Source organism: Cyphomyrmex costatus, unplaced genomic scaffold (genome assembly GCF_001594065.2).
Source record: "Cyphomyrmex costatus isolate MS0001 unplaced genomic scaffold, Ccosl1.0 scaffold158, whole genome shotgun sequence".
In the NCBI taxonomy this organism is placed as follows: domain Eukaryota; kingdom Metazoa; phylum Arthropoda; class Insecta; order Hymenoptera; family Formicidae; genus Cyphomyrmex; species Cyphomyrmex costatus.
Window position 1 is genome coordinate 617,244 of NW_017275587.1, and position 72,089 is coordinate 689,332.

The 72,089-nt window shown below is 35.4% G+C and overlaps 5 protein-coding genes across 7 annotated transcripts; 3 read left to right on the forward strand and 2 right to left on the reverse strand.

The window, feature by feature from the left end:
• Positions 1–21,789: 21,789 nt before the first annotated feature.
• Positions 21,790–23,530, reverse strand: Mrm2 (Mitochondrial rRNA methyltransferase 2). 2 transcript variants are annotated; one of them, XM_018536674.1, is made up of 2 exons: positions 23,461–23,530; positions 21,790–22,598 (listed from the first exon to the last, which is right to left on the reverse strand). In XM_018536674.1, exons 1-2 carry the CDS (start codon positions 23,511–23,513, stop codon positions 21,875–21,877), a joined length of 777 nt encoding a protein of 258 aa, XP_018392176.1. In that variant the 5' UTR covers positions 23,514–23,530; the 3' UTR covers positions 21,790–21,874. The 2 variants fall into 2 exon arrangements, 1 of the variants encoding a protein (XP_018392176.1); XR_001940636.1 differs by lacking the exon at positions 23,461–23,530 and adding an exon at positions 22,689–22,903 and having other exon boundaries at positions 22,529–22,598.
• Positions 23,531–23,645: 115 nt separating this feature from the next.
• LOC108771400 (WD repeat domain phosphoinositide-interacting protein 3) lies at positions 23,646–27,061 on the forward strand. Its single transcript, XM_018536673.1, has 6 exons — positions 23,646–23,725; positions 24,434–24,610; positions 25,024–25,281; positions 25,363–25,564; positions 25,639–25,862; positions 26,232–27,061. The coding sequence occupies exons 1-6, from the start codon at positions 23,659–23,661 to the stop codon at positions 26,336–26,338; spliced, it is 1,035 nt and encodes a 344-aa protein (XP_018392175.1). The 5' UTR covers positions 23,646–23,658; the 3' UTR covers positions 26,339–27,061.
• A 1,329-nt stretch (positions 27,062–28,390) lies between these two features.
• On the reverse strand, positions 28,391–31,547 carry LOC108771413 (uncharacterized). Of its 2 annotated transcripts, none has more exons than XM_018536690.1 (6): positions 31,225–31,547; positions 30,454–30,582; positions 30,207–30,381; positions 30,015–30,100; positions 29,795–29,930; positions 28,391–29,371 (listed from the first exon to the last, which is right to left on the reverse strand). In XM_018536690.1, the coding sequence occupies exons 2-6, from the start codon at positions 30,532–30,534 to the stop codon at positions 29,178–29,180; spliced, it is 672 nt and encodes a 223-aa protein (XP_018392192.1). In that variant the 5' UTR covers positions 30,535–30,582; positions 31,225–31,547; the 3' UTR covers positions 28,391–29,177. The 2 variants fall into 2 exon arrangements, with proteins under 2 accessions (XP_018392192.1, XP_018392193.1); XM_018536691.1 differs by having other exon boundaries at positions 31,170–31,231.
• Positions 31,548–32,392: 845 nt separating this feature from the next.
• On the forward strand, positions 32,393–33,869 carry LOC108771425 (UPF0193 protein EVG1 homolog). Its single transcript, XM_018536706.1, has 5 exons — positions 32,393–32,654; positions 32,753–32,883; positions 32,960–33,056; positions 33,145–33,288; positions 33,643–33,869. The coding sequence occupies exons 1-5, from the start codon at positions 32,393–32,395 to the stop codon at positions 33,867–33,869; spliced, it is 861 nt and encodes a 286-aa protein (XP_018392208.1).
• Positions 33,870–34,924: 1,055 nt separating this feature from the next.
• LOC108771415 (sorting nexin-8) lies at positions 34,925–56,689 on the forward strand. The gene is made up of 9 exons (XM_018536693.1): positions 34,925–35,174; positions 37,485–37,612; positions 49,862–49,994; positions 52,515–52,705; positions 52,871–52,988; positions 53,704–54,163; positions 54,687–54,903; positions 55,195–55,383; positions 56,394–56,689. Exons 1-9 carry the CDS (start codon positions 35,150–35,152, stop codon positions 56,475–56,477), a joined length of 1,545 nt encoding a protein of 514 aa, XP_018392195.1. The 5' UTR covers positions 34,925–35,149; the 3' UTR covers positions 56,478–56,689.
• The last annotated feature ends 15,400 nt before the right edge of the window (positions 56,690–72,089 follow it).

Genomic DNA, 72,089 nt, shown 5'->3' on the forward strand with positions numbered 1-72,089 from the left:
TAACATGTTTCTTCGGTTAAATTATTTAACTTTTTTGCGGTTTTAATAAAATTAATGATATATCGAGTAAAAGCAGTGGCGACCTACATAGATTATTAAAAATAATTAAAATTGGATATTATTTGCCATTATGAATTTAATAGGGTAAATTAGCTTTATTTGTAACTAATTGTACAATAATATTTTTATTATATTAACATTTATTGTACTAATAAGCGAGATTGAACAATTTTTGGTTACACTGCCAGATTTTATTGTAAAAGAAATCATTGCTAAACGGAGTTGAACGAGAGGTTTTCTTTACGAGCACTTTTAACTGAACTGGCTGTTTGTACTCAAAGCTGAGAGAGCCGCGAAGAAAGAAGCCACACGATCCAGCGGTCCAGGCTCATAAGTCAGCCTCGGGAGCAGGTGTCTACGATTAACGTTATCGGAGGCAGGCGTCGATTTCTGTGCGTAGTAGCGAGTTTGGCGGCTCGCCAGAGCCTCGATTCTTAAGGCTCGGACGAACTTTCGGCCATGCCGATTATTACCGGTGCGTTTTCCAACCTCCTTGGACGATAGCCAGACATGTTGCAAACATGTACTGGAATTCCCGTTGCGGACCTTCGAGTCGCGCACGCGATATGTCATGGACTCGCGACTCGAAGCTTCTGCGCGGGCGGACTCCGGCACGGTTCCTCCGTACGCAATTTCCGCGGCGAGCATGATAACGCAGGAAATATACAGGGTGTTCTGTTGTGTAAACACAAGTGATATCGTTGTATCTGTCATTTCGGACTCTTTAAAGTTTCTTCTGGACAATAAAATAACAATTCTCACAAACACTCGTGGAACTTAATAAGTGAGATTTGAAATGTTTAATTTATCGAGAGAGACATTCTCTTTCATTTGTTACAATATAATTGAAATTTTTTCACTGACAATGAGATGTGTATATTTTTCATAAATTTTCTCCATCGAATTTCACACGGAAAGAACGGTTTTGTTGAAGTATCTAAAAATTTGGCTATACAGATCCGACGATAATTTTATAGAACTATCAAAAGGTTTATGTAAGATGCTCGAGCTGATTAGTAGAATGTCAAAACTTTTTGCAATATTGATAGCGTTCAATGAAAAAGAAAAAACAGTTTCGCAACTGTCTCGCAGGATTTTTTAAAATGAGTGGTTCTCTTATTTTCTTGGATCTAAATGTATAACTAATCATATTGAAAAGAATTTTACTTAGAATTACACAGCAGTTACAAAGCTGCTTTTTCTTTTGAACGTAGACTACATGCTTATCATTCTTGAATTTTTTTACATATCTTACTTTATCGGAGGGACAGCCTAGGAATGTCCTTAGAGATCTTCTAGATGTTTTAGAACGTCTCTTGAAGATCTTTGTTGTATGAATCATTATTTTGATAATCCGACAAGATTCTTCTCAAATTTGTACTCATCTAAACTAAGTTAGCCATCTGTGTTGTATGGACAATTATTTTGATGACTAACAAAATTATTTTCAGTTCTGTATTTACTCAAGTTTTTAGACGTGCACCAAATCGTTCTCTTTCCATGTACCCTTCTAATGTTGACCCTAGGAATTTCCTTTGAGGACACCCCAAATGATGTTTGTCAGTGAGTTCGCGAGCATATGATTCCATCATAACTCGACGGCGATGAGAAAAATAAGACAGTGGCGAAGAAGAAGAAGAAGAAAAGAAGGGAGCAGAAGCCACTGGGAGAGGAGGCCTCGAGGTCGCGGCTGCGTAGTTCCCCACGGCTGCGGCTCCCACGAGCTCAGCCACCGCGAGTATACATCGCCGCTTTCCAGATCAGATTCATTGACCCCGCTGAATCTCTTGGAGCGGAGACTCGGCCGCTCGGTGCTTTTCCCTCCGTGACACAAACGCAACCGGCCCGCGGCGGCGACTGCAAAGCGAGAGGGATCAGAGCGAAAAATGTATATGTATATGGCTTTGTCCGAACGAGCGATACGTAGTATACGCAAGCCCAACGCGGCATACAGCGTATATTAAATTAATGCGCTGAGTAAATCTAGCGCAGACGAGATTAAATTAATGAAAGAAGAAAACGGGGACGAAAGGAGGCGATCCCCCGCAATGATGTAGCTCGGCGTCTCGTTTCCGAGAAGCGAGACGCCTAGTACAGAAGGAAGAATGAGAAGAGAACAGAAAGAATGGGAGATAATATGATACTCTGTAAGAAAACTCAGTATTTTAAGAGCGCCGTGAAATAAAGCGCTCGAATCTCAGAGCTCAGGAGTTTCCGAAGATATTCGTGTGATTCAAATATTTTATGATTCGTTACTACGTTTCTTCGAGAGACATTTTTTTTTTTTTTCTCAAGCGATAGAGGCTTTAATTAGTTGATAATGATTTTGGATAATAAACGCATTAATTACAAAAATTATTATCTCGTGTTTATCATATACGCAAAAGATATGAGTGAGACGCCGAGATGATGCCCCCGGATTTTCGTTGTGATAGCCTAAATGAAGGTCAACGAGTGAAAATATATTATGACAGATAACTGATGCGATATAAACAGGAAGACAGTGTTCTATATTCCAGGCGCGCAGCCAACTTCGATTTTTGATTCGAGGTGAACGCACCACCAGAAGACACAGAACGGTGGCTAAAAAAAATTTATTACCTCATAATTCCGACGACTAGATTTACAAACAAGTGTCGCGCGCATTGGAAATCTAGTACTACAAGTATAATAGATTTATTGATTTTTCGATGAACTGCCTCCGACATTATGAGAAGATAATACCAAGTGTCTTAAGACGTGAGTAAAATGATACCTTCGTCAATTTGTTGAAAGAGAAATTATATCCAGTATGTTAATGTTTGTTCTTTAAAATTATTCAATCATACTTAAATAACGCTCGCTAATTTCCATCAATTCTTCAAAGATTCTTATAGAATATACCGAAATTTTTCGTAAAATTTTTTATTTATTTTTTAGTTTTCTGAAAATCGATTATTAAGCATAATTATCAGCTCTGCGATGCTACTACACACTAAAAAATATAATATAATTTATATTTGTGTTAATATTTGTCCTTATTAATTTTTTATATTTATCCTTTTTTTAACCTTTTTTGTTGAATTTTTGATATGTACGTATCCGAGTATTAATTTAACATGATGTGATTATCTTATTTGAACATTTGTGTTAAATTGATATTCAACATTTTTTAGTGTTAAAATAACACAATTTATGAATAAGTGAGCAATTAACATAAAAATAATATATTTTGTAACATAAATTCTAAGATAAATGAATAAAATATGCTAATTTAACATATTATAAATGATAATTTTACTAGAACGTGCCAATTTAACATATATTATAAATGTTAATTTTGCTGAGAGCATATTTCACAATTTGCTTACAAGTTGTGTTAGTGTTATACTTTTTGTGTTAATTTTTTTAATATAATATGTATGTTACTTTCTAACATAATCATCTTATGTTAAACTAACACAAAAATTTTGATGGACATCCAAGTTTAATGCAAATTTTTTCCATTGTGCAGTTGTTATATAATAGTTATAACAGATATGCTGTAGAATATCCTACAGCAGAACACGGAATTTTCAACGCCCAATTCTAATCATCAATATTGACTCGTGTATTAGTGATTATTAATTATCTCTTAATGATCTCGATGACCGTTCATTGTTTCGGGACGGTCGTCTGTGTATCAAACCAGAAGTGTGTCACATCTGCTCGTCGCCTCGAAGGAAATCGCGTCTTATTAAAAAGCCACAGTTCGGATTACCGGGCGAGGCAGTCCTGTAGCCGGCGAATTACGGTATCGCCTTCGCTTTAAGCAGCGCCGAGCTTAATTCCTCATTTAATCGCGCGCCAATTACATTAGCAGAGCCGGCCGCGCCTGCTAGTATACGATCCTCTCACTGACAAGCCGGTCAGCCTTCGCGGCGATATGACGAAATTTCGGATTCGTAGCAAAAAGTCGAATCGCGCTCGACGTGTTTTACATATCTCAAGTTCCAGGATATATTTTTTTCACAGCTGAATAAATACATGAATCAATCTTTTTTCTCTGGCTTATTTATTTTGACGGGCTAAGAACGATTAACTTTACGCTGTAACCTGCTTGACACGTACCTATATATTGGCAACTAACGATCCTCATGATAGAAGTATGTCGAAAGTTTTACACGTGTTAAGTGCGAAGGATACTTTTGCATAACATTGAATAAAATATGAATCTATATATCTGTTTTTATCAACGTGTTTCGACGATTTATCTATTTATCCTATTATCGATATAGCATATTATACATATAAAAAACTTTAATTAGAAATCGTTTCAAAAACATTATAAATAATAAAATCGAAGATTATTTTCTGATAATCCGTTTATTCTATTATCGATATTGCGTGTGAAAGATGTTAATAAAAATTTTTTCAAAGAAGTATAAACTCGGAGTCTAAAATTGTAACATAGGACGTTTTTCATAGTCGTCTTTTAAATTATGCAAAAAGTATCTTACGATCCGATTTTAGACACTAAATATAGCTTTGCAGGCTACTCAACGTTATTATTTATTTATTAATATGCAAAACTAAAACAGAGTTAACCGGTAGATCTATATTTATAGTACCTCTCTACTCACATGAGATAACGCCGTGATCTAAGACACCGATTATCCCCGCGTGGGTATCCCGTAGAAGTCCGTCGTGAAAATTCAGTCGCGCGAGAAAAAGCGAAAGCTATCTCGGTTGAACAACACTCATGCAACAAGTACTCAAGAAATGGTGGTCGTTCAGTCGGCGGAGTACATCGGACGTGGGATACGAGGTGGGTATTGGAGCTAGAAATGCAGTTATGTAGCAGGACCGAGACGCTCTGAAATATGTATGTATATATGTATGCACGCGGCCAAACTGCACTCACTGGATAAACTCGGAGCCAGGATGCACCGGGCTCCGGGGTACGTGCGAGACCAGACAAAGTGCATGCCGTCGGAGATGTAGGGGAACCTTAGCGGAGATACACCTGCTGTGCGACTCTCGGTTACGCGAGTCTTGGCTACGGGGTGTCTCGGAAACGCTCGTGTCGCACTTTCAAGAATTCCACCTCGCGATTTATGACCTCGATACAACACACGCTTCTCTCAACGAAACTTTAATCGAAGAGCACTATATTTGCCATCTGAAACCTGTCTATGTATACGTCGAAAGAACGATTTTCAAGTATTTGAAGATGTAGGTAGATACGGACCTAAAAATAATTTTGATCAACCGTCAAAATAATTAGGAATCTCAATGATGAGCGATGCTGTAAAACATTTTGACATTTTGGCAACTAGCTCGGACGTTTTACATAATAACTTTGATGGTCCAATAAAATTATTTTTAGATCTATACATATCTAGATAAATTTTTAGATTAACGGTAACCGTTCAATGGAAGTTCGAGTGACTCTGTTTTTAACTTGCGATATGCAACGAACCGATAAATGCATATCAAATAGGATGCATATTGCATATATTAGACAAAGCACGTTTGGAATATCAGTTTATTGCTTTTTAGGCGAAAAAACAGCCTTTATCAGCAGCGTTAAAATGTGAGATAGTTACAAGTAGATCGCTCACTAGTTGCTTATATCAAATCTAGTTGAACACAAATAAACCAAGAGAGAGAGAGAGAGAGAGAGAGAGAGAGAGAGAAAAATATAAAAGCGGTTCTTGATGTTTAATAATGTTTTTTCGCGAATGTACAGTTGATTTCTTTCGGATTGCTCTGCGTCGCCTAACATTGTCGATAGAATTTACCGCAGGAGAAATCAAGAAAGACGCGGATTTACTAATCACCTGAGAAACGCCGAGATTACAATCCCGAGGAATGCGCTCAGAGCCGTCGTTTCGAAAGGCCTCTACTCTCACATTCTACCTACACCGCATTATATTCATCCACGCGTACAAAGATTTGTGGTTTCTGCTAGCACCATTTATTTACCGTGAAGTCGAACTCTCGGTTTTCGTAATTTAATTACACACACTCAGTTTTCCATCCCGTAATTGAGATTGGATTGAAATGTAATAAAATAACTCATCTGAAAAAGGAATATATTGAAGGAAAAAGAATTTTTGCGTCGGACGAGCGCGATTATTATTGTAGGTACGCTGAAGTATTTAGCTACTGAAATGCGGCGTCTCTGAGTTGAATCTCGGGATAATCTGAGCGCGAGGATTCATTGCTTCGCGTTATTAAATTCGTTCTGCTGGCGTTGCGTTATTTAGGGAGAGGTCAACCCGCAGTGAATCATCGTAGATTCGAGGCGAGAGGAACGACGAAAGCTAAAGGCACGGGTCATCATTGGTCATCTCGAGGTCATTTAAACTGATCGAGAATAGTAACTTGAGATAAACTTGCACATTCTCCGGCTATAATTTTTACAAGGTGCACCAAATTTATTGTTAATTCCTTTCAGCTACATATTTCTTAATACTATTACCGCTGATGGTATCCTCCTAGAACTGCCGAAGTACCAATTTGGTAACTTTTTATCCTTGTTTTCGGATGGAATAAAAAGTTATTTTAGTATTGTTTGTATTATATATGTAATATTTACATATTCTGTACTGTATATTTTATACAAAAGAGAAAAACATTGCAGCCAAAATAGTACCATTGGCAGTTCTAGCTGGGTTAATGTATTTAATTTATTTATTAATAATGAACTTATGGTTTTGATATTATATATTAATTAAAATAGTATTTATATTATTTAAACTAATAACGGTTAATTTAATACTCAGACTCTTATATGCCCTTTAGACATATTTGTTGTTTAATTTATTTGTAGCGTAAAAAAATTATTAAACATATACGTTACAATATTTTATGCTGGGCAATATTTTGTTGAAAGAACTTGCCTATTTTAACTATTTTATACAGGTTCTGAGCTCTTTGTGTCTAGTAATGACACTTTGTTAAAATGAAAGATTATTTATGAATGATTATAAAAATTACACAATTATAATAAGCACTATGATCCAGCTTTGACCGTTATAGGCTGTTTTTCTTCTTGTTTGTTTATCAATGTACGGTCATATTGAGATTTTAATTTGAAAGATTATTGTTAGAGAATCAAAATATTCCACAGACACAATCTTGAGTTCATGCCGAGAGATACTCTTTGAAATATTAGATACGATAGCACTTTGACATAAAAAAATATCTCGTTTTTTATAATTATACTAATGTATAATTATATCTTAATACTTCTCTGTACTAATAATGAGATAATTCAATTTGTAAAAAGAAAACACATAGTTCCTTTAAAAAAAAAATACAGCAACTTCTATTTGTTGATATTCTTCTTAGACGATTTGCTGATTTCGACAAACTTTTTTTTCATCAATGAAGATCAGATTCAACCTAGTCGATACAAACTAAAAGTAACATGTATAACATTATTATTTTACACTGAATAATATAAGTACTATGACACATTTATATAACAATTACATTTGAGTATGAAATTATATAATATTATAACATTGACATGTTACTTTCAACTGGTAACTAAGGCGGTATTCATAGTTCTTATTTTAAGACCGTTAAGATAAGTAACGTGTGTGTCTTAAGATGCTAATGCAGCTGTTTAATTGGTTCATGATACCTCAGAACTGAACTTAAGACGATTTTAAATATAAGAACTGACTATATGAATACCGGCCTAAGAGTAGTCTATTATTTCTTTATTGATTAATATACTTTTCACTAAAATTTTATCTAAAATGGGCAAACTTTTTTTTATCATTTTGATCAAAATTAAAGATAAGCTAATCAAAGAAATAAAACTTTGGTATTTTAATTGAATCGCAAAATAAGCGAACGAAATTTTTCTGGGTAATATAGCCATGTTATGTAAGTTACAACACATCGAGTTAAAAATCAATGTCTGTCTTCTGCAAAAAAAAAAATCCGCAACGTATCGGAATAACGATAAATAATATACGCAGTATTCTTCGAAGTACATATGTACGATACGACGCAATCGTGATTCGCTTCGAATAACCCGGAGTGCAATTGATGCATTTGGAACATCCACTCGATCTGCAATCGTGCGCGTTTACACAGCCTCAAGAGCGATTGCGTCATAATGAACCATATTAAGAAAATGCAGACACTTTATACATCGACGTCCTCATCGACGAAATATACAATATATGTATAATGTAAACAACGCGCGAGTCAGATCATGTAACATCGAAGAGTCTTCTAGCTAAGGTTTATTGTTTTCGTATCTTTTAGCCATTTTGATAAGATTTATAGGTCAAAAAGATATAGTTTCAATTTGCCACAGCTTCTAAACAAATCTTCTTTATTTAATGATAACATTGACACAGTTATCGATTGCACTACATTATTTTTTGATCGATTTGTAACGTTTTCAAAATGAAGAGAATATCAACGTTATTTCAGAAATTTATTTATTGGCTTACTTAATTATCTTATGTCTCTGCGTAAATTATTTTATCTTTAAAAGATATTGGGGAAAGAAGCCAACTGTAATCTAAACGGGAGAAGTTTGGCGTGAGCTGCAATAATTAACGCATCTGGAGCGCCGAAATGTAAATGTTAGTATTATGGATTATGAGAGCAGACGCAAGACAAATACATACATGATGTTTTCTGTGTCAGAGCCGGCAGGAAGATTAAAGCTGATGGATCTTTATAGTCGGTTTGTCGCAAGATACTAAAGCGTGTCTTTAACCCTTCGCACGATCTTGTATCAAGTTAATTATTGCTTATCAAATAAGCGATGGTAATAAAAGCATTTATCGATTATATCTTTTTGTATATAATACGAATACGTCATATTGTCTATTTTTTAATTTCTTGTATATGTATCATGTAAAAAAACAGTGAGTTATTATAATTCGTAGATTAAATACTTCAAGGTTTATTTTATTCGAGCTAAACTAAAATTTTAAAAAAGGTTACATTAAACAATACCAATGACGTACAAGTAACTTCATATCGACCTATTTCTCAATATTATCTCGGATCGCGAAGGGTTAATCGTTCTCTTTTGCCAGCTGTGGTTAGATTCGCTAAAGCAATAGACATCTCCGCAGATCGGAAAAATTTAATGGTCATATCATCGCGGATAATGGCAAATTGCATCATAATGCATGTTGGAAGAAATCTTTGATGTTGCATTGCTTTTATTAATCGTCTTTCGCACTTCGTATATTTCAAATTCTATTGCATCCTGATTTCTTGTTATATTAATTATTCAACCTGAAAATCTTTTTCGCTTAATTATTTTTGTGCCAGATTTGTGTTATATATTTTGTAATAGATATAATATAATATTCATATTTATAGTATATTATATTTTATACATTATTTATCTTTTTACTAATTAAACATTTAATGTAACTTTATATTTAAGAAAATTCTTGAAAAAATGTATAAATTATATTTAATTTCAACACAATAGATTTAAAAGTGAGAAGCGTACATCTACACAAGGAATATCACAGTTAAGTGACTTATTATAATTTTTTTCAATTCAGTCAGCTTAATTGAATATCCATCTGACTGCAATTAAGACTCAAAAGATTTAAACAACGGAATCCATAAACGCTGAATAATTGAATAAATTTTCTACCAGCCAATAATCTTGTTGGCCAGTCAACGTCACGTTGACGTGCCCACGTTATCGCTTAATTATAATCTCCTAAACGTTGAAACGTAATTAACGGATTCTCTGAACATTTCTCCCTGTTCCTACCCCCCGTCCTCTCCCTCTCTCTCTTACTCTCTCTCCCTCTGTTCTCCCTTTGAGTCGAAAGTGACAATCTTATCGGAGAAAGCTTCCGATACAGAAACGCTTGGTGGTTGGTACTCGAGCAATAAAAGCCGCTGGCCATTGACAAACGCGGATAATGAATTGCTCGCATGCTCCCGTAGGAAATACTCTCGCTATCAGCTATCAGTGAAACGGCTTAAGTAGTCGTCGGAATGCACGAACAATCATCGTTGAACCATTCACTGCTCGTGTCCCGGCTTGTAAAATATAAAAACTTTCTCGCGCTGAGCCGAGTCGGTATTTTTATTACGCTTCGCATTCGAAATTGAATGACAAAAACGGTTCACGAAAATACATTTTGGAGATTGTCGAAAAATATATACGATATAATGAGTGATAAATTATACATCGTTATATGAATATTATACATGTAATAATTATATATGCAAGAAAATCGGCATAACGAGAGAGAAAAAGAGTTTAATTCTCAATAAGTATAACCAGAGTTATACTCATATTTTGCGTAAATTATAAAATCAGATGATATTCTGCAAATGAATTTATTTATAAGGAGGACTTTTGATTGATCATAAATATCGCTCCGTTATCTTTTTATACTTCTGATCTGACATTTCGTAAACATTTCCATTCGCATTTGTGCCGGAAGCTATCAATTAATGTACCGCGTGAATTAAATGCCATAAAATTCTCATTAATTCTTCTCATTAAATTGTTCTGGCTATATTCGACAGCACGAATAATATCAAAGAGTGAGCCACGAGTACAAAAATATGACGAACGGAATACACTATTAAATATCAAAGGAGCAATGTGTGGTAACCCAATCTGTTGATTAAAAATAACATTTTGTTATTTTTAATCTCCATGTATGTCAAACTGTAAATCAATCCATTTCTGTGGTTAGTTACAAAATAAGCAACGTCTATATTAATATATGTAACTATTGTTAATAAATAATAATCTAAATAATAATAATTCTCTCTCTTGAATAAAATTTGATACATTTTCTTGAGTTAAATTGTTCAGACCCGTTGTTATTAAATTAACGACATATTGATTGAAAGCAGTGCGATCTAAAGAAATGTTTATTTAAAAATAACTCGAATTGAGTATAATTTTTTATATGAATTTTAACAGCGTAGCTTCGGCGCGTAGACAAGGAAGATCAGAACTAAATTTCGAAAAAATCGCATCAACGTCTGCAGGTCTCTTTTCTTGTGACGGGCGTACTTGTTATTATTAAGCCGTATCTTGTAACGTTCTTTATATATAGAAGTACGTATTTTTGCAAGATAATGTGCTCAAGATCCTTCGTGGCGCCACGCATAAAATGTCGCTTCGCGTCCGGTTAATTTTCTTTCGGTGACCTCGAGCAATATCGTGTCCGGCAAGTAGCGAGATCTTTGGATACGCTATATTTTATTTCGCCCTGTCCCGAATCACTGGATTTACAGCTGGATTACACGCTCGCGTTTGTACGCGCCCGTGTGGCGTTAAACGTGATATACTCGCTTTTACATGCCTTTTATTTTCCTTCCCAGCTACGTGTACTGCACGTTTTGTTTAGCAAACGCGTGCACGCGACCTCGGAGGAAACCAACGAAGATTCGGTTTTGTTATTCGAGTATGTTTCGACCTTTCGCGAGATCACCTCGGGAAATTGTAATTCGTGAGTACGTACATCGTTCTTCCCTCCAATAATTCAATATAATCGACTGAATATAATCCCTCCAATAATTGAATATAATCGACAACTGAAAAAAATTCAAGTTTCCCAGAAAAGGCTTAAAAAAAACTATTTTTTAATTTAACAAAAAAGTTATTAACTCCAAATATCAAATAATGTATAAAAAGAGTATACTCTTATAATATATGATTTAATGCCATTTTTGTGTGCTTCACAATTCATCCTTTTTAAATTGTCCATCTTTTTAAATTGTGATAATTTTTTAACGATTTTAATAAAATTATCTAGGAGCCAATTTATTGGCGATGTATTGATTAAATGTTGAGGATATATTGTGCCATTATAGTTAATATTTGACTAATATTGTCAATAAATTAGTTCACTTTTGATAAATGATAAGGCTAATATTTACTTAACTCATTCATGATAATAACTCGAAAATTATATTTCTTCAACTGTGTCAATTTTGAAGTAAGGGAGTGATATCTAAATATAAAAAGATTGCGCCTGAAATAATAAAAATCTTAGTTCTTACTCTAATATCTTTTTATTTTTATTTTCTAAATCGTGAAAGAAATACAATTCGGTAAGATCTTTCTTGCGCGTATTAACATCCTTCGTGCACGACGTTCATAGCATTGCCGCAGCCTTTTATTAGCGCAAAATACGCCGAACCAATTTAGCGATTGTAGTCGAAATAGGCTATAGAGGATAAGTACCCTAGTTTAGTGATCTTACCGCGATCGGCTGCAATCGAGCGTCCTTACAGCTCTCTTAATAGAAACCCTTCCACGTGCTTCTACAGCGTGCGTATAGATATCGCGGGATAGGGTCGTTCCGAAAGAAGAATCGACGTTGATATCTCACAACGGCCATCTCGGGTCGTACCAGAGAGTACTTAGTTATAGTTCGTTCTCACATAAATCATCCACCAGTCTTTTCCCCGTCGTACCGGTGTACTTCTGACGAGCGATAAATACAGTAGTGGAACAAATTTTTATCAACTTTTTATTTCTCGACAAGTAATTGATGTTTCTCATGTTAAGTAGGATATTTGCACTGAAGAAGTGTTTACAATGCCTTTAATTTTTAGAAACTCCGCTTTGAATTTCTTATGTAATAATGAAAATTTGTAATATATTTTTAAAAAATTTATAGTATAGTTATAAAAGATATAAGTATTTTTACAATATACAAAAATAAATGTGGTATAAAGTCCCTTTTGTTGTTTATTACGATTTAAAGATTAATTAATCTTTTAACTTCGGATTTTTTTTCGAAAATATAATGCATATTTAAATTGACAATTTACAGTGTCAAATTTAACTATCGTTTTAGTATAACATAACGATATGTTTAGTAACAGCAGTGTCGACTTAAATTTGACACTAGATTTAACAGAATGTGTCAAAATGTAAATTAATTTATTTCTGTGTAGTTAGGTTTAAAGTAAATAATCCATATTAGTACTTAGTAAGTAATAAATTGTTTAAATTTTAAACAGAATCGTAAGGCTCGTAAAATATTCTCATAAAGTTTTTATAAGAATTTTTAAGTGCTTATACATTTATATGTAATAATATCTTTACAGACAGCTTCTTACTAGCCATAAGATCTACAAGAAATCGTAGATATTTACTGATAATCGTACATCTTATGATACATACGCATAAAGTTAGAATACTAGTCATAAGTTGTTACAAGTTTTACGAGAACAAGTTACGAGTCTTACGATTCTGCTTAGAATTGACCCATAAATTTTAGTCAAATTTAATTTAATTTAAGTTACCGCTTCTCTTATAGACTATTTAGGTTAAAGACACTATTATAGATTTAATAACGCTCTTTCTCGACACCTGAACAGTGATTCCTATTTCCTCGTATGTATTTTACTCTGTAAAATAATAGAAGAGTTGTAAATTATATATTAAAAATAGAATTTTTTCAAAACTAAAGTCCTCGATTTCTCAAAATCTGTAAGGAATTTTTGTTTTAACTTTATACATATATTTTTTTCAACAGCTACATAAGAATCACCATTCATTTCTGTTGAGAAACAGAAATCTCGTAACATCACAGCGTTATCGGTGTTTCACGTTCAAAATATTTCACGTCTGCGTCCGAAAAGTATCGCTGATAAACGGCGATTCAACTCCGCGCTGTCAATATATCGCGCTATATGCGCGGAAAATCGCGATTCTCTCAGCGAAATTATTGCGCGCGCGGCGACGACGTGCATCGTAAACGGGCAAAGCCAGACGATGGGCGCTTCCTGCCGCTGTCTGACATTTACCTCGATGTTAACGCATCGACTTTCGTTGATTGGAAAGGCTGATAAATACGGTCGCGCGAAAGACATTCAATCTCCCTACGGTCGTTACGCGCGTTTTATTTACGGCGTCAATTTCAGTGCCCGCTGTGGGACGCGTTGAACTTTTTGGAATGCTAACGGGCTCGCTCTCGCGCAGGAAACTGTATTTTACATCTGCATCGGGGCATGTTCATAAATTGAGTCGTTTGAGTTTATCTCCGCCGCGTGATGTGGACACGTCGTATCAATTTGTATCCGCTTTTTCTCTATTCTTCGTGTTTCCCGTCTGGATTTGTGTTATATACTCAGAATATACACTATCCGAGAAATGAATTCGTTTTTCTCACCGGAAGCAGACAATTTATACAACGCGTACGTTTCTTACGGTAAAAATTCCGCATTACACGCGGTCACATTTGAATCAGTCATATCGGAACCCCATATAAGTAAAAAAAAAAAAATCTAATTTTCCCAGGACTGATAAAATATTCTAGTTTTTATAACTGTATAGTTATAAAACCAATTCGTTAATTTCATTAAGATTTATACATATACAAGCAAAAGGGAAGTTCCAAAAAACACGTATCCACTAACGATATATTTCGTAAATTTATCATGCACCGATCTCAAGATAATCAATGATAAGGATTTCTCCAGTGTAAACTAAGATATACACGGCTAGATAAGATATTTTGCGGCTTCTCACTCGGAACATCATAATGTATCCGTTTGCTCCTAGGAGCAGACAGTGTTATCGCTACTGAAAATGGATGACAGCAGCCCCCTGGAATAAATCCGGTATGTTTTCCGCGCGATGCGACGACACATATACAAACGATCGGGAAGTCGATTTTCGTATTTGTACGTCTTATTCACGAAGCCAGACATAATCTCAGCGTGCCTGCGTAACGGTAAAAACAGATCGGCGTGCATTCACTTTTCCTCGCTGTGCGTACGCATATACTCCGGCAGGCGCATTATCCAGCCGCGTATGAGGCACGCACTTTGCAGCACGCCTTTTAAGGATATACGCGAACGGTAACGTGTCTCAGTGCCTAGTAACAACCCGAAACACATATTGTATTTCTCGAAACCTCGAGAAACACAAACGGCGCATATCACGCAACGCAATTGCATACGTTTAATTATCCTTCTACGTGTACTTTATACGCGGAAGCCTCGGTTAAAAAGCGAGATATAAAAGTAATTGAAGAGCGGAAATGGGGGACGTCAGATAAGCGCCACGTTCTGATTTTTCTTCTACCGGCGCACAGATCGTGCAATCAAACCGACATGTATACGTACAATTATTTCTACAATAAGAAAAAGTTATATTAATATATATGATAAATATTTAATATAATTGTCATTATATATAAATATTGAAATCATCATTTTCAAGTTAAAAAAAGCTTTATTAATATTTATATACTATTAGTTTAATTAATGTTAAATACTTTCAGAAATTAATAAAAACTCTTTTGGGTCTGTTTTTGTGTTATGTGTGAAATTAGATAAATTTTTAAATATAGAACAGATCTCTAAATTATAACGTAATTCCACTATTTGATTCGCGTTCAAAATTTGCCGTCGTTCGTTTGATGGATGTATACTGTTTCAGCTGTACAACTCTTCCCTTCCCGCGTATCATTCGCATATAGCTATCACAGTAAACTTGACGATTAATTGGATGCTTGTTCGGGGGTGGTCGGGTAAGTTGATAAAATCGACAATCGATTTGTGACACGTATTGCCGCATGGTATGTCATCGAAGGAGATAGGAGTGTATCCCGTGATTTTTCTATTACGAGCACTTCTCTCCGAGAGGATTCAAAACAACTTTCACTTGATAATAATAGTCGATTTATGCTCTTTTCCGCGTGTCACGCTGCGTCATTATACGATTACCAGCGACGTTCGAAGTTTCTTTTTTAATTATTCATATCTATATGGACTCCGTAGAGACAGATTAAAGTATCTCCAGGGGCACTTTAGTTACGCTCGAAGCAGATGCGCAACATTCTGAGAAATTCTCGGGGAAATTTACAGCCCTAAATTGTCCCGAGGAACGGTGTGCGTCCGGTATACGTGCACCGCCGGCTAAGTGGCATCTATTAAGATTAGAAACTGGGTTAATATTGCTCCCTGGGATGAGTCGCTACTCGAGTGAAAGCCCCGGCGGTTGAAGTTAATACATCGCCGCGTTGCGCAACGCACATTGTTAATTTCTCCGCTCGATCGCTTACACGTGTATACCGTGTCCGTAGAAAACGATTAATTTAATCTTCTTATCTGTTGGCAGACTGATCCGATGCTTCCAAAAACGAGGGACAGGTGACAAGCAAGATCCAGAGACGAGCGTCTTGAGATAACTTCCTCTTTCTTCGTGAAGAAGCTTCGATCGGAAGCAACGAGGACGAAACGATGTTGAGCTTACGGCGAAGGCATTCCCGATGGAGAATATTCCCCATCCTGCTGTTTCTCGGACTGATCTGCAGCGCCGAACTGGCGCCTGTCCGCTTACCTGAAGAAATATCGTTAGTACCGTCATCGTCATCGACATCCAAAAAGAAGGACATTGATTTTCTGGGCGACTTCTGGCAAGCGTTGATCCTGGTGGATCCGCAGAGCGACTCTCAACCCAGTCAGGACTCTCGAAGGATAACGCCGAAGAGCGTGTTCATCGCACCGGGGGTGTTACCCGCCTGTGCAGAGGGTTATCATGCGGACAAAATGGGTAGGTGCGTTAAGAGCGTAAGCATTAACGCGACCGCGCACAAGGATTTCATTCTGGAGCGACTCAAGCTCATGTTCAGTAATGCGCAAGCTACCAAGAGTGAGCAGAAAAAGTCGACTGGTCCCCTGCAGCTTAATATCCCCCTGCAGCTTAATGTTCCTGCGGAGTCCGACATTGATCCTCAGCCAACGGAGATCGAAGTCGAAGAAACGTTCTTGAAAAACCAGCCGGTCGCGGCGCCGACTCGCAACGAAACTTACTTCGCGGCAAGCGAAGAGAAGATCAAGTTGCCCTCGACATTGTACGAATTGAAGAACGACACGGCCATAGACGAAGAGGAGCCGTTCTATTTCGGAAGTTCCAATGTCGACGATATTGGAAAGAAACTTCCAGCGACAGTTCCAGTAACGGAATTGATCGAGGAGACGAACGATACCAATTTCTCGGAAGTGGTGGACTACAAGATTCCAGTGGATCCGAAGGCAGCGGTGAACTCCTCGAGCGTGAATAGGATCGACATCCGTGGCAGTACGGAAGAAAGCGTCTCGGTGGCGGAGAAGCGAGAGAACTCCACCGATCCGTCAACCGCACTGGTATTGTTGATTTCGCCTACAAAACTGACGAACGTAGTGGACGATCTGTCGCTGACGCAGAACGATACTACCGAGGAAGCTGTGCCGATATCCAATTCCACTTCAAACCCTAACGAGAGCGTTTCTACTGGTGCATCCGACTCCACGCTCTTACCTGCGAAGCAAACGACGTCGATCCCGATAGACGAGCAACGAGATAACGAAACGTACGCGAAAGACGAGTTAGCACCGGAGACTTCCAAGCCGAGCGAGTCGCAGGACAGGGACTTGATCTTTTACGACGAGGAAGAAGGCGACGTCGAGTATCCGTATAGCACTGACGTGCCAGACGAAGACGATTCGGGTGAAGAGATCCTGAAGCATGGAGAAGCCGGCATGACGATTCCCACGGTTCGAGATATGGATCACCCGGTCGATCGCGAACGTCTTCAGTGGCAACAGGAGCAGATCGCAGCGTTAAAGAAGCTGTTCAATACACTCGATCGGATCGCATTGCACCTTAACGATTCCACGGAGAATAAAGACGAGGCGGAGAGCAATGTCTCCAGCGAAGTCAGTATTGACGGTGACTTCATTGTGGAGACGACGCTCCTGGACGTGAACACCGAGAGATTGCAGGTCACTACCAAGTCGCCAAATGTGACGGAAAAAGTCAATGACAGCGAGGACGATTCCAAAAAATTGTTCAGCTCGGAATCTAAGAATTTCCATGTTATATTCCCTGACGAGGTCCACGACGTGGTGACCGTCAGTTCGCACGGACGCAAGCCATCCGAACAGCTGTCCGTGAGGTTCGAGAAGAACAAGGAACCGGAAAGTACACCTTCTTCGTACGATTTGCCGGAGGAAGACCCGATAACTGAAATTCGCACGTTCAACGATAAACGATTGAAAGAGAGTATACTGCAAAAAAGTCCGAAAGATTCCGAATCAATAAACGTCCCGAGCAGTTCCATACGGACGACGATGAACATCGACTCTGCTGAAGACTTCGTGAGATTTCCCGATTACGTGAGGCGGCCGCAGCCAGGCGGTTACGTGAGGTTTCCGGATAGCGGGGAGATAGCCAACAGCATACACAGTTTGAATTACAAGCAGAATTCGCGCTACTCCGCGGACGACGTCGACCATTACGGCGGTACCAGCACCAAGAGCAGCGTGCCCGTTCGCCACAAACCAGTTTATCATCATCTGACGGCGTCGAGTTGGAAGCCGGACTCGGATCGCGTTCAGGCGACATCCAGCGAGAGGCAGAATCAGACACCAAATTTGATGCATTTCTGGAGCAAGCTTCCGCTGATCAAAGATCCGGCTATCTATCCCGTTTATCAGAACGACGACCAGGAACAATCCCACAGCCGTTCCTCTCGGGCACGATCGTCGCGAAGGTTGAGCCCCTTCATGGAAACGTCTCCGGGGAACAGGGTTCCAACGCAAAAGCGAAAGATTAGACCAATAGTTAGCGTTTAATCTTCACATCGCTTTTCTTAAAAGAACGGTCCAATCAATTGTGTACGGAACTATGTCAAGTGACTCGAGAATTCCGAAATTGTCAAGGTAGTTTGCGGATTGTCGTTGCGTTTAGATCGTTACTGTACGAGAGAACTTTACAGTAGATATAAGATCGACAAGAAGGATTGTCGACGGAAGACAATCTGCGGCAATCTGTTTGACAAGTTCAAGAGTCGATATTGCACGTATCGCGTCTAGTATTTTCTTTTGCTCAGCGAATGAATTGCAAATTGTTGGAAACTTCGACGATCTCAGGAGGAGTGATCTGGAATCTAAGTATCTTCCCGGTATTGCTTTCTCTTCATATGAGAATAAAACTGGACTCACTGTAAGAACGGAGGAAAATTTAAAAACGTACTTAGCGTTTGTTTATTATATATGCGTCACGTCATGTTCATGATTAAATTCGCACCCGCAAAAAGGTTTTCGAGGACAATCTCACAAGTGAGTTCTGATATCTTACGGTGTGCAATTAACAGTGTTAAGTATCGGACAGAGAAAGTAGAGAGGAAATTGCGAGTAGCGTGCTGACGCAAAATATTTGCGCAACCGATGATGAATTTTGCCACGTTAATCAGATACGTAGCTTTCTATGGAAAGTTCAAACTGTATCATGCATTTTAAATTAAATCTCTAAGCGTCGGATATCACCTGTGAATTCATCGCGTCTGATGATAGACAGATATTGAGTTGCGAAAACAAAGCGTCGCTGTTTCGAGCAGCAAGGTTGAGGACAGATTTGTTTGAATTGATATTAACTAGGGTAATATTTGCAACAGCTAAAATTTTCTACCAGAATGCGCTAAAATAGAAGAAACACTGCCCAAAGTACTTTTAAATTTTTTATGAGTGATTTTTTTACATTTTTTCGATTATAGAAATTAGCAAGAATCCGCAGTTTCGTCACATATTTAATTTCATATGTAACACTTGTGGCTTCCTATATTTTTAACAATATTATTTTAATAATATAATCACTTTTTAATGAATGAAACTTTATTTATACTGACTCTGTTTTATTCATATAAACATATTAGATACTTACTACATCTACAATTTTATTTGATAATTTATTCAATATTATTTTTTATGAATATTTGTTAGGTCTCCAATTTTATTTATGGTAATTCTATTAAATTTTACTTTAATAATATAATTATTTATCATTTTAATATGACAAATTAACTTAATGAAAATATGACAGAACAATCGCATTGAATTCTAAATATATGACGAAAATGCAGATCAACAAATCCTTGATAAAAATATATCGCTAATTAGGCTATCATATGATGAACTAGTTATTAATTTAGCCAAGTTTCGTGTGAAACGTTGATAAATCTTTATTCTCTGTGCAGCAGAGATAATTATTAGACTTGTCAGTGTTAACACTAATTTTCGAGATAAGAATGTATGAATGGCGTATTTGCGAGCTCGCAAGCGATATGTTGAGCTCATTTACTAACGGAAGTGTTAATGAAGCACAGACTGATCTTTAGAGTTATTATACAGTAGTTGATTTTCGGCCGTACGAAATCTTGGGAGTCGTGTTGCTGTCTTCACTAAAGAAATACAATCGTGCAGAGCATCAATTTCGTGCTCGTCGTTGTAAGATTTGCAAAAGAAGAACGTACAAAATCGTTACGGTGACACGATTTTTTTGCAGATTTTTAAATGCCGTTTTTATAAACGACAAGCGTGCACGGATGTGTTAGACTACTTTTTGCAGATCAATCACGAATTACACCTACATTAGTTAGCCAACAGCGTAGAATAAGTGTTTTCAGTGTGATCTAATCGATCGTTGTTTCACGTCGATAGCTTCAAAGGTGATTTTTCTCAAAACAGCCATCGAAATCAGTCGAAAAGTTTCGATGATCTTTGTTATACTCGCTTTACCTATCATCTAAGCAAGATAATTACATTTTGACGGCAACATTGTCACCGCTATAATAAACGCTCCGGCTACATGTGACATGTATTGTAAAGCAAGAATATTTAAAGCTTTTATTTATTTGAGTAGCATTAGCGCGCGTATTAGTGATATAATAGATCGATGTAGAATATTTTCAATAAGTTTTATTAATGTAAATCGCAAAAGTCTTCGTAAGTTAATTTTTAATAGACCAAAACGTATAGAGAAATTATTTTCATTTTACTAGGCAAATAATTTAGAATAATTTAGAGTTAAATGTGTGTTGTTAAATTTTATCATTTTATAATACTCTCATGAAATAATGTGTTTTAGCTTTCTTTCTCTTTTAAAGTCAAAAAATTTACAAAACAAGAGAAATCATTATATCATTGACAAATGTAATGCTAAGCAGCACTCGATTCAAATAATATTTATTAATGTAATAACATTTATTAAATTAAATTTTAACATTTATATTAAATCCTATTAATACTCGTAAATTAAATTTTTTTGGTAAATTTGTTTCCTGGATTTTAATCTGCTGCGTACAATGTTATTAAGAAGCCGCGGCTTTTATTGTAGCAGATGTTATCGAGTCTTCATTTAAAGCATCGAGACATTTCGAATCGGCTTTCCTGCTACTTGATAATTAAGCCGAAAGATTTTACGATACTTGACATTGTGTGGCCAGTAAATCTACTGATCTACATGCATTTCAATGTGGTATGTAATTTCTCCCGTATTATTGAATGTCGATTCGTGTACATATTAATTATATCATTGAGGAATGTATATATGCATAGAGGCATAATGTAGACACAATATAAATAAATAAGCGTTAACAGCAGCACAGTCCCGATTGCGTATTAATCGTGTATTAAATCTTCTTGTATTATTTATAGCGAAATATATCGATGTATATTGCATTTGTCGTGTTGTGCGAGGCCGCCTGTTAGATAACGGAGTAAAGGAGTTATAAAAAAGAAAGAATCGCATACGACGCTCGTATGATACAAAATTACCGTGTTCTTTTATTTGCACAACCTGCCCAACATCTCTTTTATCTTATCATCGAAATAGCAGATCCGTTCGCGTTGCTCGCAGAAATATTTAATTTTGTGACAATATATATGATATCATTGTATATACATTTTTATCCACAGAGCGTTTTATATAATAATAAATCTAAATTCGGTTTATTTATCTTGTTTTAAGTGCAAAAATTTTGGCAATTTCAACGCAAGAAATCTATTGTACCTTTGAACTAACTTATTAATTACATCAGCTTGTCTTGAGACCTTTAAACCCCATAGCCAAGAAGAATGTTTCAGTCGATTCGTCCCTCGTTGCATCAGGCCTAAATATCCTGATCTTATTGTAAAACTTTGCCAGATTCTGTTCAAATTGTTGTGTCTTACCACCGTCCCAGATCTTCACAAGGAACGTGCTTTGCGTCTTACTGATTTGTAGCGCGAATCTCAGGGCGGCGTAAGCGAGTAGCATTATATTATCATGGTCTATATCCCTTACGCCGGATGCGTTTGGAGCCATGTCAGACAAGATGACGTCGACCTTGTCTCCCTGTAACATTTTGCTCAGAGTCTCATGCGTTTTAGCGTTTGTGAAGTCCATATTCCCCAAGACAGTCGCACCTTCCACAGGATAAAATGGAAGTTTGTCGATGGCGTACACCTTGCCGATAGAGCCTTCCTTTTTGCCATCAGCATTGGTAAGATTGGTGGCGACCTGAGTCCAGCTGCCGGGCGCTGCTCCACAGTCCACGACGGTCAGACCCGGACTGAGGATTTTGAATTTCTCATTGATCTCTAGGAGCTTGAACGCGCTTCTGCACCTGTACCTCTCCTGCTTCGCCTTCTCCACGTAGGGATCGCGCAGCTGCCTCGCCAGCCATAACTGCGAGCTGTGTTTCTTGCCCTTTAAGTTCCGTGGGGTTTCCTTGAACAGTGCACGGCCGGTGTGCACGTTTCTCGTCAACGAAACGTTCCTGCAGAGAGAATTCATCCCGTATGTAATGAATGAAAATGTGATCTAACCTGTGACCAAGCACACGTTCGCAAACGCTTAGCGTAAATACTCGATTTAAGGCTTCTGGTGAATTAATATTTATTTGTCAGCTGTTTAGCGCTATACATTCCCAGGGAATTGCTCGTATATACAAATTGCGTTATTAAATGGAGAATAAAGACACACTGTCAACATCGCAGAATTAAAGCCCTGGACGCGGCCATGTTGCCTGATCGCAAAACTATGCTCCATTTTGGCTGTCCGATCAGCTGATTATCATGTGTCGATGTGGTAGGATTCTGTCAGAACTTGGCGAAGAGATTAATCAATATTTTATGTAATAAAAATTATTCTTGGAATTTTTCATATAATTTTTTAGATTTTTTGTACAAATTATGTACATATAAAATACTTTTCAGAAGAGTCGAGAAAGTCTTTTCTAGAATTCTTCGTAAAGAAATGTTATATAAATTCAACAAAAATATAGAATTAATGTCATGAGTTAACCGTATAATATCTTAAAAATAATCATAATATTCTAAATATTTTTCTACAATTATCACTCGCATAGATAAACCCGGAATGATAACAATAAAAATGCAACTTTAAATAAAACTCAAATTGGAGTCATAAAAATATCCTTTATGAAATATTATCAGGACAAATTAAGATAAAAAATGTTATCGATCAATATAAAAAATAATACTAAACAAAAATAAAATTAACACAATTAAGTCGATTGTCTAAATTTGAATATCATAAGATCGTCAGCCTTCAATAATTCTTTGTCAGTAACGAGTGTAAGTGCATGCATTGTAACGATACTTATTAAATATACATACACACATATCAGAGAAGTACTCCACGCACACATCCGCGACACATGCGCGTGCATGTTCGGCGTTTCTCGGCACGCTCGTAGCTAGTGGAGAAGAGTGTCGGGTGTCGGCGAACCGGCGATGTGAGATATGTGACCGCGGAGCGAGCTGCAGTGCACACGGTCTGAGATCCGGATGTTTTCATCGACGGAGTGATTCACGATGAACCTCACCGCGGGCAATGCGCACGGCAACGGCCTGCTCTACGCCGGCTTCAATCAGGACCAAGGTACGTCTCCCGTGCGGTCGCCTAACAGCGCGTGTCGATAGCGGAACATCCGTCGACCACGTACCTGTCAGATTCGCCGTGCTTCCGCGTTCTAACCTAGCTTAGTTTCGCCGCCCGCGCGTCCACCACGCATCGCTCGTTTCCACAGTCCACACGGTGGTTCGCGCGATGCCACGTCTTCAGCTGCGCTCGGCGTTATCATCTTTTCGTCTTGCCGTAATCCGGAACGCCGGAGGACCAATTTTGCCGATCGATCGATCGATCGTGAACCTCTTCGCCGAGGAACGTCGACGTCCCCTCGACGTCCGCGCGACTTGCAGCAGATTCACGACTTGGTCAGATTTATTTCTGTATAGTCAGAATCGTTCCGTTGTACTGGACGATCTTCCTTCGATTTTTGTAAAAGTATGCAATGAAAGAGTGAAACGATTCGACACGTTTATTTGCATCTTTCTCTCGTTTCCTTCCGTCCCATCTCGAAGTGATACCGTTGCACGTAGTGACTATCCACGATTGCACACGTTTGAAGTAAGCTCGCGCGATATCACGTTTCCATGTAGGAGTTTATCAGGTCAAGTCATCTTCTGCACTCGTGTCGACATGTATATATTATAAATACACGCGATAGTCGATTAATATTGTTACGGCAAGGAAAATGTATGTATATAACAGATAAAACTGTATCGCTAACCGTTCACGCATTTACAGGATGCTTCGCCTGTGGCATGGAGAACGGATTTCGAGTGTACAACTGTGATCCGCTGAAGGAGAAAGAGAGGCACGACTTCAGCGATGGGGGCCTTGGATATGTAGAGATGCTTTTCAGATGTAATTATCTGGCGTTGGTTGGGGGTGGAGTTAAACCAATGTACCCGACAAATAAAGGTTCATTTACTTTTATTATATATATTTAATATACACATATATATCATTAGGTCTGTTCTTTGTAGCTTAACTAGTATACATTCGTTGTATTTAAAAAAAAAATATTTTCCAGCAAGAGGCATAGGCTGTGTTTCATTCTTGTTATATATCAAATGTTAAAAGAGTACAATACTCACTAGGGTTATGAGTGTCAAGTGGAATGTACCCATAGTGTAAAACAGTGATCATTTTATCTTTGTTTAACATTGGCAAATAACGAAGATGTAATAATATACTGTATGTTATACTGTGTTATCTATTGCTGGAAAACATCTATTTAAAGTCTGAGGAAAGCAAGGGAGTTTTAGCAGTCCAGCAATAAAGAACAGGCTTATTATCGTAGATACATACAACTTACACTTTATTTATTACAGTCATGATATGGGATGATATAAAGAAATTACCGGCAATTACCTTAGAATTTAACGCGCCTGTGAAAGGGGTGAAATTGCGAAGAGACAGGATAGTAGTAGTGTTAGAGGGTGTTATAAAGGTTTATACATTTACACAAAATCCCCAACAGTTGCACGTATTTGAGACTAATCCTAATCCACGAGGGTTGTGCGTTCTGTGTCCGAACAGTAACAACTCCTTACTTGCCTTCCCTGGACGAAAGAACGGCCACGTTCAAGGTAAAATTCAGTAACATATCGAGATCTCGGTATATCTTATATCAAATGTATTACTTAACACCAACGACTCGTGTATTTCAGTTATAGATCTGGCTAATACAGAGAAGCAACCCTTAAATATAGAAGCACATGAAACGCCTTTATCTTGCATAGCTTTAAATCTGCAGGGCACCAGATTAGCCACTGCCTCAGAGAAGGGTACTTTGATAAGAGTATTTGATACGCAAAACGGTAATATGATTAACGAATTAAGAAGAGGAGCGAATCACGCAAATATCTATTGGTAAGTATAGTAAAAAGGAGATGTGACAAAACAACATGGCACGAAATTATTAATTTACATATGTTTAATTTCAGCATAAACTTCAATCACGACTCTACGTGGTTGTGCGTGGCCAGCGATCACGGTACCGTGCACGTATTCGCCGTCGAAGATCAAAAACTGAATCGCCAATCCAGTTTAGCGTCCGCCACGTTCCTGCCAAAGTACTTCAGCTCGAGTTGGAGTTTCTGCAAATTTCAAGTGCCGAGCGGTCCCCAATGCATGTGCGCGTTTGGCCAAGATAACAATAGTATCATAGGTAAACGACGTGTGAATTGTGTATATTCATTTCTATCAGTGTAAATTAACTTTATCCTCGATTCAATTTATTCTTTATCTTTTCTACTTCTTAGGCCGGTATTCATAATTCGTTCTTATATTTAAAATGGTCTTAGGTATAGTCTTAAGACATTATAAACCGTTTACAAAGTTGTATTAGCGTTCTAAGACATTACTTAATCTTGTATAAAATAACGGATTACAAGTACCGGATTAGAACTAGAAAAGATTTAAGTTAAACTGACAATGAGATTAAAGTTAATTTACGCATTGATAAAATTACAAGACTTTTAACCGAAAACCGTTACATATTCCGAACAATCTCTCACGTTTACAATCTCTTATGCAGTGATATGCGCAGATGGTAGTTATTACAAGTTCGTGTTCAACAACAAGGGTGAGTGCACGAGAGACTTTTATGCGCAGTTTCTCGAGTTGACCGACGACAAAGCGTGATTGGAGGATACATAACAGCGGTGAAATTCTAACCGCGCGACGAGGGACTTGACTTTTGTGTTCCTTCACTATTTTCACTCATTTCGGCTGAGTAAAAGAATTCAACTGCTCGCAGATACATCACAGGTACATCGCAGGTACATGGAGATTGTAACACTCGAGCTGTTTATATAGGGGCAATAAAGTTCGTACCAAACGTTACGATAGAGGACCAAATGAAGAGTTCTATTGACTGTTGGTAATATCGTTCGTTGGTGTATTGCGCAGATTTTTAAAAACAAAAAGAAAAGCAATGATTGATAAATTGAACAGATGAAAATATCTTAATAGAGATTGTCATAAACTTGTTACACGAGCCTATTCGCTGACGCCTATTGATAGACGAGAGTAAATTTTTAAATATAACAAACAGAAGGAATACTTTCCCAGGTGATAACGGGAGACATCGCAAGTTACTTGTTGGCGTGATATACTCACGTTTTCTTACATTTTAGATAAGAATGTTGCTGCAGCTAACTAATAAAGCGAACATTGGCCATAAAACCTAATCTACAATGTATTCTTTGCTTCCTGTTTCTTATTTTTTCCTCTCTGCCGTTTCATCGACAATTGCGTTTCTTGTCTCTTCTGAAGTTCATCAACCTTTATCTTGGATGACAGAGAACGAAGAAATAGAATATAACGGACAAAAATATAAGAAAAGCGATAAAAAGTAAGAAACAGCACGGAAAAAAAGATTTTACTATGGACACAAAAGAATTGCAAAATTTGATTGTTAAAGTTATTTGCTGTTTAGCAAACAAATTTGTATATTTAACAAATATTTGGTATTTATTGCAAATAATTTTTGTAGAGAATATAAAAAAGAATAAATCTATTTGTTATATACTTGTGCAAATAATTTGCGATTCCTATATTTGTGTGTAAATGGAATTTTCCTTTATATAATTATATTAATATTTGCAAATGGAACTAACGTTCATAGCTAATTTTTTCTTTCCGTGAGGAAGCAAAGAGCATAACAAAGATTAGGCTTAAAACATGTTTGTGACAAAAAGCAAATAATCATTTGCCGTAGCTTTGCGGTAAGCGCTTTGCAATGCAATCGTATATCCTTATTGATCATGTGTTTCGTAGTTCTGCAAATCTTTTCATTACATATAAACGCATTATATATAAAAGTGATATACATCCCCTCTTTGACGATTTTAAAATCTATTTAAATAGTTTGTTGTTATAATCGCATTCATTTTTGGCGATTCGTTGAACACGATTTTGTTTCATAGCCAAATCATCATAGATACGTCATATATACATATACATTTATTGAAGTATTATAATTTTTATTTTTACGTCCCCATACAATTAATATAAATAGAGATTGTTATAATCGCGTCCGTTTTTGACGATTCATTGAACACAACATTATTTCATAGTCGAATCATATCTTAGATACGTCATATACATATACATTTACTGAAGTATTATAATTTTTATTTTTACGTTCTCATACATTTAATATAAATGGATTATTGTTATAATCGCATCTGTTTTTGGCGATTCGTTGAATACGACATTATTTCATAGTCGGATCATATCGTGTACACATTATATACATATACATTTGAAATATTGTAATTTTTACTTTATGTTTTTCTTATACATTTAATATATATATATTAATATATATATATACGCAAAAGAGATTCTACACTTTACATAACACGAATATTGCTGCAGATAATAAGGTTGTAATTTCACAAACAAATTGAATTTAAGTATGAAATAAAATTGATTATTCCACGATTTGGAGTTCTGCACTTCTATATATTTCTCTAAATAAATTAATCTATAATTCATATATCGTATATAGCATTTTCGATGTTGTCATTCTACCGAGCGCAAATTTCTTGAGAAAAACTCGCTCGCTTATGCTAAAAAATTAAATTCAGTCTTGCGTTTGAACGAAAGTGCGTACTTGTACACAGCACAGAGAGAGAGAGAGAGAGAGGGAGAGGGAGAGAGAGGGAGAGGGAGAGAGAGAGAGAGAAATTATTTTTGGAATTGTAGAATTTTTATCTATTACAATCTCGACAGATGGAAATCCAAAATGTATGTCACACGTAAGAATATGGTGCATAGAAAGAACGATTTGTTGCAATATTTAAAAGCTTAACTAAATACAAACCTGAAAATAATGTGTTGTACCATTAAGATAATTATGTATAAGACACTCAAGTATTATATAATAGGCAATTATAAAAAGTTTTGACATTTGAACAATCAGCTTAGATGCCTCGTAATTATTTTGATTTAAAAAAATTATTTTTAGATCTGTATTTAACTAAATATTTAAATACTTTAACAAAACCGTTCTTTCCGTGCAGTAAATACTAGTATCTGTGCGTTGCATTAAAGAATCATCTTAATGCGCGAACATAAAGGAATATGCAACTAACAAAAGAAAATAAGAAGGAACATTCAAATATGAGAAACGCGTTCCTTGCAGATCTTGAGCTTTACATAGGATTTTCTTGTTTATTTTATTTAACGTGTGATACACGTGTTTATTATCTTCTGTCAGCTCGCAATCAATTATTTCGTTGTCGAGATGTACTTTATTTCACAATTATAATCATCTCTAAATTGCCATCCCGATTTCTAGACATGTCCGAAAGCACATGATTTTTCAAAATGCATCTATGTCACTGACTGAGATCTTGTGGTAATTGAATTTTGTGGTTTTACGGGGTAAATTATGAGATTTCCTCATTTTCGTAATTTTCCTGTAAAACTGCACATCAACAAAGAAATTTTCCATTGCTATCTCATAATACTTTCAAATTTCGTAAGGTGTGTTTATCACAATCTGGACCGATTTTGATACATCCAGCGTGGTCGGTAAAGCGTACTTCTTTTTCACAGTGTGCACTTCATGCTTAAGTCCTTTCTTCGTCTCGAGGTTTTTGTAAGTACTATATACCACGAACCAGAGATAAAAGCTTATGACTATCAGGGAAAAGATGATTAGACCTGAAAATATCATATCGTTCTTCAATAAAAAAGCACGAGAAACATTTTATAAATAAAATCACAACGTAAGATTTTTTAGCAAACGAAATAACAGATAGATTATTCCATCGTTCTCGTTTCATATATTTTACGTACTGTTTTTATAACAGTGATAGAATAAGAGCTCGGTATCGCATGAATTTCTTTGATTAAATTTTTTAAAGATCGAACTGATATAATATTTAATTAAAGAAATTCATACAAGGGAATGGAACACAAATTTTTGGTTTTATATAATTTTAAACATAAATAAGCGAAAAAGATATATTCGGGTAGAATGGATTTTCGTGCTTAATAATATTTTAGAGTAAATTTTATAAATTTCAAGTAAATTGCGTACCAATTATCGATCTTGAAACAAAAAAAAAATTAATTTTAACTTACGTTCACAAATATCAGCTTTTCCGCCTAGACTAGCAAGGAAAGGGCAATCCGCCTCTACCAGGAATAATGAGATCGATAATGCTGATATAATAGTGATCTCGACTATCATCCATGGTAGCATAAAATGACGATTGTTCTGAAAATTGAGTGTATTGTAGAAAAAAAAACTTTAGCAAAATTATATATATATATATATATTCTTTCAAACGATTTTGATTACCGTCAGAGCTCCATAGAGAAGTGACATGCAAGAGAGGAAGTGCATAATTGAGATGAATAGGCCGCAATACATTGTGTATTCCAGTTCTGCAAATACATAAAATTGCGGTTACAAGAAAGGCAATGATTGTTTTGTTGTATTTTTTTTCGTGCGTGATTTTTTGTGTGTAGCATAAATGCGAGTATTAATAACCGTTTGCGGTGTGATGCGCCATTTCCAACTTTTCTTTGTTAAGATGGAACGATGATATCTCCTCCAAGGCCTCCCTTTCGAGGGCATCTTCGGTATCTCTCGCCAACAGTTCTTGAATCCCCAACGTATGCGTCACACCCAGAATGAAGAATATTATACCAAATCCGGATAATAACTGCGGATAAACATTTATTAAAATTATGCTCAGCGAAGCAGATCAATTTTGTCTCATAGAGGTTGCTATTACCATTTCGAATATTGCAATTACTATTGTACCCTGCATCAGATTGAAGCAATGCATGCAGTGCTTCAACAGTCCGAACTGCATCTTGGCTTTTGAGAACTAATGTAGATTGTACTAGCACTTTAAACAGTCCTGAAAGTTTATTATTATTTTTTACATAATTTATAAATATCTAGCATTACGTGCATTATTATAATATATATTTTAATACGTCATTATTCAGATTTTCTAAATTATTCCACTCTTCGAAACATGTTTCGTTATTACATACAAAATAGAGAACCTATAACAGAGTCTGGCCACAAGATGACAAACTTTTGATCGGCCCATCATTTTCGTCAATTTACGTACGTTTACAATTACAAGTACGTTAGTATAAGGTTATAAGGTCTCTGATATAAAATAGATTGTACTGTAACAACCCATGTAGCACAGACCTCTAATGAACGTCCCAAAGACATTCAGAAGACATTCCTATATCCTAAAAACGTTCTAGAAACGTCCAGAAGACGCTCTACAGCCTAAGGACGATCCCAAAACGTTTCTTGGATAAACTGCGCTGTGTGGGAAACGTGAAGACCACTCTTTTATAAATAAAAATAAACCGTGTGTAACAACAATAATATATCAAGATCATATCACGTTCCTATGCTTATCTTGTATCGACTAACAATCCACGAGCTTGTCAACCCCTTGGCAACCCTCGTGTTGAGACGCACCTTAAAACAATCACAGCGGGTGACGAAAGTAGGTGAAACACACGTCGTCGCTTACCTTGGCGATCAGGACGACCAGGTGTGCTCCGAGTGAGCTCGTCGAATTAGCACCGTCCGTTCGCAATGAGAATCAATAACTTTCGTCTTGCGCATAAAACGGGACGCGGAATTCGCGGCGTGGTGGCTCTGATATTGCGGATTATCAACGATGAATTCTCCTGACACTCGTGCGATCGTAGACGAGCGAAAACTAATGTAATGGAAAAAGTAGCGGGTCTCAGATTCGGTCTCGTTGAGGGGCTTGCGACGCGCAGAACGCGAGGGTGACTTAGTGGTTCAAGGGGGGTTGAAAACGGCACCCTGACAGTAGACTTAGTAAACCGCTCGACGGATGCGCACGCGCCGCATCCCTTAGAGGTGCTCTGCTGTAGATTGATCATTGTTTATTTACACGCGTCGCGTCGCGTTGGCGTCAATTAATCGCATATGACTTGACAGATTATGATTCTTTAAAAATCAAACTTGCTGATTTAATTTAAGCCTATAATGGGAATTGGTTTATTTTTTATTTCTGTTCTTCGAGAGATGATTAATTGAATGAGAGCGTGTTTAATTTAAGGATTAATTACTGTAAAGAGAGTAATTAAAAGAAATTTCTAATTTTAGTTTGATCGATCCTATTTTCGAAAGTAAAATTAAAAAGATAGAGTAAATTGAATTAGTATAAAATAATCAGGTTCCTTATATTTGATTCGATATTCCAGATACTTAAAATTTAAAAATCTCAAATTTAGAAATTATCTAAGAAATATTATATTAAAATATATCAAAAAAAAATTTTCAAGCAAGGGTCGCGCAACTCTACAAAATTATAAATTCGTGCACTTTTGTAATTTTCACCTTGTTTTAAGATAAAAAGTCGATCTTTTAGATATACCATATACAATTTTTGAATCCCAAAATACAAAGATTTATTAAAAGCCTAAGTCTAAAAAATACAGCAGTTAATTTAGTTATACTCCGGTTTCTTTTGAATTTCAAAATTTGCACGAATTCGAGCAAATTGGAATTACGTATGAATATAGGTTTGCAAACAGAACTGCAGAAATTATTAGGTCCACTCGTAAGTGATTGGCTTGCGATTCGAATTCTAATTTAAAAGTTAGTTCGATCAAGTTGAGTCATCTTTTCAAGTAGTCATAGAAACGCAACGCGCGTCCCCCGGAATGGTAGATTGCGAGGCCAAGGGGGATGAATGCGTGATTGTCGCTTTGGTGAGCCGCAACTGCCGCGTCTGCCACAAGAACCGCAGGGTCGCGACAGTCCGTGACAGTTCTGCAATTAGCGTGATTCCGCGCGCGCTCTCCGGGATTCGCAATTTCAAAACCAAAATGGAGCGAAAATATCAGAGAGTCGGTTTGGGAGTGGGTGCATTTCACAACCCCCCACGAGCGAAGTATAGCGAGGAAACGAAGAATCTTATTAAGCGTAAGTAAATGGTAACCAATATTCAATGCGAGACTTACTTTATGTCATAATTGGATTTTTTATTACAATTCGGTCATGTCGCAAATGTTAAATGTTAGTGTTAATGGAGGAATCCAAGCTATCGATGATGCAAAGGAAAATGATCCAGGAGGCGGTAGACAAGGGTGAATCCTTACCGCCTTCCATTGCCAGAACGAAAAAAGCACAAGATAAAGTTGAAGATTATCAAGTAAATATCGTATAATAAAGGATTTTCTAGAAAATAATTTCAAGATAATATCCTGTAGCACATTTTTTTTTGCTAGGTTAAATTTCCTAATGCTTGGAGGAGGCGTTCACAGGATACAATTATAAGCAGCGGTGCTTACGAGAGAGAACAATACAGGAGGACAGCGCCTTTACGTAATAATTATAAATAATATTTTCTTCGAGATAGTAGCTGAAAATAAAAATAAACGTACGTTGAATGACATGAATTTTACACAATTAGCCAATAAGGATAAACAAAAGCGTCACTTGGCATGTATGATGGCTTTTGGAAAGGACATGCCAGAGACTCCTCACGGTCCTAAGATCCTTCACAGGGCTAAACGGGAGCCGGAAATACCTGAGAACGCGGATTTTCTGAATGACTGTAAGTTTACCAACAATCCCTTTCACACTTTGAAGAGAAGACATGGTAGCAACTATAAAGAAGATAACTATACAAGTTTTATATGTAAAATTAATATGTATATGAATAAGATATTTTATAATTACTGATTAAGAAAACGAGCAATGTACATTAATTCTATCACTCTCTTTACTTCAAAAGTGGCACAACTCACAAAATTAAATTTCCCAAAAAAGGAAAAATTATTTTTCAACTCGATAAAAAATTATTAATTAACCACTTTAAACCTTATAATTAAAGAAGATATTATTCGTTGAAATTATTTAATTCTATCAAACTATTGTGACGATAAATTGCGTCCTTTTGTTTCTCAAGTGGCACAAGGAATCCGTGAGAGGATGGATTTCTTGCACGATATGGAGAGTCTTGGAATGGGGAAGAAGTATCGGCCAATAATACAGCAAGAGATAGCGCAGAAAATACGGCTAATGGAGTCGCTGGACAGCCAAACGTCCGATCAGTTACGAAAAGAAATTTACGAAGTTAAGGACGAAAGACCGTCGTCGAAATTATTTCCATTGACTGAACCAGGGCAGAATTGATTCTTTCATTATAATCTATATATAACTAGATGAGATTACGTGACATCGAATTGTGTCAAATATAAACGATCGTATATTTTTTATTGTATTTCAGTCGTCTGATAAGCTCATCTACGAATGAATTTTGCTGATAAGAACTTAATGCCAAGATAATGCCAATATTATTGAACTCTCTGAAATGTGTAAGCAGATAAATTAATTATTTATGTGAATATTATATTCTCATATTATTCTGCAAAATTATCTTCATATTTAATATAGGCTTCCAAAAAAAGAAATAGATGTCAACTCCGTCAAAAGATTCATTTTTCTTGCTTTTCTCCAATCTTATTTTAACCATATACTTAATATCTTATTTTTTATATTTCATTTTTATCTATTTCTAACGTATTGTTGTTATTCTTTTGTTTCTTATTTAAAAAAGTACTCTTTGTGTTATTGTTACTTATACATCGATATACATTAATTTTATATATTCATGGTATTAATAGTTTTTATAACTTATCTTCCAATATCGACATTAAAATACAAATATTTATATTTATATATCTATTCAATTTGCTCTCTCTTTATCTTTCTTAATTAAAAAAAAAAAAGATTAAGAGTTAGATGGACCAAGATTAAAGCAGTAAATTATTAGTGAAAACAGGTATATTAGAACATCTTCCAAGTTCGAAATAAAAACAAATACATCTGTTGAACTACTGTCATCGTTAAAACGTAATACTCTTCCGTTAATTAAGAAAGAAAACAAAATAAAGATATTTGAATTTTAAAAAATGCATTTATATCGAGATGTATGTACGTTTCTCTGACGACTCCGAAACAGAAAACGTAAACACCGCAGCACGCTCGGTCCTGTAACCTGTTCCGCTCGGCTCATCGCTTCACGTGGACTCCGCGGCGGGCCGCCGCGATCGCGTGAACACCACGAGGCAAGGCAAGGCACGAGGATCAGCGTTCACGACGTGTCCCGTCGCCGTCGTCAGTCTTCCGCCGCGCGGCGACAGTGTATGTTGCCTGGGTGTTTCTCACACGTCATTCTCGTCGTATTGTTGACGTGTCGCGAATGCCGCGAGTGCGCGCAGCTCGATCGTGTCACGAAATCGGTCATTATACTCGCACGAGACCCAAACGAGAACACCAATTTCGACGCTCTGGTGTCGTCGATCGACTTGTCTAGGACGACTAACTTCGTCTTTCCTCTTCTCTCTCTCTCTCTCTCCTTATCGCCGATCCGCCGCACGAATGGTCCACGGATGATCCACGGATGATCCAACATGGCGTCGACCGATCTGTCGTTCGGTAAATGATAAGCCTCACCAAAAACTCCGTAACGAGCTCCGTGACAAGGTCTCTCGCGAGGTCAACCGGTTCCCTCTCGCCGTCGCGTCGCGCCGCGTCTCGTCCGCTGCGCCTCACGAAAACGCGGTCGCTCCCTTCTTCTCTATCCTTCTTCCCCCCCCCCCCCCCCCCCCCCCCCAGGACACATCGGGCGGACGTCTCTCGTTTGCCTTCCGTTCGCCGAGAACGAGCCTCGCGACCGGAAGCTGCAGCATCGTCTCTTTTTCTTTTCTTTCCCTCTCTTTTTTTGCGATCCTAAAGACGCGCGTGTCCAGGATGCGGTAATCAGCTGATCTTTAAAAGCGCCTTGACATCCGCGATGTGACATCGCGTATATGCGCGACCCGACGATGATAACGGTGACAACAACGCGCGTTTAATCTATTGTTTGCGATTTTATCCCCCTGTTAATAAACTCTTTATCACGTACACACACAAATTAGTAAAAAGGCGCTAAACTTCCGAGACTGCCTACTGCGATGTCTATCTGATAAACACTAACTAACACAGTGTAACATCAATGTTGTAATTTCTTACACGGAAAAAACAAAAAAAACAAAAACAATTTGGTTGGTCCATTTAAATTATACGTAGGAATCTCAAGCGTAATGTTGTAAAAAATTTTAGCATTCCAGCAACTAGTTTGAGTTCTACATAATTAATCATCCAACAGAATTATTTTACATTGATGTAATAAGAAATTATAACATTGATGTTGTGTTGCTGTTAGTTGATTTAGTTTACTAAGTGATAATATTTCTATGTATAATAAATAATTATTCAAAAATTAATATTTAAAAATAATTTTAAATACATTTTTTCTGTCATATGAACTACGTTATTAATAAACTTTACAGATAGAGAAGATTTATAGAGCTCGGACGCTTTTTTGACGTAAAGAATGCGCGCGTCTTCTTTGAACACGAATCGATTAAATCGCACGATATGTCATCGAAAGTATTGGAACGTGCTGATGTTGAAGGGACGTTGAGATGTACCATTTTAGCATGACTGTATTAACACGGCAATAATGACGCATGAGATGTTTCATAATCGCTCTCTGATTTCACCTTGGAATTTCATTAGGCGTTATTCTTTCTTGCGTGATGAACTTTTCCTAAAAAAAAGTAGCGTATATAATACAATTTCGAATATGGTATAATTCTGAACGAAACAAAATTTGAATGTTCAACGTTTAAGTTTAATTTTTTCTGTTTGGTACTCTTCAGCCTCTTCACAATGAGAAGTTTACCAAATTTTAATCTCGATAATTGAACTCAAATTTTATTTTGTTCAAAATTGTAATATTTTTTCATTGAATGATATTTTATTGTACTTGAAGTTGAATTTGTTTGATCGTTTTGAAGATCAAATTCTGTTATTATATGATCTACGTGGAAAGAATTTTTCTGAAGTATTCATAAACTTGAGAGTATTTAAAAGTTTAGTTATACATATAAATACAAATTTGAAAATAATTTCGTTGAAATTATGAGATTAATTTTGTAGGGCACTTAAGTTGATCGTTAGAATGTCAAAACTTTTTGTAGCATTATCATGCTTGAATTTCCTATATATTATCATTATTTCTATATATTATACATATAATTATGTTAATAATCCAACAAAATTATTTTCAAATCCGTATCTGTCTAAATTTTAAACACTTCAGTAAAATTGTTTTTTCCTGTAACACATTTATTACAATATAGTATTAATTACCTACACATCTAATTGTACATGAAGGTATCGCTTTGTCATCATCGAGTCACTTCCAAAGTGACTCGATTCGCTCCCAAAGTTTCGTGCGAATTTCGCAAGGGATTTTGTATGGTTGCACAGGTTTTAATACAACTTCACGTAAATGGAACAATAGAGAACGACGTCGGATTGAGGAAAAGGACAATTTTCCCCAGGAAAATGCAACGCGGTAGATTCCCGTAAGGTGCGGTTTCTTGTAATAGAAACGCGGAGAAAGTCACTCGAGTTCCCTTTAACAAAAGCACGCTCGTTCGCGGGACGACCGACCCGGTGCGAACGCATTCACGTATTCCGCGTATACATTTCGTCACGCGCGACCGACGAGAGCGGTCGCAGGTAGAGCGAGCGGACGCCGCTCTCGAAGGCCTCGTTATAGCATAGCCGTCGAGCGAGCGAGCGAGCGAGCGACGGTAGAACTTCATCGAGGAGACCTGTCTTTCTCTTTCTTTCTCTCTCTCTCTCTCTCTCTCTCTCTCTCTCTCTCACGTTTCTCTCCCGTACAAATCCCAGGTTGTATACCGGCGTTCTACAGAGAAGTCTACGAGAAGGTCTGCTCGCCCACCAGCGGAAACGTCAAGCTCGAGGTGTTCAGGTCTCTGCTCGTCAAATCGCAACTAAGCGGCTCCATCGTCAATCAGGTACGACTCTTCTGTGTCTCGTTTATTTATGGAACTGGATATGCATATAAATTCACGTTGAAAATATTATTTAACCGTTTTAACTGATGAAGATCCAGCGTAGATCATTGAGGTTTTCCTTACAATCAGTTGTGTTTAGGTATACTTACATACACATTTACGATTTTCATTTCTTTAGGTCCCGCGTATATTGTACTGTACATCAAATTTGAAGATACTCGTTGAAATTATTTAATTCTATCGACATCATCTGAGATCCGTAAATTTTACGTATCGATATATCATTTTAGGATGAAGAATTTAAGTCGGATAGAGAAAGTTCTTTCGCATTTCCGATTGCTCGAAACGTTAGAATGCAATACAAATACGATGATCCAAATGAAACTTGGATTGTATCTTATACATGGGAGAAAATAATGTAATTATAGTATTATTAATCTAATTGAAAATAATCTTATTAATTTTAAAATAACACTAATGAAATATAATAAATACGGCATGCTCTTGTTCTGATAAAATAGCATTTGTTTCATTGATATATTGTTGTTGAGTTAAGATTGTTTTCGATTAAACTTGCTGTTAATATATACTTTTTCCATGTAGTAATATATTGTAATGTAATTTTAATTATGCAATTTATAAACAATGGGCGTGTCAGACGCTAAACTGATCAACTCCCCTTCTTTATAAACTTGTTAATTTCAATATAAGCGAAGTATACACTTAGTTTGTAACTGCATCAATTTTCTTTGCTCTTTATATTATGGAGTTGACTAACTTGATTTCCGAGGGTATATAAAGTTAGATTCTTCACCGATTACGATGAAAATGTCATTTATCTTCTTATCTCGCAAATCCTACGAGAAATAAATGAAGAACAGAGGAAGAAGGCATTCCGTCGAGCGTTTACAAAGAAATACATTACGCCACGGAGTAAATCCGATAGCGAGTTTAAACGCAGCGAGCATGTTTCTCTCGCGGGTTTCAGTTTCTAACGTGCGACCTTTCCCAAGAGAAATTTACTTGTATTACGTTTGTTCTCTATTGCAAGCCGCGTGCACAAAATATTTCTTTCATAAAATACATACCGAGATTCTTATTTTAAACATCAAGAAACGTATACCGTAGTGAGAGAAACCGATTCTTCATATTCATGAGGTACCTACTTCGCTGCCTTCTCGGATGATTTAAAAACAACGGTTTCGATCGTTGCATCGAGCAAAACAGTCTTCCCTAATCAATTTGAGCCGAGGATATTTTAAATTCCCAACATGTCAAACCATCAAAATAATCAACTCTCTCCTACATAAACAACGATTACAGCTCGCTCTTGCATAACGAAGATTTTCTCTATCAACTTTATCGTTTTTTTAAATTATCACGCACGACGAACAAGAAAATTTCATCCGATTATCTTCATTCGACTTTCCACTTGGAGATAATCAGCCACTTTGATTAAACATATGCGTCAGAGTTCGTTTCCGCGCGAGCATGATAATGCAAAGCGTGTACTTGATAGACAAGGATAGGATAATTGTAAAGTAGAAAAACGTCGTTTGTGCTACAATTATGTACGTATCAGGAAACGCGCTGCCACGTCAACTTTGCAGAATATGACGTCGGGAGTGAAGAAATTCACTCGAACAATCGTTGTTTTATTCGAATGAAGACGGATCGAAAAGGATAATTTGAGTCGATCTACACAATCCGGCCTTCTATATAATCTCATTAAAATCGCCCAACGTTTTCCTTCTCGCGTCTTTTCGTGACTATCTTGTCGTCGCGGAGAAAACCGACGCGTCTAGGAACACGTGGACCTCATTGCGAGTGACAGGATAATTTGCTGGATCTACTAGCGCTTCTTGCGTTAAGCGGCTCCTAAACGCTAAAATAATATTATTACAATTATTTTGCTGGACAAATATTATTGTATATATAATGCAATATTTATTCCATGCTCCTTTCTTAAACAATTCAAAACAAACAGCAGCTCGACATAACTTCTAGACGATCAATATTATTACACAATTTAATAATATTGCGTAATAGCAAATATATTGATCGTCCAGGAATCGCTTCATCCATACCATGCATATACCTACGTTTCGGTCGTTCAAAGTGATGCATTCCAAAGGAAACTCCACAACTGTGCGTGTCATTTAACGAAGATAATGATGAGCCGGTTGCTATTTCTAAGCATTACTGGTGTTACTGGTATTTTACTGGTATTTTACTGTTATCTAATGTACGCGAGCGCGCAAATATCATTAAATCTGAAATCACGTCTTTCAACGCGGCGTAAGAAATTCCAAGGACTCGATTGATTTTTTTTTTTATATAGGTATTTCTTTTTTTTATTATTTATTACTCATTCGTATCGTTTTGCACATATCGCTATTTGCGATTTCGTTCCAATGCATCATCTCGTTTTGCTAAGTAATACGTTTTTAAAGTCAAAACATTCGAAAGAGTATACACTATTTGTATCTTTAATCTTTAAAGGTTTATTTTTTAAATCTTAGCTTTTTTTTCCATTGAGAATAATATTTATTACACAGTGTAAAATGATTTTTTGCTGAAGTATTTAAAAATTTATTATAAGTATAATAGATGCAGAAAATAAATTTTGTTAAACAAAGTCAAAATAACTATACAGACATTCAAGTTGGTTGCTAAAATGTCTAAACTTTTGCAGCGTTACTCATCAAGCTTGAGTGTATTGATTGATAGATAGCTTCAGTATATTGATTGATAGATATATACATAATTATGAATATGTAATTATGAATACATAATTACGAATACATAATTATGTATATATCTATCAATCGCTGATTGAATGCTTGCTTTCGATATAATATACGGAAAGAATGGATTTTAGGGTATGTTAAGTTAGCACCCCAACTATAGTACTCAGGAGTTCTGATTAGAGTTCCCACTTCCTTTTGACGAGACGAAGAGTTCCCTATAGTTAATAACAAGAGTTCTGCTTAATAAACATTAAAAAAAATTTTCCGACGTAGGACTTAAAAAAAAAATTTTGGTCAAAAATTTTTTGGGAGTACCGAGTAGTTCTGTTTGGAGTTCTGGACAGTTCTCGACGAGTTCTGTCGAAAAGTATCAGGGCTCAAAGCGATTGGACCAACGGTTTCCGAGATATACTCACTTTAAAAATTGTTGATCTTCTGACAAATGTCGCTGTATCTTGCAAACCGTTGGTCCAATCGCTTTTCCACCTTACAGTTTTCGATAGAACTCGTCGAGTACTATAAGAAACGCAACTCAGAACTACTCGGTACTCTCAAAAAAATTTTCAAAGATTTCTACTATTTTTTTTAAACTTTATTATTTTTCAAAAATGTTTTTTATGTATCAAGAACTCTAGGTATTCACAAAATACTTCTGTTAAGCTGATCAGAACTATGCGACCTTGAATTTCGTTAAAAAGTAAGCACCCCATTTTTACAAAATTATTAAAAAATTATTATTAAGCGCATAGATCATTAAAAATCATAGAGAACTCTTCGTATCGTCAAAAAGAAGCAGGAAAGCACCCCATTTTTAAAAAGTTATTAAAAAATGATTATTAAGCGAATGTGTCATTAAAAATCATAGAGAACTCTTCGTATCGTCAAAAAGAAGCAGGAATTATCATCAGAACTATTGGATCTAAAAATTAATTTTAAAAAAATTTTTAATTTTTTTTTATTATTCGAAAATTTTTTTTACATATCACGAACTCTAGGCAATCGCAAATTGAAGCTATTAAGCCGCTCAGAACTATTCCACCTTGAAATTCGATAAAAAGTTAGCACCCCATTTTTAAAAAATGTAAAAAAAATGTTTTTTGAGCGGAACTCTTGTTATTAACTATAGGGAACTCTTCGTCTCGTCAAAAGGAAGTGGGAACTCTAATCAGAACTCCTGAGTACTATAGTTGGTGTGCTAACTTAACATACCTGGATTTCTAGAGTCTAGGATATTTGTTAAATTATCAAAACAATTATATGGAAAACTCAAACATGATAAGCAATGCTGCAAAAATTTTGATATTTTTAGCAATCTGCGTCCTGTATAATTATTTGAATGGTGAAAGCAAAATTATTTTCAGATCTGTATTTAGCTACTAAATTTTTTGATACTGCAACAAAATTTGTATAATTGTGTTCTTTGCCTCAAAATATGATACTGTTTTAGTAATGACTTCCCATCCCGTAAAGGTTAATATTCATGCTCGACAATATGTGACAGAAATATTTTTCAGACAGTTATTTACCCAATTCCCACGTTATATAATTCCATCCCGACGATACTAACCGGTTGCGCCGGTATATCTGCATTGTTATCGCATCGTTGTAGTTCGCGATGTTCATCCTGTTTCCGCGGTCTTCGTTCAATCCCGCGAAAATCGTTATCGGTGCCAATTATGCAGCTCGCAACGGGAAAAAATTTTAAAAATTAATTTAAACATTCCAAGCGCCCCGCTGCGCCACATCGACGAAGCCTTATCATCTTCAACAGCACGCCCATCGATGATAACGCGCATGGACGCCCCTAATGGTGCAAGATTACGTGGCAGGGTCAATCGTACCGTCGTGTGTAGTCTGTTTCTCCGCAACAACGTCACAGACACGCGTTCTAGCATGTCTACGAATAGCCTTACCTTTTATTTGACTGTTTGCATTGCACGTTCGCAGACTTTACGCACGCATATTTCACGGAAAATTCCTTGGTGTTGGAATGTTTCCGTGTAAATGATGTAAGTCTTTGAAAAAATATAGACGCATTTTACAAAAAGTCTAATTTCTATTGCATAAAACGTTAATAAGTTTTTTTTTTATTTTTATATAATCTTAAAATAAATGTAATATTATATGAAATAATATATAATATTTTTGAAAATGTTAAAAGGTAAATGTTTTATGTAATTTATAAAGTAGATGTCATATTTTATTGTGATTTTTAACGTAATGTGATCCTATTATTACATGGATTATTTTATTGCTACATAGAAAGAATAGTTTTGTTGAAGTATCTAAAAATTTAGCTAGAGATACAAATCTGAAAATAACTACATGTTTGGATTCATAAAAAAATGATTATGTAGGACATTTAAACTGTGGTTACCACTGTGTCAAAATTTTTTGTAGTATGTGTTTGCATTGAAAAAGACAGACTGAATTAATTCTGGTAAATTTGGGAAATAAATTTGATACTAGCAAATGAAATCAGTCATTTTCGAGTAAAACATTTAAACAGTATTTTTTTAGTTGTCAACATTAAATAATTTTTTTTTCAACATTAAAATTTTGACACAGTGGCAACCGCAGTTTAAGCGGCCTACATAATTATTTTAAGAATTTATGTCGTGATGTGAACTAACATAATTTGCTCGAGAAATTGTGTAAAAGAAATATAATTATATTATAATTATATAATCCGCTTATATCTTCCCGTAATTTATGTATTTACATTTTTGAATATAAAAATTTGCTGCGTAAAATTTCATCAAATTTAAGTTTTAAAATATGTAAACGTTCTGCTGAAATGTTTTAATTCACGCCTAATATTTTATTAAGCATATATGGTAGCTTCAGAAAATTTTATAATGCTCATTGAGAACCTGTTTCGCAAAGATTTCATGAAGAAATCAGTACGGCTCTACGACACCCAGAAATGTCACATTGTATCGCGACGTCACTCATCGTGTCCGTCTCTCGTTCATTGTGCTAACAACACAATCAAAATAGCATTACGCAGGGCCGCGCCGAAGTGTTCCGTTGTCGCGAGCAGAATAGTAATTCTTTCAACTACAGGGTGTCTCGAGATTTATAACACAATTTATTATAGTAATAAATTCATTATTAAAATGCCAATGCTGGCCTAGTAAAACACGAAAATTAACGCGCCTTTGTTAAATTAATTAAAATTATAATAAAGAAGAGAAATATGTGCCAATAATTTTTTACAATAATAAAAAGTGATTGGCGTGTATTTGTGTGTCTCTTTTAATTTTAATTAATTCAATAACAGCGTTAATTATAGTTTGAGACCATTTTGAGACCATTATTGTCGTCATCATATTTGCACAATTTTTTATATACAATTTATGCTTATAAAATAGAATAACATACATTATTATGTATTTGTACTGAAGAAGATCGACTGAATTATAATATTTCGCAATGTTGGTGAAAATTATTCAGAAAATATCTGAATAGTGCAGTATATGATTTAAAAAATTCCTATGGTTACGTGATATCTATCCTATTTTCATATAGAAAGGAGGGAATTAAAAAAAAAAATAAGAGCGTATCCCGTTCTAGGCTTTTGCGGAGATAATTTATTCTACAGATGTATAATTTATAAGCCTCTCAATTAAGCGCGATAGAGATTAACGTACGCTTGATACTTCCGCACGCATACTTTAATATCCATTCCCAACGTTGATGCACGCTGAAAATATAAACGCGGCACGGCGTGCAACAGCAGCCGGCACGTTTTAATGCGGGTCGTCTTCCTGCTAGGTAGGTGAAATCGTTTGATTGCCGTCTTCCGCATTGGCATGCAATGTATGGTACTTTTGTATTGAAAATCGCTCTCCGTTTTATATCGAAAATCGCCGAAACGAACGTCTTCCGTTTCTCTACAATACGCGGTTAAGATGTAAGTGTATGTATTCTTCTCAAAGCATTATCACAAATACATACAAAAATTTCAATAGATTGTTCTATTATTAGAGTATCTGTGTAAAATATTTGAATACACTTTTCTTATTGATTTAAAAGTTATTTAATTTTTTGTTTGTCATGTTTTTTTTTTATGTAAAATCGCATTTTGTAGTATTAATTGTCTTATTTGCATATTTGATGAAGTAGTATTGCAAATTAAATCATCTTTATGTATATCTGCTAATAAAACTATAATAAATATTCGTGCAAAAGTTCATTTGGATTCACTTACTTATCTAAAAATTATTTACCTAAAAAGGCAACAAAATACATTTTATTATACTACCTAAGCCAATATAAGCCAAAGTTTTTTGTAGTTGGTATCAGCGTAAATTCACGAACAAAATATTTTAGCTGTTTTGGTTGATTTTTTAGTTGATTTTTCTGACTAATATATTCTTTTTAGTTGATATTCAGTCAAAATATTCTTAAGCGTCTCTCGCATTTCTCGCGGTTGTCAATGAGGATCTGTGAAGCTAGCACGACATATTTTTATTTTTAATTTTTTAATATTACAAATGCAGAACTATCGTTTATTTTTATAAGGAACTGTAAAACTATAAAAAGTGCTACTAGAATGTTGTAATTTTTTTGATATCAACAGAATGTTACGTTCAACAGAAAAATTATTTTTACTTTTGTAAGATTCTTTAGTATAATTGACTTATGCAATATTTAAATTTAGCAAGAAATTAAAAGGAAGATCAATCATATAAAAGAATTTTACGATAGTTACAAAGTTGCTTTTTTTTTACTGAACGCGTATATATTCACAATTCTCAGGATAAGTTGCGATCAATCGTTAATAAATAATTTTTCGTTTTATCAGTTAAACGTAGATAATCGTCCCTCTCGTGTCAGGCACTTCTGCGAGAATAAACGTCTAAAATGAGACGCGTGTCGGACGTGTGTATGTATTTCAATCGTGTCACAGTCGTGTTACAACTCGCGATGGGATGTTTGAGCATCGTCTTTTCAGATTACATGCCTCGGATACGCAAATGGGAGATGATGACGAGTTGCGGCCGGGTCGATTCAGTGGCTGCGCATAATTATCTCGCGTAGAGATGTTGCGTGACAGGGAGCGCACACGAGCTCTCATTACACAGACGTCGCATACCTCGTTTCACGTCCTTACACACTGATATATCTCTGCCGCTGTACTCGCAATTGCATCGAACTATTGACACGAATGTCAGCACACTCCCACGTCCTCGAGAGCACCCTCGTCTCTCCTTTCTAAAAATAACTTCTGCGAAGAATGCGGGAATTATTTTTCAAAATGAACATGCGTAACATTGTATATAAAAAAACAAACGATTTTTTTTTGCTAAAGTATCTTTTTAATTTTAGTTAGGTATGATTATGAAAATATAATTTGGTTGGATTATTAAAAGATAATTATGTGAAACGCGCTTAACGACAAAGGCTGCAAAAAGTTTTCACATTCTAGCAATCAGCTACACACAGCGCGTTTAATATAATTATCAATTTAGATTAATCAACATAAATGTTTTCAGATAATTATATAGAATTGGAATGTTTACAATACAATAGTATTAAAAAATGAAAAGAATATATAAAATTTAGGTAAACTAAAATTAGGTACACGAAAAGAATAATTTTGAAGTATCTAAAAATTTAGGTATTTAAATACAGATTATTATGAAACAAAATTATTATGAAAATAATTCTGTGTAATCATCAAAATAATTATGTAGGAAACTCAAGCATGATGACAACGATGTAAAAAATTTTAACATTTTAACAACCAGTTTGAACGTTCTACATAGTTATTTTAATAGTCCACACACAACAAATTATTTTTAGATTTATATCTAGCTAAATTTTTAGATATTTCAGTAAAATTTGTTTTTTTCGTACACCAAAGACATTAATCGATGACGACAATTGGATTTGTATTATACGAATTACGCAACGCACTGATTACACAAAAAGATTCGTTCGATATTGTATGAACACTGTTATTTTTTCTTTCTCTTGGACCTTATCACAATTATGATAACAAGAAGGTGTTTGGTATTCCAAACTCACAAACACGATGTCTCGAGATAAGATTTAGTGCTTTCTCACCTCTCTCACCTGTGTTCCATTATAAATCTATTTACTCAATATATTAAAGCGAATGTGTGTAGTTCTATATATGGGGCATTCCAACCCCTAGTGTGCCACTCGAAAACTTTTGGATTTTTGATTTGGCTGAAATTTTGATATATTATAGTACCCATTGCAGCTCTGTGAAGTTGGCACCCCTAAATGCGAATTTTGATAAAATCAGTATTGTATTCGTTTGTCCATTGTTTGTCCACGTTTGTCCACCCTCCCAAAAAAAGGTATACACAAAAAAAATTGTAGTACCCCCAAGTAATTATCTTTCATTTATTATGAAAAATATAATAAAAATAGGGTGGACAAACGAATATAATGGGTGAACAAACGTGGACAAATAGTGGACAAACGAATGCAACAATGGTTTTATCAAAATTCGCATTTAGCAGCTCTGTGAAGTTGGAACCCCTATATACGAATTTTGATAAAATCATTGTTGCATTCTCGTTTGTCCACTGTTTGTCCACGTTTGTCCACCTGTTATTTTCATTTATCCACCTTCCAAAAAAACGTACATATATAACTTCACAGAGCAGCTCTGGTCTCTGTGAAGTTAGCACCTCAACTTTAAAAATCGGAAATTTTAATAACAGTACTGCTTGCACCCGCAATAGTTCTAGAGTTCCTGATAGGTTTCATCAATAGTACTGTTGATTTAGGCCAAAAATTTTAAAAAATAAAAATATGCGGTGCTGACTTCGCGTGGCACCGCAAGATTTGAAAAAGCCGATTTTTATGACGGAATCTCACAGTACTCGAAGAGTACTACAGTTAAGCCACTCAGAACTATTCCACCTCGAAATTCGATAAAAAGTTAGCACCCCATTTTTAAAAAATGTAAAAAGAATGTTTATTGAGCGAAACTCTTGTTATTAACTATAGGGAACTCTTCGTCTCGTCAAAAGGAAGTGGGAACTCTAATCAGAACTCCTGAGTACTATAGTTGGGGTGCTAACTTAACATACCCGTAATCATGTAAGATACTTATACATAATAAACGATGCTATAAAAAGTTTAGATACTTAAGCAACTAGCTTGAGCGCCCTATATAATTATTTTGATAATCTAACAACATTATTTTCAAACCTACATTTATAAGCTAAATTTTTAAATACTTTAGCAAACCGTTCTTTTCGTACACGGAGAAAATTTTATACCTAAAATTATTATAATGTAATAGAAGCTGCAGACCATCGTGTAATTATAAGTTTAAATGCTATAACTATTTTTTAAAAAACAATAATATAAAGTATTTTTTACACTTTTTCATATTAAAAATTTTTTATTACAAAATTACACCTTATTGAATAAAAGTTAGCATTGTAAAGATAAAGAATATATAAATAACCTAACAAATATTGTTTACTTACCATAGTAAAAATTAACTCTTTCCATGGCTTAAGCACTGGATTTAATAAAAATTACTTCATTTATGTGATAAAATTAGTATTACCATAGTAAAAGTTGTCGGAATATTGTTATTGTGAGGGGTGTATTTCCACCCGAAAATACAAGGCATAGTAAAATGTAATTTAAAATTGTATTAAAACTTAATATAAAATTTTCTCCGTGCATACATTCCACACAGACCTCCAAGAGACGTCTCGAAGAAGAAGTCCAGAAAATGTCTTTTGTAAGTCATCCTAAGGTCTTTTTTGGCTAAAGTGTAGTGTGGAATACTTCTTTCTTCTCTATTTGAGATTCCTCCTTGCTCTCTGTGAATATTTCCACTTGTGCTTCTTCTTACCGATGTCTAGACTGTCCCGATTGCCTTCCTCATTATTCGCGAGCTCTATCATATTCTTCCGACGAACGGAACGCACGCACTCGTGCATGCATGATTCGTGGTTCGTGCAACGCGAGACGACTCGCCAATTCCCGTTGTTTACTCGCGATTCGCACATGCAGCTAAAATGGAGAATCTATTACTGTCTCAGGCTTGAACTTGATTGGCGATTAAGGTTTAACGACACTCGAGAGAGCAACGAGAAAGCGAGGGTGCTTGCAGTGGCGCAGACAAGACAGCCTGCTCTTTTCGATTGCACTTTCTATGCTCATCTCTTTTTTTTCTCCTGCAAAACGCTAGTCGTTTCACCGTAGGTTAGTCATACCTTTTGTTCGAAGCATGAACGATATAAGATATGCACGTATATATGTATATTTATGCCGATTTAGTTTTGTTATTATTTATTATTAATGAAAGAACTATTATATTTTTTCTTATTTTACTATGATTTATTATTAATGCAAGATTTACAATTGTAGAGGCATAAAAAGTAACTCATTGTGCGTACGCATTTTTCACATCTCTTTAAATTGTGAGACGATAAAATTGTAAAAGAAGAAGTAGAAAGACTTTTTCTTTATATTACGCCTCTGTGTGGATGCACTTTTGTATTCAGCATGAGTTCACATGCACTCGCGTTCTCCGTTCATTGCGGTTTCTTTGAGTATGGGCGGGGGAACAAGGAGAGGGTTTACGCTTGCAAGTAGGGGCAATACAGGAGACACCGAGAAAAGGAGAGACACATGGGTGCATGAGGATTGAAGTAGAGACAGAATGGTACGGCAAGGTAGAAAAATCCTTGGAATGTAGTTACTTTCATTTATGGCCTAATCCTTAGGCTTCCCACTCAAAGAGTTTACCGTTGTGCCGTTACTCGGGCACAAAGTCCACTGTGCATAGAAACAACAGTTTTCTTCAAGTATCTAAAAATTCAGCTAGATACAAATCTGAAAATAATTCCGTTGGATTATAAAAATAATTATGTATGACGTTCAAACTGGTCGTTGAAATATCAAAACTTTTTACAGCGTTCCTCAACATAAACTGTTAAATATTCATAATGCTAAATTATATTCAATCTGACTTTTTAATCAGTTCTAGAGATTTACTCCCACAATATGTCGTTAATTTAACTAAAACAATGGAGTTAAAAAAATTGGCTCAAAAAAATTATTAAATTTGATTCAAATTTAGTTTATTACTATTTAGTATTTACTGAGTATATACGTTAATATTAACATTGTGTTGGCTTTGAAACTAACCACTAAAATTGATTGATTTACATTTTAATACACATAGAAGTTAAAAATAATAAAACATTTTTTTTAATTCGAAGGATTGGATTACCATTGCTCCTTTATTATCTAAATATCCAGTTAAATTTTTACATTGAGCAAAATTATTCTTTTTGTGTATACATACTCGTATACAATCATTGGCGCTTTTTTGAGCCGTATATCTCCTTTTCGTATCGCTTCGCATTACTTGTGATTTTTAAGAAGGCAATCGTTATTTCTGTACGATAAATGTTCATCTATCTATTAACAACAAAAATCAGATACGTTCGAAACGACTCTTTAAAACGTTTCTATTCTTTCTTAGATATGGAAGCTGGTGGACAGCAAGACAGGTTGTCTTACAAGAAGTGGATTGTACAAGGGTCTTGCTCTCATTGCCTTTGCTCAACAGGGAAAGCAACCAAGTGACAAGCTCCTGGAAAACTCCGAATCTCAAGGTTAGAAAAATTTTAATTGTTACTCTCCGATTTGTTGATGTATCAAGCGCGTAATGACTCTTATACACTGGACACGAGTGATCGGCGACAAGCAATAACCAATAAAAGCTCTGCTTTTACGCATGTGACGAAGAAAAACAGAACCTTCATTGGATATTTCTCATCGTTCATCACTCATCCAGTGTGCAACAGCCATAAAGAATATTAAAATGTTTAATTTAATGATTACGCTTATTTTATTTATTAATCTTGTCAGTATTTTATCAAAGACGGAGTTTTATGAATAAAAATAAACTTAAATAATATTTAACGAAACAAAAACAGAGAGATGTAAAATTTTATTATAAATTCGAAAAAAAATTTATTTTTAACGAAATATTTTTATTAAGAAATTATTTCGTCAATTTTAGAATAAAGCAAAGCTTTTTCTTGATTTTTCTCGATGCTTTTGTGTGAAAACAAATGTTAACAATGGTAATTGTAACCGGAGAAATTGTTAAATCGTATACGGTAATCGTGCCGAGCTCGGATAAGAATTTTGCATTCGCGCTAAAGTACTTTTTTTTACAGTAATTTTCTTACGGTATCTTTTTTATAGCTTAAGTAATTTGCTTCGCAAACAAAAGAAGCCATATACATAGTCTTCTGTGCCGTTAACACAGTCCGTATATAGACTGCGATGAAAGTAGGTCTTGAATAAGTCTATTATCAGACAGGTGTTTAAATAATGCACAAACGTGCTTCTGCAGCATATCAAGAAACCTGTAGGCGTTACCGGAGTCATTGACCGGCAAAATCATTGCCGTTTTGCTTATCGCTAGAAAGTTGCGTACTATCGTGACTCAAGAAAATTGCTTTCCGTTGAAATATTGTTTACTACTGTGCTGCGTATGATGTACAACATTTTTTTAATTGTTAATTGTTAATTTATTTATGAATAATTATTTATTTGTTAAAACAAATGTATTTAAAAAAAAGAATTTTACTATTATGTATGTATACTTGTTCTGCATAAATGAATATTGTTTCGCACGTACGTTTCTCTATATTAATATAATACAATATATCAATTCTCATTAATATTCCTCCAATATTTATTTGGAATACGATCATTCCATAAAAATTGACGTTTGTTATTATGAATTATATTTTTGTTAGAATTCACATCTTTCAAAAAATTCTTGCATTTCTCGATTAAGAATTATAATAAAATTCAACAACTTTTGAAAATAACCAATCTTGTGATCTATTTCTTGTTTTAAAACCGTACAATGTGATCACTTTTATTATTATACAGCGGCGAATTATAAATGCACGGAACGAAGGCAGCTTTATGAAAGTCAAGTCGTGAATGGTAAAACTGTGGGAACATAATAAGCCTGGCTGTACACAGCCAAGGTATGTCAGCTCGCAGAGTCAGGAGACTCCTTCGTTATCGAGGTTACGATGATTATTTGCCAGGAACTACGATGCCGCGAGATCTCGCTCGTCTCGTAAAATTGACGAAGTAAAACGGTAGTCGGAAAGAATACGAAAAGAGAAGATACGTTCTTATTCTTTCTTTCTTGAATGATTGTTGGATTCGTTATCGTAATTTCGTTTTTATCTGTCAGTATCGCGAAAATAGATTGATCTGATTCGGTATGAAAAAAAATGGAGGAATTGTTGAGTGGATCTAGTGTTTTACATTTATTGGCACGCGATAAGAATAAAACAATTAAAAAATATTAGAACACTTGCAGTATGAAGAAAAAGAGGCAAACTGTAATCAGAATGAGAGAAAACAAGATATATTTATGAAATGAAATAAATACTTTTAAAAAGATATGCTTTTTGATCTGTTTTATATATTAAATTTTGTTTAATTAAATCATATTTTAATAAATTTCACTTTTACAAAAAGAGCAGTATACAATTAATTAAAATGAGAAAAACAAAGATATCGACGAAATAAATCCTCCTGAAAAAGTATGCTTTTCAATCTATTTTATATATTTGTTTTATCAAATAGAGAGAGAGAGAGAGAGAGAGAGAGAGAGAGAGAGAGAGAGAGAGAGAGAGAGATCATTTTTTTACTTCGTGCCTATGGAAACTTTTGATCAGGATGATCAACATATTATAAATTCAGCCAAATTAGCCGGGACCCATTTTCCGTATGTTTTGTGTGAGGTCCTTTGCTTTAAATTGTAATTAGACAAAGTAAAACATATTTTATTTACATATTTAATATCCGTGGATTATAAATATAAAATTAGCAGAGATTGAAAAATATATGATGAGAGATAAAAGCAAGAGCATGAGAACATGAGATCGAAAGAGACAACATATTCTCGAAGCCCAGAAACGTTCGGTCACCCTGTCGTACTCGAGAGGAGCTTAATTCCTTGAACTTAATGTATATATCAATCAAATTTTATTGCTACTAAATAATTGTGCAATTGTCGTCTCCGCTAAATACGGACTGGTTGGTGGCTGTCAGAAAATCGCATCGTTCGCTCGAGAGAATCCTCTTATTCGTAGAATTACCCGTTCCCGCTCTGGGAGATCTGTCGGAAGTGACGCTTCTGGCACAGAGGCTACACCGAGGCAATCCCGCAAAGCTGAATCACACCTACTCGGACATCTGTAATCTGGACACTATCGAGGTCAACCTCGTTCCCGAGAAGAAGGGCATCTTCCTGAAGCACGTGGAGTATCAAGTCACCAGCAAGGTATTACCGGAGCTCACATTTCCGTCCGTAGAGACACAAAAGGACGTAGTGCTATTATTTAGATTGCTTTAATAAAACCTTATCTAGATTCTATCGTAGCGAACAAGAGAATTACGCCGTGACGAAGAACGTGAGTTCACGTGGATAAATTTCATGTTCTTTTAGAGGTTCAATTCTGTGGTCTACAGGCGTTATAATGATTTCGTGTCGTTGTACGATCTCCTCCTGGCTCGGTTTCCCTACAGACTGATCCCGAAATTACCACCGAAGAAAATCGTCGGAGGTGAATACTCGTGCTTATATATAATTGAATATAAACTTGGAAAAATTACATAATTTTGTAATTATTAAGGAAAGGACAATTTTGCTGAAGTATCTAAAAAACTAGATATTTATCTGAAAATAACTTTGTTGGACTATTAAAATAATTATATAGGATGCTCAAACATAATAAGTATTATGAGTAATGCTGTAAAAAGTTTTGATATTCTAGCAGTCAGCTCTTCTTTGTTTTATATAATTATTATATTTTGATGATCTGACAGCTAACATAATTATTATCAGATCTCCTAGTAAACACAAAATAAAAAATATCAACGTTATAATTTCATACTCAACAATGTAACTGTTACAGAAAACATGTTGCATTTATATTGTTGAGTGTGAAATTATAACATTGATATTATGTTACAACTACTTGGTATTTACTGGACTATTTTAGCTAATATTTTGGATACTTTACTTTCTAAATTCTTCAAAGTAAATTTCAAGAGTGAACATCGATGAGTCAGTTTTGAAAAAGAATGGCTCGATTTTCAATTTTTAAGAATCAGATTTCACTCTTTAGAAATAAAATTCACTTTAAAAATTGTAGAGAGTAGCTATTTTTTCTAAGTATAATAAGAATTTATAAACAATCGCAATGTTGCAATGATACAATTGATAACATGAAATATTTTCAAAGGGCCCGTTTTTTTCTTCATTTTCCCCTTTTGTAGCGGACTCACAATTTCTTGAAGAGAGGCGGCGCTCTCTCCTGCGATTTCTCACACTGATCGCCCGTCACCCAGTAGTGAGTGAGGATCCAATTGTTCAATTTTTCTTCACGTACACTGGCGACGAGACGCAGCACAAGATCCGTGATGTGTTTAGGCGCGTGCCGGACGAATTTGCCACGTCCGAGCTGTCGTCGAGAGCGAAAGAGCTGATGCCGCCCGAGACGCTGACCGAGTTTGCGAATAGCCGTGATCAGATACGTCTGATACTACTCGGGATTTCGCGGTTGAAACATATCGCTGACAGCTTAGCGATCAGATCGCACAATTATGCAGTGGACATGGCCGAGCTGGGCAATCAATTGAGCACTCTAGCTGCGGAACAACACGGCACCGGTACTTGGGTTACCGGTGGTTCCAGTCTTTGGCAAGACATGAAGAAGGGTTTTCATGTAATCTCAAAGTAAGAGTCCGATAACAGTATCAAGAAAAATGCGATTTAGATTTCATTTTTATTTTTGCGATATGATTGTGGAGTTTTTGCGTTATAAGAATTAGATTTCGATAACGGAGGTTCTTGAGGTTTTACGCTGCCATTACATGATACACGATTCGTGGTAAAAATCTTTTTCAGATTTTTTAAACAATTTTATAACTTTTTAGAAAATTTCTCAGATATTTTATACAAATTGAGACATTTTCCAGAAAAAGCTGAATCTACATCTTTTCTAGAGAGAATTCTTACATAAAATATTTCAGAATTTGTGATGACAAATTCTGAGAAAAAAGTAGACTTTCTTGGTATTTTTGAAAAGTATTTCAATTCGTGCATAAATTCTACCAATGCGAAAAATTTTCACCAGATACAGATCGTTCCCTTCATTTTCGGATTATTGATTATTACGTATTTTAGAGAAATTTAATTTTTAAGCTTTCGTAATCAATAAGCAATCGCTTTTAACTGTAGAATAAACGTTAAATTTTAGAGAGTTCAACCTGTTGTCAACCAGAGCACTCCAGCAAGCGGTCAGAGAGGAGACCATGGTCTGTGAAAGGCTTAATCTCCTGCTTGACATTTTGGTCGCACACAGGATGTTGTGCGAGAGACACGAGCGAGGCGTCAGCGCCGATCATCAACGCGCTCTGTCTACGATGCTATCTCTCAAGAAGCGGCAGATGCAAGGCGTTATTCGTGGTACCGATGTACGTGTCTAAGACTATTATTAATTAAGATTTATTAACCAGTAAACCATGTTCCGCGTTCATCACGCGGATTATAATCGGCGCAATAATTTTAACCAGCAATCGCGTTGTCGCAATTGTATAATTACTCGTCGAGTTCGTGGCAGTATAATCTGTGAAATCGCAGAGATTCGCCGTTGCAAGGAACAAACGTAACTTCCTGCGGTTTTACGCAATCTGTCATCGTTAACGAACGCGCGATGCATGTTCATTTCGCGAAGAGTGCACGCGATTTTATCGTATGTTCCACAGGCCGACACTGTCGAGTATCTCGAGAATAAAATGGTCTCCCAGGAATCCGTAATCGCCAATGTCGAGCTAAGGAATTGTTTCTCGCTGCTCTGTTTGCACATGGAGACTCAGCTTGTTCACGCGCACCTAGAGATACTCGCCACCGTGCTGCAGAGTCTCGTGAGCGTGCAGATCCGCGGGCATTCCGAGGTAAATATTACCAATTCTTAGTAACTCAAGTATTATACTTGTTAACAAATTATTGCAGCACAGAAACTTATATAAAAGTTTCATAAACTTTGAACAAGCATAACTCCGTGAAAAATTGTCGTACTTAAACATTTTTTGCATTTTAAACAGTAAAGTTTGTATTTTAAGCAGTTTTTAATAGATTTAAAAATTGATTTTTCCTTTTTCTTGATATATTTTAAAAAATGAGGATGTATTACGTTTCCATAATTTGATCCATTCTATGGGCTGCAATGGATCTTTTAATTATAGTGATAATTTTGTCGTTTGTTTCCCGAATGAATAAGTTTAGATTAAGTACTATTAGTATTGTGTGTATTATAAATTATAATGTATTTGTAATTATAGTATTTTTTATTTGAGTACAGTACTAACAGCTCCGTACTCAGTAAAATTTTTATATAAATTTTTCTATTGCGATAATTTTATTGAGTATATATTATTTTATAATATTATCGCGTTTGTACAACAACGATACAATTCAATAAACTAATTTTTCAGAAAATAAGTTTAAAATGTTTTAAAATTTGTCATTATGTAATGTTAATTAAAATGCAATTTTGTACAATATATAATTAATTGTAGAAGAATCAAAGTATATTTGTATGTTTTCATTTTCCTTCTACAAGCAAAATAACAATTTTTGAGTTATATTGTTGTAGCAAATACCATAAGTGTTATATTATTTGTTGATTAACAAACGTGTTCATTTTACAAACAAATGCAAACGAATCGAAGAGGTCTCGGTGAGTTGTTCTTTGATATATGAGAAGTTTTTTCTTTTGTATTTTGTATCCATATCTAATTAAATTTTCTTTTTACCTCTGTAATATAATATTCCATTCTGTTTATTACGCTATATTGTTTTCTGTTACATACGTGTTAAGCAAATATCTTTATAGTGTTAAAGCATACACGCATACATCATCGGATTTGCGATGGAAATTGCTGATGCAAATGTTTGTTTACAGTTGGCTGAAGTATGGAAACTAATCGAACCGACGATTACAAAGTGTTTGCCTGAGAAGTTAGCAAGTGGGTCCAATGGAGGATAGCACAGGAAGAGTAAAGTTTCGTATATATCTTGACGGATCATGCGTTGCCAAATAATTGATAACCGAAACTTGTATACAATTCTCAGTAATTATGACTGTTGATGACAATATGCCGAAGACTGGATGGAGAAAGACGTGCAAAACCTTTAGTCGTGTGTTTCACATAATGATTATATAAATTCTATATCTACTTACCAGAGATGGGTATTATTTGAAATAAATGTATTAAAAATGCAAATATAAAATGCAAAATGCCTATTTGTATGTTTTTCCATTTAATCTTGCAAAATACTTCTAGCGGTGAAACACATTCTTTCTTTGAAAAACTTATTCTTTTGAAGAAATTATGTTCCAAAATTATTGCTAAAAGTCTTTTGTAAAAGCTTACATTAAATAAAAAATTATAATAATAAGTAAAAACTTAAAAACTTACAAAATTAATTATAATATAAATTAAAATTACAATAACAGTAAGAAATATTAAAAACAAAAGAGAAAAAGAATTAAAATACAAATATAACTTAAATATTTAAAAACTAAATATAAGAATATAAATATTTTTAAAAAACTATTTTTATTTTGAAAAACTTTCTCAAAAATATCTATTTTCTATTTTCTGTTTTAAATAAATGTCTAATAACCATTTCATATTTCGTATTTTTGAATAGAAAGATTTACAACTATTTTGCATTTTTAATATTGAACAGTCATTTTGCCTATCTCTGCTATTTACATATAGGTGTCATATTTGTCTAATTATATAGATTCTTGCGGCATTTATGTATTCCTTCATTATCAAATGATTAAATATCACGTACGATATTTAATCGAAGATATTTGTTTTATTATTATATGATGATAAAGAGGAATCTCGAATGTGTATAACGCGTTCAAGTTTTAAAACATTCCCTGTTGTGTACTTAATATATATTTTATGGATCAGCGAATAATATTTCTAATTCCCTAATAATTGTTAAATCGCTATGTACATAAGAACTTATAGGTTGTATATAACACACGTCGTATCGATGCGTGAAGAGTGCCTATGCGATTGTAAATATATATATATATATTATATATATTATAACTCGGACACTTTGCAAGAGAATTTTTATTCACATCATGCATATACGTGAATAGTTGAGAATCTTGTATATGTATTATGTTGATTGTAGACACATTTCATGTATTACGTATATTAGAATGTCTCAGAATTATCGTTATTTTATTGATTCAAATTTTACTTTAAATAAAATCTATGTTTATAATTTACCAAAACATTTAATATAAAAGTTCTGAAACTTAATATCTAATAAAATTTTCTAAGAAGGAAAACGATAGTCCCAAGATGTCTTGCATGATACTCATGTTTATAACGTATCGATGATGAAATATATTGTTATTATAAAAACAGGCTTTCATTTTTTTCTAGATCAAACGATTTTAACGCAGTGATTATCTACGCGAATATTTGACGTATAAATATTTATTAGCGGCAAAAATCGGAAATAATGCATTTGTTATTGACAAAGCTATGTTATTGTGGTAGTTCGCTGTAATAAATAATTTATAATATCCAAAATGCTGCAAGCGAATAGCATATTTTTCCATAGTTTAATTATGCAAATACGCTATCAGCGTTACATGGCTTGAATTCAAAATAGCGGATTTGCTTTTGGGTTTTTGAAGATAACATAGCCTGCCAGTGGCGTAACTTTAAAATTTGGATCCGGGGGCATAATTTTTTGAAGATTCTGTCATTGAAGAGAGTAGTTATAATACCATTTCTTTAAGAATGGGATTAAACGGTTTAAATATCATAAAGTAAAAATTCAATTAATGTATCAATGTAATATGTATTTTTTTTAAATATGAAATAATTAATCAAATAATTATATTGCAAATGATAACATTAATCGACAAAATAAGATGTTTCTTTTGCCTTTATCAAGTTATTTCTGATAAAATTTTAGCATTGATCGTAAAAATGGCATGTTAAGTTTTTTAAAAAAATCTCATAACCAGAATTGTGCTAAAATAGACATTTTTAATACTTTTGCGTTAGTTATTTTTCGATATAGAGGTTTACTGGAAACGATTTATAGAATATCAATACAAATGGTAACAGACAATGTAATTAAAAATACAATTAAATTTTAATGGTCCTGACGATCCATTGGCCCGTGATAGATCCCTTTGCCCCTCTGTAGTTACGACACTGTAGCCCGCTGTACCAGTTTGAACCACAACGTCACAGATGTCGGTACGAGGATCTCCTCTAAAGCTTTGGTGTACATTCATCTCAAAATTTCGATGAACTTTTGATTTTTTCGAATTACGTTTATTTCACATTAATTAATGTGCGATGTTTTATTTCAGATAAAGTTTAAAAATTTCCTTTTAAAAAAACGAAGCATGCAATTTCATGTAGTTTTGTTTGATGTAGTCCTCGTCTTCAGTCTCGTTTTATATAATAGAAAGGCGCGTGTTATGTTAGGGCATCGCGAAACGTTAATTATTGCTAGGTCGTCAGAGTAGCAATTTACCGCGTACGGACTGACGATACACAGAATTAACGGCGTTGTTCCTCGTAAATGAGACCGGCCGAATGAGTCGTATCCGCGCGCGCATCAATTCGAAATAAGGTCCTTAAAAGCTTCATCGAGCATCCTCGTTCCTCGTCTAGCACGACGGATGACGGCTTCGTAATGCTCTTTGAACGTCCAGCATTTTAGATTAAAGGCGGTTAACCGACCCTTTCTCTTCTACGTACCTCGGACCGTCGAGAGAATAACGCGTTCGAGTTTTACCCGGGCGACAGTAACGTTTACCGCCGACATTTCTTCGGGAAACGACTTGTGTCGAAGGTCTTGTGTAATAGACGTTGATTCATATCGGACAGATATTCTAGAAAAAATACAATGAGAGATACAGCAAACTAAAATTATTTTCTCCATACAACAACCTGATAAATCTTTTTCTTTGAGAGGTAGATATGTTTGAAATTCCAAAATAATGAAAGACGAATGAATAGTAATACTATTACATAGATAAAGAAAGATTTGCAAGAGAATGTACGTAATAAATCTTTGATATTTTTAAATGACTCAAAATAAAAACAAAAATGCATACATTTTTCAAGATACTTTTTTTAGAGAACAACTAATAAGTTTCTTACAAAAAATGAACTAACTTTTATATGAGCACCTCAACTACATCAGTGGGTCTCTTAGACTAGAAAAAAGTTTTAATCAATTGGCATTTCTGTACGGTTTGCGCTGGGATTTTGAATTCACTTTGAACCTTCTCTTAATAGTCTTCGTGCGGCGATATTTCATTGAATTGAATATTCAAACAGAACGCTTGAAAAATCTAGCTTGGGCTCCAATTATAGATTTACAAGTTTTCTACTAATATTTAAAATTGAATATTTTATTGAAAAAATAGTTTTATTTATAAAAAATACTTAAAAATTAAAAGTATAAAAAACATACTTACGTCATAGAGGATAAAATTTGAAATACAAAATGACAAATCTTTTATCTTTTAAAAAATAGTTTTATTTATAAAAAATACTTAAAAATTAAAAGTATAAAAAACATACTTACGTCATAGAGGATAAAATTTGAAATACAAAATGACAAATCTTTTAATCGATATTTTTTCAAATTAATATTTTATTATCTTAAAGTGCTGCGGCAGTTTTATTTAATAACTTTTGTTGCAAAATATAAAGATAAGAATACGCGTTCAAACAGAGACAAAAATGGCAGTCATTTGAATCTTTATAGAAGCTCAGTAATTTTTTGTAAGAAATGTTTTTAGCTGTTTCTTACAATAAAAATAAGTAGAAAGATATATGCTTGTATTTATTTCGCGTTATTTTAAAATATCGGAGGTTTATAATGTACACCTTGTATAACGACGGTACATAATTCGATGTAACTCGACTGGTCCTCAAAAATTATGCACGTCGACGGAACGTAATTAGCAAATTCTTTTTTCCTTTTAAGAGACACATGTTTGAAATTCCAAATTTAATTAACTAAAAAAATGTTTTTTTTTCTCTTCAACATCGGCATATACAGTTGGAAAATTGTGTTAAATAATTTAACATATTTCACGTGTTCATTCAAATTTTTTTTAATTTAACACAAAATGAGAGAGAGAGAGAGAGAGAGAGAGAGAGAATATATATTAAACACAATATATACAGTAACACAAATATATTTTGTAAAAATATTAACATAAAAAGGATAAGGTAAAAGTAACTGACACAATTTGTAAGCAAATTACGGAACCATATTTTTTCAGTAAAACTAACATATATGATATGTTAAATTAATATGTATTTATTTTATTCACATTTATCTTAAAACTTACGTTTTAAATCACATTATGTTTACATTATAATATTTGTCCACTTATTTACAAATTGTGTTATTTTGACCCTAAAATATTGAATATTAGTTTAACACACAAAATACTTAAGTAATCACATTATTAACATTCGAATATGTTAAAGATTCAACACACAAAATTTTAACAAGCACTTCAGTGGATTCCTGATATGGTTTTTTTCAACACAGATACAAAATGTTTTTTACTATGTATGTTTGAAATTCAAAAATACATAACACTACTAAATAATATTATTATTACATAACATGTCGATTCGTATTTTTCGATAACTCTACTGACTCAAAATCATTCGCATCAACAAAGCGTAATTAACAAATTCTTTTTTTCTCTTCAAGAAGAACATATGTTTGAAATTTCAAAATAATATTATATGAATGAATAATTAATAGAATTATGTAATAATGATGTGTGTAATTCTTCGATATCTATTTGTGTGCAGAAATTATTCGCATCGACAGAACATAATTAGCTTTACGATTCGACATTGATTGGCAGCCGCCACACGATCCTCCAACCGAACCTTCGACACGCTCAAAAAAACCTTATACCGGCCATCATAGGAAAAGCTTTTCCTCACACTTGAATGTCAACATCATCAGATAACGTTCCGTCCTCGGCAAGCAATTGAGAACTCGAGAATAAACGAGTTCCCTCCTCCGAGAGAGCGTCCTCCGAGGAATCGTCGAGAGCGGATGGGGTATATATGTATGCGCACGGGTGTGCCAGGCAGAAAGGGCGGACTACTGAACATTGCAGAGGCAATTTTCCCCGACAATACCGGCCACTTTGTTTCGTGCGTGCATGCTTTGTGAATCACGCGTGACTCGGGTGCATTCCGTTTCTTCCGCCGGCGTCGAAGGAGTTCCGGCGCCGGAAGAGCGCCGGCGCATCGCGTTGTAGTTTTCAGGGAAGAACCGGAGAGGAACGTGGGGGCAGCGGGGGAGAGAGAGAGAGAGAGAGAGAGAGGAACCGTAGTACATAACGCGGCGCGTTAATTAGATGCCTTAGGCTATGTCGACTAATTCGCCTCCTTTGTACGCTTTACCGTTCTCGACGGAGCTGTCCGTCCACATTACTCCTCGCGCTCATTCTCTGAGCGTCGCTCTTAATTCGACTGCCTAAACAGAACACTCTTTCCGAAGACTCCGGCGAAGATAGTCCTGTCGCTTTTGTTTCGAGACTTTTTACAATTCACGTCCGCTTGGATTTATTATCTTGCTCCTGAGTAGAAACGCGTAATTGAGCAAAAAAGGTGCTTCTAATTATAATGTTTTATACTATACAATTGTAGTTACAAAGACCAAAAACTTTTCCCCCAATGCACGCATACTGTAATTGGTTCTTACTGATCTATTTATCTTCGTATCGTTATACCAGCTCGACAAAGCGGACACGGATATGAAAAGTTAATGTAACGATTCTGCTGATTCCCTCTCTAATTATAAATATTTATATTCCTCTTCTAATTATGATAGTTGTTTCCCCACTGACAGTTTTATGCATGAAATATGTAAATCCATCATTAAACGCGGCAATGCCGTTTATATGGATTTTCTAAATTGCGATATCGGGGATAAAGCAACATTTTTTGCGACTATATGGACACGTAGATACGACACGTATCGCGGCGTAACGCAAAATTGTCAAAAAGAGTTTCATAATTAAGAAAAAAAAAAAAAAAAAAAAGAAATTTTTTTTTCTCTGATTTTGTCTCTCACAGTCCATGCATTAAAAGATTTCTTGCAGTCTTGGTTATTCAGCTTCGCTGAATTATAGGTTCATGCGCGTTACAACTGCACCGAGATGCAGCAAGATATATAGAATCGTCTCGTTATTCCGTACCGGCCGGCCAAGTGCGGTTCGTTAAGAGGATTCCCTTTGACGAGCTCCTTTTTTTCTCTCTTTCCCGCGCACTCGACACGCTCCTATACTCGCGCGCATCTCGTTTGTAGGATTTCGCCCTGCTGCATAAGGAGATGATACGATTAAAGTTGCGCATTTACAGTCGGACGTATGTAACATTACAACGTATAGTGTGGAGGGGCGCAATTAGATGTAAGCCTGTTTACCCGGAACAGAGATGTTTTGTCTGCTGAAAGCCGGTACGTTACGGTTGTCGGCACGCGTGCGTGATTAAACTCGATCAGAATTCTCTATTCGCTGAAATTGACTTAGCAGGTTTCTTGCTTCCGGTACAACGGCAGAACGGGTTCGGTGGGATGATGCTGCGTTAACGCGCGGTGTACACAATGATTGTTCTACTCGCGCGATTAGACGCGATTTGTCGTCAACCGGATTTCCCGTTAACTCCAATAAAGTTCTTCTCTCCATTCGGAACGGAGAGTTAAATAAAGTTTACAAACTGAGATTCGCAATAACGATCGCGGAAGAATTAGCTTAATCTCGAGCGGCCCGGGTATTCGACAACGAATTCTCTCGGAGCGCAGAAATTAAATCAGAGTGCAATTAAGATCCTTAGCGGGTTATACTATACTTAACGTTCAGTCAGATCCTGATAAGGACTCCTGATAGAGGCCGTATTAGGAACGCAATTTTCCGATTGTAATCTAACAGGGCTGAAAGATCAGGTCCTTATCATAAACCTATTCAGGTCCCTAATAGAAATTATATGCTATACGAGCTTGATATGCCACCTATCAGGATTCCGTATTAAGATCTGATTTTACACTACGGAAAACTTGTTAAGGGCCTTTGCACTTGTTAAGGGTATACTCTGATTCAATTTCTGCGTATTTATAAAGTATATAAATCAAGCAGGAGCTGTACTATTACTGAACATTATGCAATATAATTGCCGCTAATTAACGACAACCTCGATTACAGTTGTAATCGAGTTTGCAGCTTAAAGCAGACGTACCCGAGCACGTCAAGTATCACCGATACCCGGATAAGTCGTGAATCCATTCGTTTCATTTTGCAGGATTTTATGGACGGACAAATCGAAAACGACAGCAGAATTTTACCGACTGCACCCTCTCGTACTTTTCGTATATTGCGCGCGTGAAATTTGCTGGCGAGAATCAGCGACGGTACAGTGGGAAAGAACGGCTGCGTTTCACGAAACGGCGAGCGATAATTTAAGCCGAATTTGCACGGCTCTCTGTCGTACTAGAGAGATCCGAGAATGGATCGCATAAGCAATACATTTGGCAGAGACAATTACAAAATCATTGCGTGATGGTGGAATCTCGTTCATCGTATGCTGCCGCGGACAGCTTACGGATTTCCTGGTTTAACTTGTTTATGTTACTTTAGTTTAAACTTTTATACTTTTTGCCGGAATATTATTCACGATAACGCTACTGATAAAGAACGATTTGATAAATAATTTTTTTTTAAACAGACTTGATTTTAGTTTGTAGGAAATCTTTCAATTACTCATATATTCATATTGGCGACAAAAGATTTTTCGTTTTCCTAATGGATTTTTACGTTGTTTATCAAAGAAATAATGGTGACTCAAAAACTTTAAATAATATTTCAGTTTCCACGTATGTCAAAATGTAAAATAAAATCCATTTCTGTGATAATTTCAACGTAAACAAAGTCCATATTAACGTACATACTTAATAAATGATAAACTAAATTTATATCGAATTTATAATACATTTTCTATAGTTTAATTGTCTTCTAACTCCGTTTGTTTGAATAAAATAAACGAGATATATTAAATAGAGGAGCAGTGCCGAACCATAGGAATAATTATTATAAAAGTAATACAAATTGGGTATAAATTTAACGGTATGTATCTTGAATAAATCTTGGGACAATCTAGGAGAGAAACGCCGGTGAAAACATCTTCTATATCACTTCGTTTGACCTTACGTAATAATCTCATGCAATAAGTACGAAAGAGCTTTGTCTCACGCTCGAGTATTAAGGTCGTAATAAGATTTATGTAGATTATATGAGATATATAATACGTTATATGCGCAGCAATTAATGCAATTATTTATACTGATTATACAGTATGCGGATTCCGTAATCTATCCCATACATCTTCATTTTGAAATGTTTAAACTATATCTCTATAGCAGTGCTAATATCGCGGTAGAATATCTGCATTGCGTTGGGTAAATTCGTTCCCGACAATGTGTGTCCGAAATGAGAATTCGTTCCATACAACGAACTCGTTCGCGCATAATTCGCCCTAGGATGATCATCAGGAGCGAATCGTGTAAATTTCGCTTTTGGGGAGGGAGAAGGGAAAGGCGAAGGTCCGCGGTGCGTCGCGAAAAGTAGGAAAAGAGAAAGAGAGACGGAGGGTTACGCTCTTTTCGAGCTCCGACGATCCCACCCGGTTTTACATTCGGTGCCGCCGGATTTTTATTGTCGACCTGTTTCACCGGAAGGATGTTGCTGCCTCCGGAGGATTTAAAGCGCCATCCCGGCGTTCTCTATTCTGTGTTGCGCCGCGGGAATAAACCCCGCTGGTCGCGTTGTCTGTAAAGCGCATGGGTTTTTCGGCGGTTAGGTCTACTTTCTACCACGCCCGAAGACAGAGATTCCACGTGTCTCGATTAGATTTTAGTATTAACTCCGGAAGTTAAATACTTGTTAGGCAATATTTAAAAAAACAATATAAATTATATTAAAACGTTAAAATTCAATAAAGTAAAAATATAATTTACTACATTTATATTAAAAGTAGAATTATTAATTTTTTATTTTCCCGTTCACACGTCTGTTTCAATCACAAAAGATATATCATTTCGATTCATGAGTGAAGGTTTGCAAGATTAACTTGGCAGTCGTAGTGTTAATTATTTATTAGGAGACACACAATTTGCATCAAACATATGTAACGTAAAATATTTCATGAATAAAGGACTGAAAAGCACAAATATATCCGTGTAAAGGGAAGACTGTGAAATATGACATCACCGCGCCTGAGGACTAAATAAAACACGCTATCAGCGGGTTATACAAAGGCTATAATCTAAATATCATAGCTCCTAAAAATATCTCGGCACGGATTCATGTGTCGAAAGGTTACTATCCATGTAGCACACAGTATAAAAGGCATAGACGTCAGAACTGCGAATTTGCTTGATTATCCCGAACGATTAATCAAGCTATTCGTAAGATACGATTTCGAACTTGAGGCTGACTTAGGCGAGTGATTTAAATGCAAAGGCGCGGTGCTCTTAGAAATATGTATAACGTATACGAATCATTTTTCATGAGTGCACAATACACGGTGTATCGACTTAAAGGAAGTACGTACGATCGTGAAACTGGAGACGGTAAATTCGCCTCAATGTGAAAATAAATGGGGAAAGCGCGTGTCTCAACGTCGAAAGCCACTGTGGCATATTTATCATCCGTACCCCACTTCGCTCTTAGTTAAACAGACGTATATCCGATATTATTGAATAATCTACTATGAGCTATCAAGCTGACGGCACACTTCAAGTTTACCGTAATCGCTTGTTAAAGTACGCTTCTTGAACAGAGGCGAAGGGCATAGGGTATAGATTGCGATAAATATAGACTGTAACCAATACGCTGACGATATTATCGAAAAGTAATATTATAAAGTGCAGCTAAGCAAATCTAATGTAATAATTGCTTCGAATAATCCTGTTTCTCTTCGCAAAGCAAAGTGCATACAAAGATATTTTTTATTACGACATATAACATAAACTGCATAAACTTCCGAATCTATGTGAATTTTAGATTGACTTTTATTTAATCGTGCAGCCACTTTTCTAGAAATAGAGTTGTTTAATTTTAATATACCTATACGCATCATACGTTTTCTTTACGACAAACGTTGACAAAATAGAGAGAGAATTGATAATAATAGATCTCTTACCTTCGTATGATTTCTATATATCTTGCTGTAGTTGATGAATATTCTAATATTGTATTTTCTCGTATTATCATACAAAGTTTGCAATACTGTTTAACCAAGTGCGTTCGAAGATGCACTTTGCCAAGATCCCTCGTAATACTTCATGTAGAAATTGTCTACGTTGCGTCTCTATCTCTAAACTCCGTTTTATTCTTCGTTAGAACACGTACATTCGATATCATTGAATAATCCCTCACAGCTGACGGCGCTTAAAATTTCCTTTAGCTCAACACAATACGCTCAGTTCGGGTAGACACGAGAGATAAGAGATACACAGTTTTCTGCATTCGCGGTAAATCGCGGGTTAATCCTCCGGAGCTGACGCCGAATACAATTACTGACACTGTATAAGACCCATTTAATTTGTGTTAATTAAAAGACATTCATTAACTTCAAGGAACTAAAATGACTATAAAAAGAATGAATATACTAAGTATACTTTCATAAGAATAATCCAGATGTAATATAAAAAAAATCAATTGTTTGTTATTTTAACAAAGAGATTTATAACGGAATGAATCCAATTAATAAATCCACCGCCAATTCCTTGAAGGATTAATACGACGATCATAAATAAAAAGATTTATTATCGATAAATAAAGATTTTAGGCGTTGAAAATAAAAGACGGAAACAAAAGAGGCGATAAAGAAAGAAAATAGCGGATATAATTACTGATAAATGCGAGAAGTGTAGTAAGAAACGCGCAAGTATGCCGGAAAGAGGGCGATTGGCATAATCGCCCATAAATTACTCAGACATCGATCATTATTATACGGCTTGTAGCGTCATTACCGCAGGATATCTCTTGTGTTATCGGGTAACGGCGGATTTGCATATCAGATTTCCGGAGCCATCTTAGCCGATACACTCGACATTGATTCCCACAACAAATTCCACCGAGATGTAGCAGTTGGAAGAATAGAAATGAGATCGAAGTAGTTTGAGATGTTTCTTCGAATCCTCTTTCTCCGCACTTTTTTTTCCCCTTTTCAATAATGCAAGGCAAACAAGTTTTCTAATAATATCCGTACGCTCAGATTATGCGTTCTAAAGTGAACATAATCACACGCAAAACGATCGAAAAATAAGATAAAGAATAAAAATAAAAACGAAGATATACATCTCGTGGAGGAAATTGAAAAAGTGGGAAAGAGAAGAGAAGATGATCTCGTTTTCTTCTCTCTCTCTCTCTCTCCCGTTCCTTCTTTCTTTTCTTCGCTTTTCATTGCTCCGCATGCATACGGAGTGGAAAAAGATGGACGAGCTTACTGAAAAACGGCGAATGCGAGAGGAAGACACGACGGTTGGCGGGAGAAAGACAGCAGAGGGGCCGAGATCGATAAGCATTAGCGACTATTTCACAAGCACAGAATCCACCCCGGCGTGGACCATGCACAGCAGCTCTACCCTCTTTTTCGTGCTTTCCGCCACCCTCCTTTTGGCTGACTTCTTCGCTCTGCTCCGCCCTCGCAGTCCGTCAGCATTGTGCTGTGAAGAGCACCCTGTTGCAAAACACGACGCCCTCCCTCGTCTTCGTGGCTGGAAGCGGAGGGGTAAGAAGAAAGAAACAGAGAGAATGCATGCATCCAAAGCGCACGGATGTAAGTCGCGCGTACATTGCAGCAGCAACGGCTAAGGTGTGTAAACCCCACGGCGGGAAAGCACGAGTCACGTCCCGCGTAGACGCGAGTACGTATAGAATACGCCAGACTTACCTATCTCGTGCAAACCTTTCAGTAGCAGACAGTAGAATTTGAACTAAGACAAATCGCTGTTGTTCCCGAAAGTCAATGCGTCGATGGTTTTTCGTTACGCTTGACGGAAAATTACAATTCAGGCCAACGTGGGTTTTTCTCAAAGCCGCGGCGAATGAATAATAAAATCCCTTTTTTCCCAGCTTCAATCGCGCGTCACTTTAACCGAAGTGCTTTGATGCAAGTTTTTTTTTAGTTCAACGAGATGTTTAATATCGAGAACGAGAAGATTATGTAAAGAGCTGTGCCTGAATGTCTACTTGGGAAAAATTTGCTGCAAACTTTCCGAAGAATCTGTACACAGCTTGCAATTTGACGCGCGTCGCGGTAACAAACTCGGTAATTGCATTTTTTATGGAGAACGAGCCATGTCGCGATAACGTAATTTCAAAATGTTTAAATTGGACACTTTTAATCTGTACGATAAATGATAACGTGTTCCCTTCGAATTAGTTCTTCACGAATTTCGAATTGTCACACGTTTAAAATATAATGTAAATACGACAGCTCCTCTGTCGTTTAACTCCTGCAAATTCAATTGAAGGCGGAGCAAATGGAGTTCAACCAATTTGATCACTTCGATATGTTCATCCTTGGCGTGAAACCATCCTCACGGTGACCTGATTTCGGGAAGCTGCGAGGAACTAGTTCATCCGTAACTTATGCGCTGAAAACCCGCGTGGCCTATATTACCTTTGTTCAAGTCGTCAGAATATTTTATTATTTTCCCTATCGATAACTCATTCGCGTAATTTATCACTTATTAAAAGTATAAGAAGAGATAAAAAGAGCTAATTGAGAGAAGGAGAGTGTGTGTAAAACAAAATTATAAAATTCAAACACATGTACTTTTTAACTAGAACTATACGTATATTAAGGGAAATATACTTGGCATTTATAACTATAATTGTATCATAAAATAATTATGATTAGCTCCATTTTTATAGTTATTATTGTTATAATGTAATAATAATTATATTATAAATACAAATGAGTAAATAGATAATAATTGTTATAATTACAAGTGAGTGAAGAGATAATAATTATTTATTTTATAATTTTTTTTATACCATAAAAATATTATATATAATTGAGAATGAAAATTATAAATATAGTAGTAATAACCATGACAATAGAGTTCTTAATCGTAATTATTTTTTCATGCATTTATAGTTACAAATCAGTTACAAATATCAAACATTTTTCTCGTACACCTGCAATTAATTTCTATTATTTAAACATATTATATATACCTTTTAAAAAACGAAACGGACAAAGATACATTAATTAACTTGATCATTTATATTTACAACAAAGGCAATTAAAGTTCTCAGAATATGCGAGGTTATTTTGAATAATTAAAAAAAGTTACAAATCTGTTATCTGGACTACTTTGGTAATTTTAGTTAAGGATATTTTCGAATATAGACATTTCTTTATTATATTAATTTGTATATAAAAGTAATATGTACTACAGAGAGAGAAACCAGTGCAATTTAATAATCGACGCTCGTTAATTTTAATCGATGTGATATTTTTGCTATTTTATACGTAAAAGATTAATAAAGGAAAAAATAACTAAAATAGAATCCTGAGATTAAGTATTAAATATCTATGATTAGATTTTTTTTTCCAGACTACAACATGCGCAAAATTCGAAAGGGACGACATTCGAGACCCTTCTTTCGTTGCGCAAAGGACGAGGGTTGGTCAGATATCGTGCATAATTTAATGCAATAGCGAATAACTAGTTTGTAATATGTACGACGCGATGCATTCTTTAGGAGCGTGCGATCGTTTTGCAGCAGCGGCACGCGCAGTAAGAAATTGAGGTGACATGCCCTTCATATTAATGCACAAGCCGGCCGGTGCAAGCGGGCGTTAGTGCGACCTGATTTCGCGACGCCGCAGCCCGGTAAGAAGCCGGTTAATCAAAAGTAATATTCCGTCGTTATATGTGCACAAACTCGAACACGACCGACGATAGGAACAGCATAATACGCAACGCTTAATTGCGGTATATTTATCGTCAGCCGTATTTCGTGAATTACAATGTTCTAAGTCCACCGCTAAGGCCATAGTGCAAATTAACGCCTGGCATTACGATCCGCTTCCTCCCTGGCTTCCTTGAGAGAGAAAACGTGCGATATGCCACACGTACACGTATAGAAACACACACGTATTTACGCGTATCTAGTGACACGGCCCGTGTAAGAGGGTAGATATTATGTTATCTCGAGAGTGCGTCTTGCGCAGCCGCGTGTAAAATGTTCGACTAGCGAGCACCTTTACATCATCGTACCGCTGTAAAGGCGAAGGAGCACGACGTGCGATCCATTCAGAGCGTAATTAGTTTTGCTATATGGAATATTTGAGTGAAATTTTAGAGTGCGAACATTTCAATGAATAATCTAAATATCAAGTGTGTAAATTTGCGAATTGAAGAAAAAGATGCGCCAATCAGGATCTAAAAGAAAATGTCAAAGGTTCAAGAATTGAAGAACCATTCATATTTCTGTACTTACAAGAAAAATAATTCCCGTGTTGAACGGAATGATTAAACTTCCAAAGTATATGTCGAAAGAAATTTTATATATAAAGATTTGAAATTGTAATTTGAAAGTTTATAAAAATAAGAACTTGAAGAGCTATTACAATAAAGATATAATAGAGGGATGAAATTTTGTAATTGCGTAAGAGCCAGAGATTCAAGAACGTTGCGAAATGAATAATTCAGATCTAAAATACGTGAATCTACGGATTAAAGAAAAAGATGCTCCAATCAGTATCCGAGGCTTCTGAGGGAAATGTCAGAAATTCAAGGATGATTATTTAAAGATTCAAGAATTGAGGAATCATTCAAACATTTCAGAACTCATATGAGAAAAATAATTATTCACGTGTTTAATGAAATGTTTAAATTTCCAAAATAAAGAAAAATGTATATTTCAGGATTAAAGAATTTTAATCCAAAACTTCACAAAAATAAAAATCTTCACTTCAGAAGCTGCTGCAATAAGAAAGATGTAACAAAGAGCTAAAATTTTATAATTTTGTAAAAATCACAAAATTCGATAATAACGTGATTAAAAAATTCAAGAATTAAGAAATCACTCAAATATTCTTAAGTTTATAAAAAAAATTAATTTTTCAAATATTTAATGGAATACTCGCATTTCTAAAAGTATATATATGTTAAAGAAACTTTTTATGTATACATTTTTAAGAATCTTAATATAAAACTTAAACAAAATAATGTGGACGTTAAGAAGCTACTTCAGTAGAAAGATATAACAGTGCAGAGGGTTGAAAATTTTGTGATTGTGTAAAGTCGACGTAAATCTTGTTCCGTTCTGTCCTTAGTTCTTTTTGTCTTAAGGTTCTTTACCAAAGTAATTATACTTGCGATTTCGCTTGTACTTAATGAAGGCGCCGGACAAAGTATGCAAAGGGCACAGTACTAATTTACCATATTCCTGTCCGCTATGCGAGGATTATGCGAATAATGCGCGAAAGTTACGAGCAGTTAAGAAAGAGGTTAAACGTCTTTAAGCCTT

Bases quoted from the DNA above. Each gene is read 5' to 3' on its own strand.
- LOC108771400 (XM_018536673.1), top strand. From the start codon at position 23,659: ATGAACCTCACCGCGGGCAATGCGCACGGCAACGGCCTGCTCTACGCC. The intron at 24,611-25,023 runs GTTCATTTACTT...TATTTATTACAG, and splicing joins AATGTACCCGACAAATAAAG to TCATGATATGGGATGATATA. The intron at 25,282-25,362 runs GTAAAATTCAGT...CGTGTATTTCAG, and splicing joins AAAGAACGGCCACGTTCAAG to TTATAGATCTGGCTAATACA.
- Mrm2 (XM_018536674.1), bottom strand. From the start codon at position 23,513: ATGCACGCGCATGTGTCGCGGATGTGTGCGTGGAGTACTTCTCTGATA. The intron at 22,599-23,460 runs GTATGTATATTT...TTCTCTCTGCAG, and splicing joins AGTACTTCTCTGATATGTGT to GAACGTTTCGTTGACGAGAA.
- LOC108771425 (XM_018536706.1), top strand. From the start codon at position 32,393: ATGGTAGATTGCGAGGCCAAGGGGGATGAATGCGTGATTGTCGCTTTG. The intron at 32,884-32,959 runs GTAAATATCGTA...TTTTTTTGCTAG, and splicing joins ATAAAGTTGAAGATTATCAA to GTTAAATTTCCTAATGCTTG. The intron at 33,057-33,144 runs GTAATAATTATA...TTACACAATTAG, and splicing joins CAGGAGGACAGCGCCTTTAC to CCAATAAGGATAAACAAAAG.
- LOC108771415 (XM_018536693.1), top strand. From the start codon at position 35,150: ATGGCGTCGACCGATCTGTCGTTCG. The intron at 52,989-53,703 runs GTGAATACTCGT...CCCCTTTTGTAG, and splicing joins ACCGAAGAAAATCGTCGGAG to CGGACTCACAATTTCTTGAA. The intron at 54,164-54,686 runs GTAAGAGTCCGA...GTTAAATTTTAG, and splicing joins GGTTTTCATGTAATCTCAAA to AGAGTTCAACCTGTTGTCAA.
- LOC108771413 (XM_018536690.1), bottom strand. From the start codon at position 30,534: ATGCAGTTCGGACTGTTGAAGCACTGCATGCATTGCTTCAATCTGATG. The intron at 30,382-30,453 runs GTAATAGCAACC...GTTTATCCGCAG, and splicing joins TAATTGCAATATTCGAAATG to TTATTATCCGGATTTGGTAT. The intron at 29,372-29,794 runs GTAAGTTAAAAT...TGATATTTTCAG, and splicing joins AAAAGCTGATATTTGTGAAC to GTCTAATCATCTTTTCCCTG.